Raw genomic sequence first — 72,089 nt, forward strand, 5'->3', positions numbered from 1 at the left:
AAGAAGAGTGTTTATTTCATAGTACTACAAGATTAAATTTACCTGTTTAAAGTAGTGTGGACAAACACCTCGTCTTGGCGTATATGCCTTGCGATCCCAAAAGAGGGTGGTTTGTTCCATGGTACTACAAGTTTAAACACTATAAAAGGGAGATGAAATGTGGCTACACATGACTCTAGATATGGTGTACACTAGACTAAGTGTAATATTAACCTCCCAAAGGAGCTATGTCATTATTACTTAGAGGCTAAAGGTAATACGGCATATTGTTAGTGTTTGATAAAAGTTATCATGATAGCACTAATAATGAGAATAGTTCTCAACCAATTAATGTGTTTATAATAAACTTGCTACCAAGGAATTATAGACATGGATTGGATTGTCGTGCATATATTATTTTATGGTTTTATTAAGGTTCCATATTATATGTTTATATGCTAAATTGATAATGTCCAGTTTACTTATTATATTCACGTTTATTATTTTTAGATTTAAATCATGGCATCATTTAGCCCACTTGTTGCTATTCTTAATCAAAACAAATTGACTGGATCCAACTATGTTGACTGGAAAAGAAATTTGGACATTGTTCTTACTGCTGAAGAGCACAAATATGTTCCTACTCAACCATGTCTTAGCTTTCCTTCATTAGATGTTCCTCTTGAGGAAAAACAGCGATATGATCGTTGGCAGAAATCTAATGAGATGGATAAGTGCTATATCCTAGCATCTATTTCAAATGTTCTACAGCATCAAATGCAGAATGTAGAACTTGCTTCGTATATAATGCATAGTCTGAAGAAGATGTTTGGTGAGTAAGGTCGTTCTACAAGGTAAGAAACTATGAGGCAAATTTATAATACCAAAATGGCTGAAGGAAGTTCAGTTAGGGAGCATTGTCTTAGGATGATTGCTAATCTAAACACATTGGAAGTTTTAGGTGCCAACATTGATGGGGAATCCCAAGTGGATATGATACTCCAGTCACTACCGGAATCATTCAAGGAATTCAGACTCAATTATAACATGAACAAAAATATTTATTCTTCGTCCGAATTAATGAATGAGTTAATGGCGGCGGAAGGCATCCTTAGTACTTCTAGTGTTGAAGCCAATATGGGTGAAGCTTCTACTTCTCAACCTAAGTTAAAAGGCAAGGGTAAGAAGAAGAAGAAGAAGAAGGACTTCACTAAGAAAGATGGTAAACAAATTGCCTTAGGGGTTGCCAACAAATAAAAGAAAACCAAAGGAAAGTGTTTCCATTGTGGTGAGAAAGGACATTGGAAGAGGAATTGTCCAACATTCAAGGTTGCCAAAAATAAGGGTATGAAAAGTTCATTTCTCCTTGAAATATGTTTGGAACAGAATCCAACAGATTCTTGGTGTGTGGATTCAGGTTGTACTAATCATATCTGCAATTCTTTGCAGGGGTTCCAGGAGACCAAAAAGTTGAATAAGTGAGAACTATTTCTTACTTTGGCTGATGGGAGCAAGATTCCGGTTGAAACTATTGGAGTGTTTAATTTATGTTTTAAGTCTAGAGTTTTAATATTGAAAGACTGTTTGTATGTACCTAATATTCGTAGGAATTTAATTTCTGCAACTTACTTAGGTAAACATGAATATTGTGTTATCCTGAAAAACAATGTTGTAATAAAGAAGGATAAAATGTTTATCTGTTCTGGCAATATTGTGGATGGTCTTTATATTTTAACTCTTGACAAGCATGAATTATACAATTCTGAATTAGATAGTAGCTCTTATGTAAAATCATTAAAGAGAAAGTTTCCTTCTACTAGTGAAGTATATCTATGGCACTTGCGTTTAGGTCATATTAATTCAAATAGGATTCAAAGACTAATCAAAGATGGACTTTTACAGCCCATGGACTTTGATGAACTTCTAGTTTGCGAATCTTGTTTGGAAGTTAAGATGACCAAACGACCTTTTAATGCAAAAAGTAGAAGAGCCCAAGAGTTGCTTGAATTAGTTCATACAGATATATGTGGTCCTATGTCAACCCAAGCAAAAAGAGGTTATGAGTATTTCATCACTTTTACGGATGATTACTCAAGATATGGTTATGTGTACCTAATGAGACGGAAGTCCAAAGCCTTTGAAAAGTTCAAAGAGTTTAGGGCTGAAGTTGAAAATCAATTGGGTAAACGCATAAAAGCCATTTGATCTGATCGAGGTGGCGAATACCTTCTTGGGGATTTCAAGGATTACCTAATTCAAAATGGGATTGTTTCCAAATTGACTGCACCTGGATCTCCCCAACAAAATGGTGTAGCGAAAAGAAGGAATAGGAATCTTTTGGAAATGGTTAAGTTCATGATGAGTTACTCAACTTTACCAGTTTCTTTTTAGGGATATGCACTAAAAACTACTATCTATATTTTGAATTTAGTTCCATCAAAATATGTTCCCAACACACCTAAGGAATTGTGGAGTGGGCATAAGCCTAGTATGAAATACCTCCACATTTGGGGATGTCCAACACATGTGTTGAAAGGAAAGTCTGATAAGTTGGAAGCTAAAATGGAAGTATGCATGTTTTTAGGGTATTCAAAAGAAACCAAAGGTTATTTATTCTATAATCATAAGGATAACAAAGTGTTTGTTAGCACCCATGCCAAATTCTTGGAGGATGATTATGTGAATAACTTTAATCTTAGGAGTAAAGTTGTTTTGGCTGAAATAGATGAACCTGTAGTTGAACAACCAATGAATGAAACTAAAGATGATGTGGTTGTATTGGATACACCACAAGATATTACTCATGAGATGTCTAGTACACAGATGCCTCGTCGTAGTGGGAGAATTGTTCGGCCTCCTATGAGATTTATAGGCTTGAGAGAAACTTATGAAGCTATTTTAGAAGAGGCTGAATCGGATCCCTACACTTATGAGAAGGCAATGAATGATACAGATGCACATCATTGGATTCAAGCTATGAAATCTGAATTGAATTCTATGTATTCCAATCATGTATGAGATCTTGTAAAGGCGCCTAATAGCATTAAACATGTTGGTTGCAAATAGGTTTACAAGAGGAAGAGAGGGATAGATGGAAAGGTTGAAACCTTTAAAGCAAGAGTAGTGGCGAAAGGTTATACACAAAAAGAAGTTATTGATTATGATGAAATTTTTTCGCCAGTAGCCATGCTTAAGTCTATCAGAATTCTCTTATCCATTGCTGCTCATTATGATTATGAGATTTGGTAAATGAATGTCAAGATTGCATTTCTTAATGGCAATCTTGAAGAAGAAATATACATGTTGCAACCGAAAATTTTCATAGTAAAAAACCAAGAGCATATGGTATGCAAGTTGAATATGTCCATTTATGGACTTAAGCAAGCATCTAGGTCATGGAACATCAGATTTGATCAAGCAATCAAGTCATTTTGTTTTGAACAAAATCTTGATGAACCATGTGTGTACAAAAGACATCGAGACAAAGTAGTAATGTTCCTAATGCTTTATGTTGATGATATTCTACTCATTGGAAATGATGTAGGGGTAATGTCATCGGTTAAAGTTTGGTTGTCAAGTCAATTTGATATGAAGGACTTGGGTGAGGCTAACTTTATTCTAGGGATCAAGCTTTGGCAAGATCGCAAGAATAAGATATTAGGCTTATCACAAATTGGATATATAGATAAGGTCCTAGAATGGTTAAGCATGCAAAACTCCAAGAAAGGCTTGCTTCCTTTTAGACATGGAGTTCCTCTGTCTGATAACCAAAGGCCGAAGACTCTTGAGGAAGAAAATACCATGAGACAAGTTCCTTATGCTTTTGCAGTGGGAAGTCTCATGTATGCCATGCTTTGTACTAGACCAGATATCTGTTATTCAGTTGGCATGGTCAGTCGATATCAATCAAATCCAGGACCAAAACATTGGCAAGCTATAAAGCATATTCTCAAGTATCTTAGGAGAACGAGAGATTATATGTTTGTTTACCATATTGAGGATTTGATTCCCATTGGCTATACAGATTCAGATTTTCAATCGGATTTAGATTTCAGAAAATCCATTTCAAGATGTGTTTTCACCTTGGGAGGTGGAGCCATAAGTTGGAGGAGTGTTAAGCAATCTTGTATTGCGGACTCCACCATGGAAGCTGAGTACGTTGCTACTTGCGAAGTAGCAAAAGAAGCTGTTTGGCTCAAGAAATTCCTTTTTGATCTTGGTGTTATGAGAATGGAGCAAATTCCCATCACATTGTTTTGCGACAATAGTAGACCGGTTGCACAATCCAAAGATCCAAGGAATCACAAGAAAGGAAAGCACATTGAGAGGAAGTACCACATCATTCGAGACATTATTGCTCGTGGAGATGTTGTGGTAGCAAAGATTAAAAGTGCAAATAATCTAGCAGATCCTTTTACCAAAGCCTTGCCTCAAAGGACTTTCAAGTCACATTTGGAGGCAATGAGAGTTAGAATAGTGCATAATAGTCTTTAGGGCAAGTGGGAGATTGTTAGGATTTGTGCCCTTAAATCCTATTGTATAATGCTATGTATGATATTATGTATAACATTGTGTATGACTTAATATTGTGATTAATAAAGTTATTTTATTATTATCTAAAATAATGGTATCATGAATATTTGGACATTATCATATAGTCCATGAGATACATAGTATGTGATTTATGTGATTTAGTCACAAAAGATATAAATCACAAGTTCTTTGTAAACTCAGAATTTATAGTTCGTAGTCTGTGATGAAATGGGGCATTTCATCTGCGAAGACTATAACGTATCAACTAAGATGATTTGTCTTGATTATGGAAGTGAAGACTTCTAGTTGATATGTTGATATGTTTTAAGAGTTAAGACATATTGAACTGGACCGCTGTGAGATTTATTATTCTCCTAACGACTGTCAAATGAATAATAAATCTCACGACTTCTATCTACATGAACTCTCAATCCTGAGAGGATAATGGACTTGATCATGAAGCGTAGGTTGCTTTGATATATCAGAAGTGAGATCTAAAGTAACAGTTAAAACCTTAGTATGTTGGGCAACCACATTTAGTGTTGATGGAACATATATTCTCAAGATGGAATTCATAGTCTCTTGATGGAGATATAAAATATTCCCTTGAGATAAGTTTAATGGGTTTGGTTATTTAGAGTGCTAGGCCTAACCACTTTGGTAAGAAATTACAAAAGTATATATTTATGAAATTGGATTTCATAAATATATAATGGATAACTTTAAAGGATTAAACCGGGTACTCAAGGTTAAGATGTAGTAATTTTCAAAGTGGCAGTCTATATTCATGACTTTGTATTACTACGAATATTTTATGAAAGGGTAGCGTGTATAATAAAGTCTTGGGATATAATTTATTAATAAGGCCTAGCGTGCAATTATATTTATATAGTGGTATTAAATATAATTAATGGTAACTTTAAACCTGTCAAGAGTTGACAGAAAAGCCCAAGGCCTATTGGAGCTAGTGTCTTATTGGTGTTTTTTGGTCTCACTCCAAGCCACACACTAAAACCCAATTGGAAAGGACCAATAGGCCAGCCCAATTAGATAATCAGTTAGTTATAAAGGGAGAAACATACATAATTTTTTTTTTGAAATAAGAAATGGTGTGTATGCAAAAGTGAGACACACTTTCATTCTCCCTTTAAAAACTGATTGAAAGACCACTTATCTTGGGCGTAAAGTTGAATTGAAGTGAAGATTAAAAGTATTCCCGAGTACTTCAATATTTGGTTTTGAATTTCACCACACCAAGGTACGCTATCTTGTTCTTAAATTCTCAAAAATTTACATAGAACATGTTATCAATCATGAATGAAATAGATCCTTGTTTGTTGCTTCCGCTATGTGTTTTGTATGAGATACAAAACTAGATTTAACTAACAGCTTATATTCATATAATATATTTGCGGAATATGAAATATAAGCAATACCCAAAATATCAAACTACTCTAAGCCATTTAATTAATCACAACCATAAAAAATTAGAAAGTTAAGAGTAAGAGAAAGAGAGATGCAAATACATGATAACACCGACACGTATTATCGAAAAGGAAATCGAAGAACTCGGCGAAAAACCTTTCTGCCGCCCTCCAAGCAGTAAATGATTCACTAGAAAATCAGTTGGGATACACGAATAGCAATAGACCCTCTAAGCCTAATCTACCCAATGCACCTGAGCCCTCCAAACTTCTTGCTCCTACAAGATTACGTCGAACCATGTCTTCTCTAGCTTTCTGGATCTCGTAATTAGCTTATTGCATCAACCAATATGAATTAGTTCTCTCTTGAACTACTTCCTAAACACCAAAAACCTTCTCACTATTCTGAGTTTAGTGAGGGAAGGATTTAGTTTATAATCCTCTCATGGGTATGGCAATGGAGAGGGTGAAAGTAGAGGAATTCGAAGAATCAAATATATAAGATTGTGGATGAATCAATCTTTTTTTTTCTCTAGGGTATTCTCTCAAAATTCTCTCTAGAAGCTCTCTACATTTCGTGAGTATAAGGATATTTATAGTAGAGTATGAGATGGAATGTGAAAAGTCACTTTTTAGCAAAACAAGGTGCACTAGTGAGTCACTCGCGACTGGGATAAGTCGCGAGTTCTAGTCGCCAGTTACCAGACTAGGTCAAACTGTACTTTTTGTCCTATAGTGATCCAACTGTCCTGACTCTTCAACTTCCTGCATGCTTCACACGTGTGCTTCATTTTGGTGAGTCACCACTCATGAGTCAGTCGAGAGTTCCAGTCACGAGTCACCTTTTTGTTGTACACTCTTGATCAAATCTTCAGACTCTCTTACACACAACCCTTACATTATTCCCACCTAAATACAGAGTTTATAAATGCTGAATTACAAGCAAATTTGGCACGGAATAAAGCCAACACATGGTTGAATAAATTCAACTTTACAATCTTCCCTTTTGGCTATTCCTTGACAAAATCCTAAAACAGACTCTAGACTTAAAAATGTGAGTTGAGAATAGTTGTCAAAACTCACTTACACCTAATTCTAGATCTATGAAGCTCTTGAACCATACGAACAAGTCCCCTGAAAACAATATCACAAAATGCACTCATTAAGTTCATTGTAAGTGGAAAACTTAGAATGCATATGGAGCAAGCACAATACGATCAAGCAAGTATGAATGTGATAATGAAGCATAACTTGATCATACAAGAACAATTATTATAAATAGTGACTATAATGAACATTCACATGGTGAATGAACATCCAGACATGCAAGCAAATAAGCTCAATGCAAAGTATCATTTGCATGTCCAACACTTAACCGATGCAAGAACACTAAAGTAAGAAGCATTAGGTTTAGAGATAGATTCAAGTTACATCTGGTGTAACTTCACAAGAGTTACACTTTTTGTGAACCATTGATTACTATTAGATCTAAGGGTTAAAAAACACTCATAGCAATGTCATTATTACTCCCTAAAAATTAGTGATTTAGGCATTAACTCTTCTTATTAAAGGAAAAAAAAAAGCCACATCATATATATATATATATATATATATATATATATATATATATATATGACTTGTTATCGTTTATACATACCATTATTTTTCCCTTAGCAATGTTCCAGAAAACTTTTGCCTTTCCGAGTTTGATTTAATGTAGGTTTTTATCACGACTTGGGAACGTACAAGTCATATCTAGGTTATATCCCAAAAGTACAAGGGACCTCTAACTGTGACATGAACTTTTGGGATATAATCTAGATATGACTTGTTATCGTTTATACATACCAAATCAACTTAATAGTTAATACAAGTATAAAACCCCTTAAACACCATCATAATCCAAATCCACACACAAATAAATACAATTCGGGATATCATAGCTTCATTGATACAGTAAAACTATTACTGTTTTAATATATAATAAGCAAAACTGTTGAAGTCTATTCATCGCATTCTAGATGTTTGGATGAAAAATTAAAAACAAGTGTAAAATAAAAAATCTTGGCTTATGCTCAACTAACAAAGGAACGTTAGTCTTTTCAAAATAAAAGTCAAAATTCAAACTTAGAAGATGATGATATGGAAGGGGAAAAAAAAAGAGAGTTAATATTGTGGTTTTTTTTTTTCATTAATAAAAAGAGTTAATACCTAAATCACTAATTTCTAGGGAGTAATAATGACACTACTATGAGTGTTTTTTTACTCTTAGATCTAATAGTAATCAATAGTTCACAAAAAGTGTAACTCTTGTAAAATTACACCATGTGTAACTTGAACCCATCTCTTAGGTTTAAATTGCATCAAGGATACAAGATCCAATAAGGGCACAAGAGTACTAAAGAAAATGCAAAATATTAACTAAAAGTACTAAGCTACATGAGTAAGGGTACATAAGAGTATCATAACATAGTCTAATTAACTAAAAAATCCAAGTATTTTAAAAACAAAATACTAAAACCATAGAGTACTGAAATAAAGTGCCATGAAAACCATAATAAAGCTATAAAAACCATAAACCATAGTCTAAAACCAATGTTATGTTCTCCCCATCAATATAAGCTCCCCCTCAAGAGCTACCATACTACTTCCCTTTTTTGACCGGAATGGCCAAAGGGCTAAGGCTAGTGAGTAAAGCTGTCAAACTTGACTGCCAACATGTTGATTTGGTCCTGGATAGCTACAAGGCTGTTGGAATGTTCATTTGCTACATCCCAAAGACCATCAATCCTTTTAAGTATGATCTAAAAAGCATCGGGAGGAACTGATGATGATGATGACGCTCCACTCCTACCTCGACCACCACCATGTCTTGGAAGAGGTTGTTGTCCTTCCACTTTTGCCTCTGCATCAATAGGAGGTGCTTCTTCAATCTCTTCAACTTGTTCATCTCCAGGAAGTCGAACCCTACTTCTTAGGATTATTTGAGAGTTGATGGAAGGAGATGCAGTCATTAGGCTTATGTGTTGTGGAGTCTCCACACCATTTTCATGAAGAATCCTCATTATAAGACTCGATACAACAAGCTTTGACCTTGAGGTTGTCTTTGTGGACTCTACAATGATGTTGTACAAGTGTGCACTAATGTCAATGGTAGGTGTTCTCACAAAGCTCCATGAGGAACATGGCTCTAGCATTGTTGATGGTTGACAACTTGACCAGATACAGGTTAAACATCATGATATATGCTAGGCATCTCAAATCCGGAGGAAAGGAGGTTGTGTTGAGACTTCTTCCTTCCCTATGGCCACCAATGCGATGTTGCACATATTCTAGAAAGACCATTCTATCCTTGAATGGAGTGAACTCTTCATGATCTTGTTGTTCAAGTCCAAGTATAGCATCAATGTCCTCAATGTCAAGAGTGAATGCACGACCTCAAACCCAGCACTCTATATGATCCTCTTTGAGTGATGCATTAGCGTAAAATTCTCTTATTAATGGTTCACAAATTCTGGGAATTCTCCAAGAAGTTTATCCCAGCCCCGTCCTTCAAAACACCTAGGAATGAAGGAATCCTTAAGATCAGCAAGATACACATGCCTCTCCTAAATGATTGGAGCTGTATCGAATTGAACGTCATATCTCTCAAAGTGTTGAGGGGAGCGAAACAAGCTATTATCATGGCGCTTTCTCTTGTCACCACGTTGAGCAATAGTTTTTCGTGAAGCTAGCTACAAAACATATAAGCAAATACCATAAAAATAGAGCACAATGAATGGTAACAAACTTGGTTAGACACAAGTTAGTACCAAAAACATAAACTACGAATTAAACCTCAAAAATTGAAATTTAAAGAGCAATTAAAAAAAAAATTGACATGTGAAGATGCTAAACATCAAAGCATGATATAATCATGGCATTAGTCACTCAACATGTCAAAGATTGTGTGTGTGTGTGTGTGTGTGTGTGTGTGTGTGTGTGTGTGTGTGTGCATCATATGAAAAGGTGTGCATATACGAGGCATGAAATCATGCAAAGTTCAAAGTGTGAAACACATAGCCATTAGTTGTTCCAAGCATGGAAACATGATTATCCCCAAATTTTGTACTCAACAGGGTCCAAAATTACACACAAAAACATCTAAATAGACATTTTATCAACAAAATGGTATGCACACCACAACACAAAACATTATACTATCATTATCAACAAAAACCATATATTAATTTCATCAAAAACTACAAAAACCCATGTTCATCAATCAAAATTTCAATATCTCAACAAAAACAACAAATCCACAAAATATAATGCTTTAAACTTGAAATAAAGTCTAAAGGAGTGAAAACCCATACCTTTTCTTGGATTTGGAGTGAAGATTGAAGAGAAAAATGGAGGTTTTTGGAGTGAAAATGGCGGTTTTGAGAGAGGGAGAGGCGGAGAAGACAAAGAGACAAGCACGTGATGCGAGGGAAATTGAAAAGTTTTGAAAAACTGTCTGATTTTTAACCCTAGTTTTGTCAAAACATGCGTACTTCGCGACTCAACTGACTCGCGAATGAGTCGTCAAAATCCCTTGTACCTAGATTTTGAAAATTTTCTCTAAATCTTTTTCGTGACTAAGACTTTCACTCGCTAGTGAGTTGCGAAAGCCTCTAGATGAACTCGCTACTCGCGAATGAATCGCCAGACTGAGTCGCCAAAAATCCTTAAACCTAGATTTTGGAAAACAAATTCTAAGTCTTTTACACGACTGGGACTTTCACTTGCCAATGAGTTGCGAAACCCTCGGGTTGAGCTCGCAACTTGAGCTTGAAACTCGTGACTCGCGAGTGAGTCACCAAAATGCAAAGTTGCAAATTTTTGGATTTTTGTGAAAATTTTCAAATCAAAATACTTTCCAAAAACAACTAAAATACTCAAAAATCTTTTTGGGTTTGATTAACAGATACTTGAGTATGTACACCACATTTAATCAAGTACAATTACGCAAATGTATAAGGCATTCATTGAACAAGGAAATGTGTGATGTGGGTGGATATCAAATATGAGATAGTCCTTAGTCTAATGTGAAACTTCAATGATCGATTCAACCAAGTCACATATAACTAGCACTAAGTAGAGTGACCTATCTTAATTGTAGAAATGAGCATATATGACCTCTCACATAAACTTGATTACATTGAGTTCAAAGTTTTTCATTTGGCTTCTTTTCTTTTGATCATTTTGATCTTTACATCTCTTTTTGAGATCGATGCCTGAAATTTTTTATATTTCAATTTGATGAGTGAGTCTGTGGCTTTTGGCACCATACATTTTAAATACATGTCACTTTCCATTTTTCCTAGTCAAATACTAGTTTGTGCGATTTTCAGCTCATTATCTCTTTTTAGGATTTGACATTGGTTGAGCTTTTAAGCAAAAAAAAAAAAAAAAAGAGTGGGAAGAGATATAGGGACAAGTCTGCGCATATCTCTAGATCAACAAAACTATTGACTAATCATTCATGACAAGTTTGAAGATCTATTTACAACAATCACATAGATGTCAAGATGTTTTCCACAAAGATACAAGTGCATAGAGAAGAAGCTAAACTCATTAATGCACAAAGCCATTAGTACGGAGGTACAAGGCTAAACATGCATGTGACAATGCACAACACCGCCGATCAAACTTTTTGGATTTTATACTTTTTATGTGTTTTTGGATTTTTGACACAAAGCAAAGTAAAGAATGATAAAAAAACAACAACCAACCAAAGCTTTTAAATAGCAATTTTTTTAAAAAAAACATGCTAGAATGTAAAATAAACAAGCAAACAGCATTGTCACATTATATAGAAAGAATTAATGCATGGACATGTTATAATGCTTATGCATGAGTACCCTTCTTCACCCACACGGCACGTGCGTTTGGGGTGATATCCTTTGAGAATTGGGTACTTGAGTCATGATTCTCAAACCTTAAGGTGAAGTTGGCCAAACATGAGGTGATGGTGTCAATCATCTTCATCACATCACTCATAATGGGTTCTTCTTCTTGCCCTTTTGGTTGCTTGGGTTTCCCATTTCCTTTTCCTTGTCTTCTTGACTTTTGAAGATCCACATTCTTCAAAGCTTGGAGCTTGTAGCAATTTGGTCTAGTATGCCCTCGGATTCCACAATGATGGCAATAGTATTGTGTTTGTGAACCTCTTTGTGTCTTAGGAAGAGACTTTCCTCCTACCTTGGGCTTAGCCACAATTGGATTTGGAGACTTTTTCAAAACCATTTAATTCACCACATTTGGCTTCTTTTCAGATTTTACATTATCAATAGGAGGAGTTGGTGCTTCTTCAACCTTGATAAACTTCATTTCCTTAGACACTTTAAAGCTTGAGCTACTTTCTCCGGTATACCCTAAGCCACTTCTATCCGAAGAGGGCTTTTGATAGGCAAGCACTTCATCAAGTTTCTTGGAAGCAATACGCTCCATTTTGGCATTTGCTTGAACAACTTCAAACTCAAGAAACTTTATCCTAGAATAGGCATTGTTTAGTTCTTCATTTAACGCTTCAACTTCACACTTGATCTCTTTGTACCGCACGAGGATGCTTTTATAATCCTCTTCGACTTTCTTCATCTTTCTAATGGCTGCCTTAGCCACTCTTGCATATTCTCCACTCTTTTCAAGAAGTGCATTGTAGGATTCTTGCAATCTATTTGTTCCTTCATAAACACTCTATTCTTCATCATCATCGGATTCATCCCCAACACCAATAGATTCCACTTCGGTATGCTCACCAAGCTCTTCCACTAGATTGTTTAAATCTTTCGAAGAATCTACGGGTGCAATGGCCATGAAAGAGGAGTAGTTTCCTTCCCCATCACAGCTTTCTTCAGAATCGGAGTTTGAACTATCCAAATCACTAAGGGTTGTAGCAAGAGCTCTGCCCTTTGCCTTTAAATAGGTGGGGCATTCTTTCTTCAAATGACCATGCCCTTTGCACTCATAACAAATGATTACTTGATAAGAAGAAGAGTCTTTGAAATCCTTCCTTTTGAAGTCCTTGTCTTTCTTGAAATTGGAGAATTTTCTTTTCTCAAAGGACTTCCCATCCTTTTTGAATTTCAAGAACTTGCAAAAGTTCTTTGCAAGGAATGCCACCTCTTTTTCAACTTAGTCCTTATCCAAGGAATCTTGAGATTCAATTCTCCCATTAATCGTCTTAAGAGCAAGGGATTTGCTCTTCCTTTGAGATGGTAGAGAAAGCTCATATGTTTGAAGAGAGCCGATAAGTTCTTGGACATTTATCTCATCAAGATCCTTGCTCTCCACAATGGCAGTCACCTTGACTCGGAAGCTCTTTGACAATGATCTAACGATTTTTCTAACTACTTTGGAATCTTCCATCTTCTCACCCAAGTTCAATTTCTTGATTACCACTTCATTTAACTTTCCATAGAATGAGTCGAATGATTCATCTTCACTCATCTTCAATTCTTCAAACCGAGTGGTAAGCATTTGAAGCTTGGTATCCTTCACCTTCTTGGTGCCTTCGTAGGTGGTCTTCAAAATTTGCCACGCCTCCTTGGCAATTGACACATGAGAGATCTCGTAGGCCAGACTGTACTTTTGTCTTGTAGTGATCCAGCTGTCCTAAGTCTTCAACTTCTTGCATGCTTCACACGTGTGCTTCATTTTGGTGAGTCACCACTTGCTAGTCAGTCATGAGTTCTAGTCGCGAGTCAACTTTGTATTGCACAGTCTTAATCAAATCTTCACACTATCTCACACACAACCCTTACACTATTCTCACCTAAATACAGGGTTTCTAAATGCTAAATTACAAACAAATTTGACACGGAATAAAATCAACACATAGTTGAATAAATTCAACTTTACATATGGTAAACCAGAAACATGACAAATCTGTGTTGTCACTTATTATACACCACATATATATTAAAACCTTTTTTTTTGTACCTTAATTAGTTTAAATGCAAACTTAATCTAGCAAGTTGCTTTAGCGACTAGTATTAATTCCATACAGATATACCAACAACTTAGTAATGAAAAACAGTGAGATTCCACCTTATTATTGCATTACCCTTGGGTACATCATAATAAACAATCTGTAGAATAGCATAACCATGAGCCAATCTAAATATTCAAGGGTTCTACCATTGTACTCCTTGTTGGTGTACACAAGTGACACCTGTACACCAACAGGTGCAAGTCAGTGCCGTCCAATGCCGAGTTCATGTAAATGCCTTGAAGCCTTCCAACTTGGGATGAGTTCCTTTCAATAGCCACTGTCACCTTGTCATCAATGACCATGATTGTACCAAACCTAGTGACTTGCCATGGCTTGTTAGGGATGCTAGCAATGGGGAACACTGTGGCATTGGGGCCTGTCTCCTAGTCTTGCATGTAGAACACCATGTTGGTTTCTTTGAGCTTTTGGAACTGGTACTTTGAGGCCTCTATGGACGTAGCTAGAGTTAGGGGTACTAACATTAAGGACAATGAGACAATTTTTGTTTCCATTGTGGATTTGAGCTAACTAAGCTGGCAATTAAGCAAGATCTTAGGAATGAATGAACTTGCTTGTGTTGAGGGTGCAAGGGGTTCGATCTATTTATAATGCTAGAGAGAGAGAGAGAGAGAGAGAGAGATGGAAAAATGCATGTACGCAGCAGAAAACAAACGGATCTACTTCATTCGTAATTGTTAACATGTACTATGTAAATTTCAGAATATAGAACAAGAGAGTGTACCTTAGAGCGATGAATTTCAAAACCGAAGATCAAAATCACTTGGGAACACTTTTAATCTTCACTCCAATTCCACTAACGCCCAAGATGTGTGGTCTCTCAATCAGTCCCAAAAAGAGAATGTCAAAGTGTCTAACACTTACTACACACCTTTTCACAATAGTGTTCTTACAATTCTTTACAGAAAATTCTGTATGTTTCTCCCTTTGTATCTAACTGATTATCTAATTGGGCTGGTCTTTTGGGCCTTTCTAATTGAGCTTAAGTGTGTGGCTTGAAGTGGGACCAAAAGGGACCAATAAGACACTAGCTTCAATGGATCTTGGACTTTTCTGTCAACTCTTAACAAGTCCAAAATTACCATTAACTATATTTAATACCACTATATAAATATAGTTGCACTTTAGATCTTATTTATAAATTATATCCCGAGACTTTATTGTACATGCAACCCCTTCATAAAATATTCGTAGTAACTCAAAGTCGTGAATGTAGACTGCCACTTTGTAAATTATTACATCTTATCCTTGAGTACCCGGTTTAATCCTTTAAGTTATTCATCATATATTTATGAAATCCAATTCCATAAACATATATTTTAGTAACTTCTTACTAAAGTGGTTAAACCTAACTCTCTGAATAACTGAATCCATTAAACTTATTTCAAGGGAATATTTTATATCTCCGTTAAGAGACTATGAATTCCATCTTGAGAATATATGTTTCATCAACACTAAATGTGGTTGCCCAACATACTGAGATTTTGACTGTTACTCTAGATCTTACTCTTGATATATCAAAGTAACCTACACCTCATGATCAAATCCATTATTCTCTTAGGATTAAGAGTTCATGCAAATGTAAGTCGTGAGTTTATTATTCATTTGATAGTCGTTAGAAGAATAATAAATCTCACAGCGGTCCAGTTCAATATGTTTTAACTCTTAAAACATATCAACATACCAACTAGAAATCTCCATTTCCATGATCAAGACAAATTATCTTAATCGATATGTTGTAGTCTTCGCAGATGAATGCCCAATTTTATTACCAATTACGAACTACATTTTGAGTTTACAAGGAACTTGTGATTTACATCTTCTGTGACTAAATCACATAAATCACATACAATGCATCTCATGGACTATATGATAATGTCCCAATATTCATGTTATCATTATTTTAAATAATAATAAAACAACTTTATTAAACACAACATTAAGTTATACATAATGTCATAAATAATAACATATATAACATTATACAATATGATTTAAAAGTACACATCCTAACAGATAGAATATCCACATGCATATATGCCAAACTGCCAAGTTGACTGGTTGACTGTCAATATTATCAGGGTTACTTACTTGGAAGTAACTAAATTGTATTAAATTTGGTATCTCAGAGCAAGTAAGCAATTAGCGTTAAACGTTAATTTTTTTTTTGGGTACATTGAAATGATTAATTTGGCATGTCAATCATTGATTGGCCAAATACCATTATTTTCAGTTTTAACTTGTCGCCTGGCTTGTCATATTAATTTGGTGCACTATGTAGTTTGGCAAAAAGTTTCTTGTTTTTTTATTTTTGCTGTCTCAACTTAATAAAAATAAATAAAAAAATAAAAAGCGCAAAACCAGTTTTTCTGAAGATATGTTAATATTGAGCTTTCTGTCACCCTTACGCATAAAATCTACCAAAAATTATATATTTTTGCTTTATGTTTAGCAAATAAACTATAAAAAATCTATAGTATTTTCGATGGTGGAAATTAATAACTTTACATGTCCATAGTCCATTAAACCAGGTATTATTTTCAGTTCTAACTTGTGTGTGTATATATATGTTGGTCTGACTGATCCGCACATTTTTTCCCGTAAACTTAAAGCCTTCATTAATTCTGCAAGTTCAACTCAATGTTACATGGTGTTAATCGTAGAAACGTGTGCCGTGCAATGCATCAACATCAAAACATGATAAGTACACCGATAGGATTGAAAAAATGAAAATGCTTTGGAAAGCGGGGGGGCACCATGGGACCACTAATTTCATTTCATCAACCTGTTAGATAATAATTTTGCATTACCGCGTAAGAAAAAAAAATGACTTGCTTTTCTTTATTTGATTGTAACTTTAAAATTTTTAAAAAAACATTAAATTTTATTTGACAAGAAAGAAAGAGACAATTCAGAATAATTCCAATATTTGCTTAAAATAGTAAACTATCCCTATAGAAACACAAAGAGTGGAAGATATACTGTCAGGTCGGGGTACCATGTTGCAAGGAAATTCTTGAGGACTGATGATGGGATAGGGAGCTCTGGAGGTGCGGGTAGTCAGCAGGTGTGGAAGAGAATTTGGCATCTGCATGTGCCAAATAAAATAAAAATATTTGGGTGGAGAGCATGTCAGGATATTTTACCGACCTGAGTGAACTTGGGCCGAAGGAAAATAATCACTGATAGGGGTTGTCAAGGCTGTACATGGGTACCAGAAACTGCAATATAATTCATGCAATTTGGGAGTGTGGCATTGCACAGGACGTGTGGGTTGGCTGTGCGATAAGTCTTCAGAAGTGTATCTTTGGTTTTCACGATGTTGTGGCATTATTTGAGTACTTAATGGACAGATTATCTACATCTGAGTTTGAGGTCTTCCTTGTTCATGCCTGGCTTCTTTGGAATCAAAGAAATGTGGTTGCTCATGGAGGCCAGATACGGGATCCAAAATTGTTGAACCAGAGGGCAGTGGAGTACTTAGTGATCAAAATCAACAAGTATTCAAGGATCCATTGCATATTCCAGTTGAGCCTATTACAAGAGCAAGATCCAAGAAGATCGAAGAAGCACTTAATGGGCTGATTCAAGAGATTTGGGCTAATTCTAGCACAGGACATTCCAAGTTGGGCTGATTCTAGCACAGGACATTCCAAGCTTGGGAGTGATTTATTGGGAGTGATCTAGCTTAATTGGGAGTGATTTATGGTTTGGATTAGTGGCTGATTGACTTTCTAGCTCTATATCAGTTAATGGAGATTTTTTTCTATTCTGGAGCTGTTATTTCATACCAAATCTACCTTAATTTAGAGCTTTTATTATTTAGAACGTTTTTTTAGGTATTTTCGTTATTTTTAGGTGCATTTAATGTTTTTTAGGTCAAATTTGATTCCTGATATGGTAAGGTATCAATTAGGAGTTATTTTAGAATATATTTTCTTGTCTGTCAAGTTTTATGGAACTCTTAAATAGGCCCTAAAGTTTGTAAACGTTTTTCATAATATTATTGAATAAAAATTAGAAAATGTGAGGCTTTGCCCTTCTTTGGTTCTTCAGGAACTGTGAACTTATCAAGGATTCTTCCTTGTGGCGTTCAAACTTTATACCTTCGGTTCGTGATTCTTTATAATCATTGGGTCAAGGTCAACTTATACATTTGGTTAGCGTTTCGATTATAAACGTTGGGTCAGGGTTTCTATCATAAATCTGAATTTTAGCTTTCCTAGGTAAATATTCCAATATTTTTGTTGGGTCTCAAAGCGTGTCGATTAAGGTTCGCATCACTTAGACGAGTACAGGAAAGTTCAAGACCAGACAGCTCTTCCAACCACCACGGCACAGTCCAGACAAAGCTAGCAGCCTCCTCCGTCGTCGATATATAAACTTAACTTTGATGCGGCTATATTTGATGGAATTCAGAGCTCAAGCTTTGGGGCAATAATCAGAAATTCACATGGTGAAGTAATGGCGGCAATGTTTGTTAAGGGGCCTTCAGTTAGTAGCAGTGAAGAGGCAGAGGCATTGGCATGTAGAAAGGCTCTTGATTTTGTTGTGGAAGCTGGTTTTTCTGAGTTGATAGTTGAAGGTGACAATAGTGCAGTCATGAAAGTAGTGGCAGGTTCATCGGGTGGCTACTCATTGCTGGGACATGTGTATGAAGACATCCATTGCAACCTCCGTGGGTTGCACTCTGTTTCTATTAGCTGTATTAGAAGAGAAGGAAATAGAGTAGCACATATTTTAGCACAATATGCTAGAAATGTTACTAATGAGTTGTATTGGATGGAGGAGGCTCCACCCGCTGTCCTAGAAGCCTTGTGTCATGACTGTTTTAATATAAATGAATGAATAGTTGCATCGTCTTCACAAAAAAAAAGTCCCTATAGAAACTCTCATATTTTTAGGTGAGTAAATCATAGAGAAAGACTCATCACAAAATCTTTAGCTCATATTAGTGCAATTTTAGTTTATTACGATACGCAACTCTAATTAAAGTTCATATTAGTGCAATTTTAGTTTATTACGAAACGCAAATCTAATCTAAAGCTCATATTAATCCAATCTAGGGAAAGTATATATGACATGCTTAGTGAGCAAAAATACAGAGATGCGAGCCTATAGAACAGAACTTGTTCAAGTAAGGTTGTGATAGGAAAAATATACTGACAAACCATGAAACCCAAATCATTTATGTGGCACCATCTTACTTTTCTTTTTCCTTTCTTTTTTTGAGTAAAATGGCAGTATCTTACTTTTTTTGAATAGGAAACTTTCATTCAATTATAATAATAAAGCATCATGAAACAAGGCTGCCAAGGCAGGTGGAGGAGAATCCTCAATCCAAAATAAATCCTCATCTAAAGTTCTAGCATATTGGGCAAGAAAATGTGCCCTTGTATTCCTTCCCCTCCTAATCTGATTAGTCCTAGCCCAATATAACCCATGCATCAAATGGCGAATATCATCTACCACACAGCCAAGAATGGAATGATTAGGCAGAGATGAAGAAATGGCTTGAATGACATTAGCATTATCACCCTCAATTATCAAACTTGAAAACCCAGCATCCACGTCAAACTCCAAGGATCTTCTACAGGCCATTAACTCGGCTTCTTCACTGTTTTTTGCACCTGGTCCGACAGTAGACATTGTAGCCATAACCTCCCCCTTATCATTTCAAATAATAGTCCCTATACCTATTCTGTTCAGCCTCGAAAACATAGCAGCATCAAAGTTTAGCTTGTATACATCTGGCGGTAGAGGTTGCCACTAGTCAGAATTAATATGCTTAGTTTGAACCACTATCAACTGCACCTGGGCTTGCTAAAATTCCAGAACAAAGTCCTCTGCTCACTTGTTCAGGCATTAAGGATCCTTTAATTGACCTCCATGCACAACACAGTTTCACTGGTTCCAAATAATCCACACCTGCACCCAGAATAGGTCTAACTCTTCAACCGTTAACTTGTCCACTAGAAACTCCATTAGTTGAAGTGTATCACAAAAAATAGAAGGCCCTTTTTGAAATTTTGAAATGCTACCAGCCCATACGTCTTGCCCCGCAGCACATTCCCACAATGCATGAACTGTTGTCTCCACCTCTCTGGTACACAGTTGACATTTATCTTCAGTTATGATCCTCCAGCGTGACAGATTGTAGGATGTTGGTAAAATATCATGGCAAACTCTCCATCCAAATATTTTGACATTATTTGGAATTTTAAGCTTCCACAATACCAGCCAAATTTTTTTCCCAGCACAGCCACTTGAAGTCTCGGTCCTATCTCCATGGAGTTGAATCTGTCTACCAAGCTTATACGCGGACTTAACAAAAAGTTTACTGCTCCTATTGTGCAGCCAAAGGATTGAATTTGGAAAAAAAATCTTCAACTGAGGGGGATTCAAAAAATAGCTTCAGCATCTTCTCTGTGAAACATTCCTATAATCATGTCTCTTCTCCATATATGTAACTCCAGATCAATCATATCTGATACTGCTAAATCTCCAACCAGCTCATGTCAGGGGTACAAAATTTTATTCGTGGGATGGTTAGGAAGCCACCTATCCCCTACAACACTTATGGAAGACCCATTACCAACCCTCCAACAAGAACCCAATCTAAGAATAGGCAAGGTAGCCAATATACTTCTCCAGACATAGGAACAACCAGGCGATTCTTTGGCCTCTAGAAAAGAAGACCAAGGGAAATATCTTGCTTTGAAGCACCAATATAGCAAAGAGTCATTCCCTTGGATTAATCTCCAACCTTGTTTAGCCAATATGGCTAAATTAAAATCTCTCAAATCCCGAAAACCCATACCACCCTCCTTCTTTGAAATTGACAGCTTATCCCACCTCTTCCAATGGATTTTCCTTTCATCACCTACTTGACCCCACCAGAATCTAGCACACATACTATTCAGTTCATCACATAGTTTCATAGGAAGCTGGAACACACTCATAGTGTAAGTGAGGATAGATTGGGCCACCGCCTTTATCAAAATTTCCTTTCTGGCTCTTGATAACAACATACCTTTCCAACCTTGCAGCTTCTTCCAGATTTGGTCTTTTAAATAAGAAAAAGTATGATACTTAGCTCTTCCAATCAATGTTGGTAGCCCTAGATAAGATTTAAATCTCTCCAACTCCTTCACCCCTAGAATTTGTAGAATCTGTTGCCTTTGACTACCTGTGGTATTACTGCTGAAATAAACTGAAGATTTCTCCAAATTCACACATTGCCCTGAAGCCTGTGCATATGTTTGAAGAATTTCCCTTACAGCTTGCCCTTCATTCTGTATAGCTTGACAAAACAACAGAGAATCATCAGCAAAGAGTAAGTTGGTAATTCTGGGTGCCCCTCTACATATGGAAACCCCTTTAATCCTCCCTTCAATTTCTATTTTTGCTAACAGAGCCGTAAAGCCTTCTGCACATAAGAGAAATAGATATGGTGATAATGGATCACATTGTCGTATTCCTCTTGATGGATGTATCATACCATAAGGTTTACCATTCACTAGAATAAAGAAAGTTGGAGTAGTGACACAACTCATCACCCTCTCTATCCACAATGCTAGGAAACCCATCTTTTCCCTAATCCCCCTAAGAAACTGCCACTCCACACAATCATAGGCTTTGCTAACATCCAATTTCAATGCCAAATACCTTTTCTTCTCCTTCTTCCTAGCATGCATTGTATGTAGTGTTTCATAGGTCACCAAGACATTATATGTAATCAATCTCCCCGGTACAAAGGCACTCTGGGTGGGCGAGACTATATATGGAAGCACCTGTTTCAATTTGTTTGCGAAAACTTTTGACATAATCTTATAAATCACATTACATAAACTTATAGATCTAAAATTAGACATTTTTTTTTTTCAGGATTTTTCACTTTCGGAATAAGAACTATGTTTGTGTGATTTATCTTAGGTAGCATGTGACCATTATTTAAAAAATCCAAAACAGCCATAACAACATCATCACCCACTATGTGCTAAGAATTTTTGAAAGAAAAGGGTTCATACCATCAGGTCCTAGAGCTTTTGTAGGACCCATCTGAAATAAGGTCACTTTCACTTCTTATGCAGTAAACTCCCCAGACAAAGCCTTTTGCATTTCTTCAGTCATCATCTGTGGAACAGCATCCAGGCACTCCTCCATCCGGTCACATGCTCTAGCCTGAAATAAGGTTTGAAAATAATCAGAGGCAACTGCCACCACCTCCTCTAATTCTTCCACCCATTGCCCTTGGCAATTTTTGATACCCCGAATATGATTCTTTCTCCTCCTTTGTGAAGCCTTGGAGTGAAAGAACTTAGTATTTTTATCACCATGTTGTAACCATGAAATTCTAGACCTTTGAGCCCAATAAGTTTCCTGTTTTTGGAGAAATTCACCCATCTTTTTGTTCAACTCTAGTGATAGGCCAAAAACGCATTGCCCACTTGTGATGGATTAATTAATTAATTAGCCAAGTTTAATTAATTGACCAATTTAACATGCAAACGCGTGGTAGCACAAACAAATCACCAATAAACTAAAGTGTAGCGGAAAATAAAATGACACGATGATTTGTTTAGGAATGAGGAAAACCTCCAAGGCAAAAACCCCATCAGGTGATTTTAAGTTCACCACTCCCGAGAATCTACTATTATCACAACAAGTGGTTACAAGTAAAGGAATCCCAGTACCTTATACCAACCTACAGTTAAACCCTTACCCCAATACTCAATTGGACTTGTTTTGTAGTGACAATCTTTTCTATTCAATGCACGGCTCTTAGTACGTGACTAACCAATTGCATGGATCCTAGTACGCGACTTCAATCACCAACTTGAGAAAGATGTTGGCTGCAAAGTTCTTCAATTCATCCTCACAATGAAGAACAAGAAGATACTTGGTTACAAAACTCTATGGTACAAAGACACAGCAGCTTCTTCACAAAGAGATGAACTAGGGCAAACTTTGTCTCCGGTCACAAATTACTTGAATAGACTTTGCTCAATGCTTGTGCAACTTGTGCTTACTTTGACGGCCCCTAAAATAATCCTTTTAAATGTCTAGGGTTATGAGAAAAGAAGATCCAAAGACATGTCCACGGATTAGAATCAAAACAGTATTGAAAAATTGTTTTTCTTAAATCTCGACAACTAGAGGTGTCGAGGTGCTGTCGAGAAGCTGTCGAGCCACGGGGTTGGAACAACTTCTTAAAGCTCAATAGATGCAGCTGTCGAGTTTTAATGAAGAGCACTTCTCAGCTTGTTTCTTGAACAGACTTGCATGGCTTTAACACTTAATCTTGAAACCTTATTTCTTGAAGCATTAAAAACATCCTAGATCTACCCAATTACAAGTAAAGTGCGTTTTGTCGAAGGATCAGCCAATTACATAAAAGAATGACATATGTTCTTATCAAGTGAACCACATATGTTTTAACATCTAGATATTCGACCTTGCTATCAGAAGTCATCTCCTCTTCATTTAATCGGTCCAGCCTCTTCTGAATCTGTTTGATTGCCTCTTCATTAGGAGTTGTTCTTGCCGAGCCCCACTTCATTAATTCTAAACCACAGACTTGTATCTTCTTCAAGGTTGAAGCCAAACCCTGCTCAACAACCAGCTCACTATCCCAAGCCTCCTTTACCGTAGCCTCACAGTCCTCCATGAGTATCCAAGACTCCTCAAATTTAAATCCTCTCTCCCTTCTTTGTGGAACAAAAGATTGAACCTGCAAAAGAATTGGTAAATGATCTGAAGCATGAGTTGAAAGGTGTAGAACTTTGCTCATTTGAAATTTCCCAATCCAGTCTTTATTGGCCACGGCTGTATCCAATCTGATTTTAGTATTTGCCTCACCCAGTCTCCTATTATTCCAAGTAAAAGGATATCCTTTATAACCCAGATCCTGAAGCTGACAAGACTCCAAAGCAGCCCTAAATGCATCAACCTGTGAATATTGTGGTGGTCTTTTACTTTTCTTCTCAGAGGCATGTAAAAAAGCGTTAAAATCCCCTACAACCAGCCAAGGTCCTTACACAAATGTCTTCAAATATTCCAACAATCTCCAAGACTTTTCCTTTTGTTGAGCCTCCGGCCATCCATTGAAACAAGTCAAAAACCATTTAAAGTCATCTTCCTCTATAACTACAGCCAAAACATGGTTCACAGTGTAGTTGATGACCTCTAATGTGATAGAATTTTTCCACAAAAGTGTTAACCCTCCACCCGAATCAGGATGCTTCACAATAACTTTATTCTGATACGGCAAATTACCATATAAACTTTCAAAACCATCTTTATCCAGTCTAATCTCCATCAGAAAACAGATTGTGGGAGCTTGTTCCCTCACAATCTTGCGAAGGCTACGACCTGTCCAAGGATTCCCAAGCCCTTGGTAGTTCCAGCTTAACAGCCTCATTGCTTCCGGCAAGGGTGGCTGTCCACCCCCGTCGATAAATCATCTGAAACTCCTTCCTTATTGACGACCTTCCCTCTCTTATGTTCATTCTCATCAACCTGCTCACCAGCATCATCTCTCATGTCTCTCTTCCTAGTTGGGAGTGTGATTGCACGGGCTAATCCACCAAGCCCAAACTCCATTCTATTAAACCGGGTCCATATAGATTTAGGCTTAAAATTAGACAGCCCAGCTTCATCCATAGATAGCTGATTGTTGTGTGGCACGTGCTCAAGAAACTCCTCTGACCTGGACGCTACTTGCACCTCATCCCTATTATTAGCACTATTAACTTCCTTCGCAGTCCACGTATTCAAATCAGGCATGCCATTTAATAATAGTTGAATATCCGGCTTTGAAATTACTGCCCCAGAATTATGCTCCTCCACGTCAGCTCGGTTTGCACCTAACACGCCATCAGCTTGCATGGAATCCGTAACTAGTCATCAACTTCATTAGTTACCCTAGGGTTTACGTTACCTGCTTTAGCCGCCGTCTGCATGGAAACAGCCACCGGAACTTGAACCTGACCACTACCTGCACCCTCCTCCGTAAAGGATTTAGGATTGGAATAATGGTGAACTGTGTCTCCGCCGTCTCCAGTGACTGCATCATGACTAACCTGGCCAAACTGTTCCTTTCACTGGTCAAACTCCACTCTGGCCTCTTCCCTTTCATACTTCCTGTGAGGAGGTGATCGAGTCCGACCCCCCGTGGCTTTAAGCCAGTCCCCATATTGACAAATAACCTGCCCGTCGTTCTTGGTTGCTGCAAAATAAGGAGCACAATGCTTTAAATCATGGCCGAGTAAACCACAAAATTGACAAAACAGGGGGAAGCGCTCATATTTGAACGTGACCCAGTGACTCTTGCCATCAGAACCAGCCAAGAAAGCCCCTCGCCGGATCGGCTTTACTATTGGAATAGCAACCTTGACTCTCATAAAGTAACTCTGTCCCTCAAACTTCTGTTTTTCTCAACCTCAACCACTGAACCTAATCTACTTCCCACTGTTTCTGCGATTTTAGGCGACACCAAGTCAAACGGGGTGCCCCAGATTTGCACCCAAAGGGCAACCGAATCAAAACTAACATTATCTGCTGTCATTCCAGCTTCCCAACGAGTCAACAGCAAAACCTGATTATCAAAGGACCACGGCCCTCCCTTAAGCACCCGATCCATCTCAAACTCAGTTTGAAACTTGAGTTGAAAAAGATTTGTTCCCACTTCTATCATCTGAACACCTTCCTCCAAACCCCATGCCCTTTTCAAAGTAGTTATGGCTGCCTTCCTATTGAACGGCCGACAAGTAAGAAACTTCCCAGTCAGACTAAGTGCACAACTCTCCATCCCTTCTTTGTGCCCTTCCTCCAGAATCTCGATGACCTCTTCCTCATCCGAAGTCAACTTCATCTTCTCCAGTATACTCGTAACATCATCTGCCATGGTAGCCGGATTAAGGTTGTGTTTGTTTTGGGTGTAAGTGATTTTCGGAAAATATTTTGCACCCGGGTCCATGTTTGGCACCACCTGAAAATAAAATCAAACTGAAAATAGAATTCAGTTTGACCGAAAAAATGCTTGCCAAGCCGTAAAATAATTTTCGTTCCTATTTTACCTTCAAATGCTTTCCAAAATTACTCACTCCTCACATACTCCTCTCACACATGCACCAACCTCACTTCCCACGCAGTCCGACGCCAAGCTCTGGCGGCTCCAGCCAAGCCAAGGTCAGCCCAGATCGTGCCGCCCCCACCTCCGCCCAGATCACGCTGCACCACCGAGATCGCATTCCAACACTGGCTCATTCGCACCGAGATCGCACCCCAGCAGTCCTCCGTTGAGCTCCAATCTTGACAACCAACCGCAGGCCGTGCTCCAATGTCACCGCCATCTAGATCGTCGCCGCCACAGAAGACCGATCTCTCTTTCCCTCAATCTCTCAATCTTTCTCTCTTTGATCTCTGATTTTTTTTTTTTTTTTTTTTTTGTTGTTGTTGTGATGGTGTGGGTGCTGGTGTGTGGGTGTTGTGGATTTTGATATAAAATTTTTTTGGAAGTTGAGAAAATGACTGAGAAAATGTGAGAAATTAGTAGAAAATTTGCATTTTCAAAATGTTACTAAATACTTGAAATTATTTTCTAATATAATTTTTAAAGTGCAACCAAACACTAGAAATTATTTTCCTTTTCGGAAAATATTTTCACCTGAAATTATTTTACACCCAAAAAATATTTTACACTGAACCAAACACAACCTAAGAAAATAGAAAGCAAACCCTTAAGAAACCCTAAGGGAGAAATATCTCGTAGTAACAAGAGAGAGAGAGAGCTCCTACTAACGAGGAGAGCAATTGTGATTAAAATGGCACTACCTTACTTGAAAGTTGTTTATACATGCTTAATTCAAGTTTCGTCCCATACCAAAAATAATAAATAAATAAATAAAATCTTACTCTAAAGGGCAAAAAATATCTAAGGACCTAGCATCTATTTTGCACGAAAAAAGCTATTTTTTCTATTTTAGACACTCATTTTTACAAAACACCCACATCAGTTTATCTATTTTACTCATTTATTAAATAAAATATTCATTCCTTTACATTTTTTTATTATTCTCTCCCTCACCACCTCTCTCTCTCACAGACCCAATCCACCTCTCTCACTTTCTCATCAACCAAACAATAATTAGAGAGTGAGCTTTTCTTAAATTTTGAACTGAGATACTGTTCTTGTGGTTAGTTTTATTCTGTTTTTGTAATGATTTTGTGGTTTTTTTGTTTTATATATAAAATTAAGGCAAAAACTGGCAATATGTACAAGAATGTTAAGAAGAAGATCGAAAGGGGTGTTGCGTTCCCAACTTTCATTTCTGTAAACAACACTGTGTGTCATTTCTCTTCGCTCGCAAGCGATGAGACCATGATGGAGACCCATTGAAGTTGTCGAGACACAAATTTTCTCAAGACCCATTGAAGTTGTCGCTTCAGGGCCATGGAGACGTGGGTTCGAACGAAGCCAGTGGCACCGATGACGAGGACGGTGAGGCCGGTGACAAGGACGGTGAGGGTTGGAGCTAGAGACAAGAGAAGGAAAAAAAAAAAAAAAAAAAAAAAAAAGGAGACCACCAGAGTCAAGAGAGAGAGAAAACTAATAAAATAATAAATGCAAATGCTACAGTAACCGTGCATATATGCAAGGTTACTGTAGCGATTGTGCATAAATGCACAATTTTACACCCACTGATGTGAATTTTTTTTGCTCAAATTGTGTAAAATGAGCAACTTTTTTTATTTTGCACAACTTTGCATCAACTGATGCAGTTGTTCTTAGACAAATTTACACATGGCCCAAAATGCACTAAACCCATGATTTTAAGTCACGATTTTAAATATAAAATTATGACTTAAAGTCACAAATTTAGTACATACTATAACTAAAAATCATGAGCTCAATACATTTTGAGCAGTCGTGTGAATCCACATGTGTATAACAGATTTTTCCGCATTTGCAAATTACATATAGGGAGCTAACGACTAGTGAAAGTTGTTGGCCGACACACTGATGAGTGATACCCTGCTACTTGAGTTTTCTTTTCCTTTATCTTTTTCTTTTTTCTTTATGAGAAGATGCTACTTGAGTGTTCTAATGTAACAATTGATTGCGTACTTTTTTTTTAAAAAAATAATGGTAAGATCACAAATTCACAATAAATTATACAAACTTTGCCACAACTTAATTATGTAGTAAGTTGTAAGTAGTGGAGAAAAATTGTGCATCCATGTGTATTCACAACTCCACTACTTATAACTCATCACGTATGCAAATTGTGACAAAAGTTACAAGACTTATTATCATATTAGCATTTTTCTTTTTCTCTTCTCTGTAAGTAGCACGTGCGTACATCGTATCACTTTTGTAAAAAAACGCTACAACAAAGCTATTGCAGCATTTTTACTTCAATAAACTGTTTCTTTTTTATGGATTTTGAAGCCGGTAGATCGCTACAACAAATTCTGCCAGTAAAAAATTTTATAAATAAAAATAAAAGGCACAAAAATTTCAAGCCCCCCTTTCCCATTTCCCTCCATTATTCATCTTTTCCCATTATTCCCTCTCCAAATTCTCACCATGTCTCTCAATTCCTTCTTTCTTTTTCAATTTTTATTTTCATCTTCCCTCATGTTACATAGATGATAGTTTTCATCGAAACAAAAATTATTTGAGCAGCCACTGTAGTTTTAGTTTCTTTTAACTTGTGAAAATCTTCCTCGCACAAATCGGTTCAAAGTTCATTGTTCTTTTATGATGCACAGAAATTGTCAATGAGCCGATGGTCCTCATACGTACCAATTGGATACTTGTAGAACAAGAGAACAAAGAACCAACAAAGAGCACCGGTGGAATGCCGGCCAAAAAACCCTCTGATAATTAAGTTAGTTGCTAAAGAATCTCCAAGAACTCAAGGATACCAAAGCTAGGCGAATTTTTTACGTACATGCAATAGGAGGAGGCGTGGTGCTTATATAGTGGTGTAAGGCTTACCGAGATCCCATGAGCATAGAGTTTTTCCTTGTATAGAGGATATGGAGTTAATGTTCCAAGATCTCAGGGCCTTACTTCCCATATTGGGAGGATACGAGCATGTGGAAGGATCTTTAGATGTAGTGTGCAAGTTATTTCCTTGTAGGGGTTGATGAGTGGTGTGTACGAAAAGTATTGTAGGACCTACAGCCTAACCGTCGGGTTTAGGAGCATTTGCCTGTCGAGCATCCTTTTCATCTGTCAGGTTCGTCTACCCTCACTATAGCTTGCACGAGTCACTCGTCAGGCTAACCCAAAGGGGTCCCCAACGGGTTTTCCAAAAAGCAGACAAGTCACTAAAGGATTTTATCTTGAAGAATCACGAGTGAAGTTCATTCATCCAGATGAATGAGGAAAGCTTCTCTAGACAAAAGTGCCCTTATCAACTTTCCCCTACTCCATTATTCGTTGGGATGGTCGACAGGTGATGGAGTTTATCGAGACATCATTTATTGCTTTCCCTTGGTGTTTGTGCAATTTGGAGGGGCAAAACTATCTTTTAATGATAGTTGATGACAAGTGGTGGCTTCTGAATGGTGGATAGGAAACGTCGTGTCACTTTTTTTCTTTTGTCCCTTCGTCCTATAAATAGCTCGATGCCCTTCCTATGCTTTTTGTTTGCTTGTTTTACCCTTTCTCACTCACCAAAGCTCATACTCGATCATTCGCAACTGGGATTCACCACTACACAGTGTCCTTTATTGATATAACTAGTGCACCGTTGGTTTTTGAGTAAGTTTCCTTCGAACTCCTATGCTTCCTATTTTCTCTGCTCTTCTTTTTTATACTCATCCGATCGTTGGTCTAGTATCTAGTTTTTGTGTGAGTAGATGCTTAGTTTCCATTTGTCGATTGTAGGTGAAAGAATGCTAGGTGATAAGGAAGCGACGAGTGATCGTTCATTGTCAATCCATCTGGATGCAGGCGACAATGAGGTTCGTCCATCAGGTTATGACCCTATGACGGAATACCCAACGTGCTCTCAAGAGAGGGAGCCATCGACCCATTTCACGGAGGAGGAGGAAAAGGAAGAAGAAGAAAAAAAAAAAAAGAGGAGGAAGAAGAAGAAGGAGAAGAAGAAAAGGAAAAAGAAGAAGGTGAAGAGGCAAGAAGAAGAGAGGAGGTTGAGGCCCCTAGTTCGTCTAGCGGTGGCTATAGGCCATTCATCCTTCCTAGTATTTGATCGATGAATGAATTCCTCTCTAAAATCACAAACAAAGTGTTTAGTAGGATACGTCCTCGTTTTCAGATTCCAGACGATATACCTTTGAGGATGGTAGGGAAGAGGGAAAAGTGTTATTTTGGATGAACTGTAAACGTCGGCTTTTATAAAGCCGTCTTCATTGCAGGGTTGAGGTTGCCCCTCACAGAGTTACACCATCAATTGGAGAACCACTTGGGTGTGTCCGTAAGCCAAATCTACCCTAATTCCTGGAGGATTTTTCTTGAGGCTGAGGTGTTGTGGGGGAAAATAAGTGGAGGTTGTCATTGCCTTACCCTCAACAAATTCTTCTTCTATTACAAACCTAAGCAAATTGTAGCCCCGAAGGATTTTTACAATTTCATGGTTCGTAAGCCATCACTAAAACTAGTGACCGGCTTTCCTGATTCCAATTATGATTTGAAGAGTAGGTATTTCTTTGTTCAAGGCTCAAATTGGGTGTGTAGGCCTGACAAGTGGGACAGCATAAGGGAAGAATATGACAATAAGTGGGGTATTTTAGATGAGTTTGGTATGTCATCAATCATAGCTTGATCTATCTGTACTCACTTCTTTATATTAACCCTTCATGTTTTCTTTTTCAGCCTAGGTGCACCTGATGATTAGCGAGAAGGAAGAGGATTTCTTACAAAGCATCCTTGCTATCCCACTTGGGAAGAGGAGTTGGAAGAAATTGGTCACGCTTGATAGCTTGCATGCATTTTGTGGTGGACCAACCCTGACAAACGAAGCAAAGAGGTTAGATGCCCAAGCCCACTTGCATAAGTTTTCTTTTTCCCGTCCCTTACCTATCTTGGTCCGTCCCTTACCTATTGATTCGTCGGTGTTGACCTGTTGGTTGGTTTTTCTATTTCAGAGATAGACCTAGGGAAGAAGAGGGCCTTGGAGGTAAAGAAGGCGGGGCCCTTTAGCTCAAGTCCAGTGGCCCATCTGCCCCCTCAGATGGTACCAATTGATGATGCACAAAAATCGTCAGTGAGCTGATGTCCTCACACGCACTGATTGGATACTTGCAAAACAAGAGAACAAAGAACCAATGGAGAGCACTGATGGAGTGCTGGCCAAAAATCCTCCGATAGTTAAATTAGTGGTTGAAGAATCTCCAAGAACTCAAGGATACCAGAGTGAGGAGAATGTTTTATGTACCTGTGGTAGGAGGAGGCTTAGTGCTTATATAGATGTGTAGGGCTGACTGAGATCCCACGAGCATAGGGTTTTTCCTTGTATGATCTCAGGGCCTTACTTCCCATATTGGGAGAATATGAGTGTGTGGAGGGATCTTTGGACGTGGTATGCAAATTATTTCCCTATAGGGGTTGATGAGTGGTGTGTACGAAAAGTATTGCGGGACCCACAACCCAACCGTCAGGTTCAGGAGCATCTGCATGTCAAGCTTTCTCTTCATCCATCTTGTTCGTCTACCCTCACTCCAGCTTGCGCGAGACACCCGTCGAGCTAACCCAAAGGGGTCCCTGGCGGGTCTTCCAAAAAGCAAACAGGTCACTAGAGGATTTTATCCTAAAGAATCGCAAGTGAAGTTCATTTGTCTAGACGAATGAGGAAAGCTTCTCTGGACAAAAATGCCCTTATCACTTTTAATGTATGCATTCATGACTCATTTGAAGATGACCAAGTGAATACTTTACTAAGGTCTAAGGTGAAAGTTAAAATTGATTTTGAATTGCTTTATTCACTTTATAAGGAGTTTAAACTTGTTGGCTATAGTGAATGTAGTTGAATTTGGATTTGAGATATGGATAGTGAAAAGAGTATTACTAGTTAGATTTGAATTCTATATGAGAGATCAACATTGTGCGCATTCACATGACTTCCAAGAGGCAACCAACCATGACAGTTGCCGCTTGTGAAGCTCAAAGCCACATACATGTTTGTAGACAACAAGCTAGTACTAGCTGTTGAAAAAATCCAATCTCTCACAACTGACGCTACCAAATAGATACAAGGTATCATTTTATCTAGAGTGCATCACCAAGAGAGAGGTTCAACTTGAGTTCATAAAATCTCATGATCAAGTGACAGATCTATTAAGTAAATCCCTCAAGGTATGAATCTTACTTGGAGTCACTAAGAAATTAAGTCTATAGGAGGTGTTGAGACTTGAGATTTAAACTTAATTTAGTTTATGAAACTCCATCTCATTTATGAATGACTTACTAAAAATACAAGTTGTTGCATGGTGTAGTAAAATTTTGAAGTTATGTAATTTAGGATTTGTTTGGGATCCGCTTATTTTGCTAAAACTGAAAATCTTTGCTGAAAGTACTGTAGATAAAGGTAAAAGTTAACTGAAATAGTATAGTAGACCCATTGTTATGGATTACGTTCCGTTCCGGCCAGAACGGCCGAAATATCTTATACCGGTGTGTAAACCGGAATGGTAATACCCTCCATTCCACCTCGGATTAAATTTCGCCCCATTTCGGCCCATTCCGGGCGTTCCGGTCAATTCCGGCCAATTTCGGCCGAAATTCATTTTCCGGTCGGTATGATTTTGGCTTTCTATTTTCCCTTCCTGAACTTGATCAGCGTCCTGTAGCTCCTAGTCTCTTTATAATCTCTCACTATCTGACCCCCTCAACTGTGACAGAGAAGTTGAAAATAAAATTGAAGAGCAAGATGAACTAATGAAGCAAAAATGGTGTGTGACTTGTGAAAAAGAAAGGAGATGAAGAAGATGAGAATGAGTGGGAAAAGAGCTTAGACATGAAATGATGAAGAGAGCTGAAAGACTACCCATCTGCATTAGTAGGTTATACTGTTATAGTGTACTAGTCACGTGGCTGGGTTGGGAAATGGGAAAAAGTAGATAGTAGGAAGCTTCTTGGAAGCTCATGTGTACCATCACTGAGTTTTATTTAAAAAAAAACCATAAAATAAATGTTTTTTTTAAATAATAATCCCACTTTATTTTAATAGAAAGATATTAAATTCATTATTTTACATAAGATCAATAATAATATATAAATATATATATTTTAGCAGTAATTCCGAAATGGTTTCCGAAATGGCACCCGAAATTGCCCAGTACCAAAATATTCCATTCCAATAAACAAACAGAAATGGGTTCCAAAACGGTATTCATAACATTGGTAAGACATATGAATAGTACCAAAAGGTGCAATGGAACCTATAAATAGTAGCAAAAATAAGCTGAATAGTAAAATAAGCTGGCAACTTTCATCAATGCCAAACTCACACTTAATATGATAGATGTTAAGGTTACACGGGGTACTACATATACCCATACTTTCTTCCATTTCAAACCATGTTTGAAGACGAGAAACAAGAATACAAGAGTTCACTTCTTTCTTCTCTCCGCAATTTTATCTTTCTTTGTGTACTTTGGTAGAGTGATTGATTATCTCTTATTGTTAGGGGTGTGTGCTGTTTGGGAGTGTAAGCGTGAGAAGGTCCGCCAACTTGCAACAATTTAACTTCGGGAAAAAGTTTCTCTTCAATCTAATTTTCAAACCCAATATCAATATATCAACCTGTTCAAGAAACCTGTGCCAAATAATTCATGAAACCTGTTACAACCTAGTCACACATAAAACAAAAGCAAAAACCTATGCCAATTGCCAAACCTGTGACAACCTAGTCACACAAAAGCATATTCCAAAACCTGTGCAAAAATTCTATTCACATAATGATCCAAATTTTTTCATTTCATTCACCATGCAAAAATATTTTGAAATTGCCTCAATAAGAGTTCAACTCCCAAAATACTATCATGTAGCATATAATATCATTTGTGTCACTGTGTGTGTTAGTGTCAATAACAATAAGCGTTAATGTTTCCACTTAATAACGTATTATAGAACCATTTGTCACTGTCCACAAATGCCAAAAAAAAGATATACAAATTAAATTAGCATTTAGGCAAAAGAATGCTAATTGCTTGTATCCCCAATAATAATCCCACCCATGAATACCCAAAAAACTACCATTAGTGAAAAATCCACTACCAATAACATGTACAGATATAATTAGCATATAGGCAAAAGAATGTTAATTCTTGTAAGTCCTTTGTCCAGTAAGTCTATGCACTACGCATCATTGATCATTCTAGAACTCCTACAAAATACTACACAAAACAAAATAAACACGTGTTAATAACAATAAAACGTTTATGAATAATATAATATTTATAATTAACACAAACGAATGATAATAGCAAGTATACTTACATAATACTAACTACTAACTAACTCCAAGCAAAGAGTAGCACACCACTCATCATCATCCAACACAACGGTGCTTGGATCCTCCTCCATAGGCATTGGGCAAACCGATGCAATTTCTACAATCCCATTCAAAATAAAATGATTCGTAAGCATTGAGCAAATAAATAAACAATTGATATATACAACAAACAAAATGAACATATATTTACCTGTGTCAATCTCAAAACCATCCATATCCTCCACATTATCCGTGCACTTCCGAAGCTTTATTGGTCTTTTTTTCTTTGCATCCTTCAACCAATTTTTAGTACAAATAAGGGCTTCAACTGTATTAGGAGATAGCGAACTACGGAACGAATCCAAAACACGCCCCCCTGTACTAAAAGCAGACCCGGATGCAACTGTAGAGACGGGAATAGCCAACACATCACAGGAAATTTGGGAAAGGACTCAATATCTAGAAGAATTCATTTTCCACCACATCAAAATGTCAAAATCTTCCACATCAGGGTCCTCAGAAGATTCCAACAAATACCTATCCAACTCAGATTTGCTTTCCACAGTGTCCTCATCCGTCAAGTGTTGCTTAAACCTATTATTATAACTTTTAATTTGATCAGACAATGAAGCATTGCAAACACTTAGCCTGGAGTCCCTAGACAATGAAGCACCATTACCACTAGAACTCGAAACTCCATTTTGACCCACTCTCTCCATATGCAACCTCTTCAATGCATCCCGAACCTTAGAGCTCATCTCATCCCCCTTGTCCTTTCCATACCACTCCCTAAACCAAAATTTTACATACTTCAATCTATACCTTGAGTCAAGAACAACAGCAACAAAAAACATCAAATTGATATTATCCATACTTCCCCAATACTTATCATATTTTTTTTCATCTCTACTGCCATACTCTTCAAAAGTGGATCCCCATCAACACTACCCAACTGTTGCAATTGATCTTCAATGCTAATTAGCTCATGGAAGTATGTATTAGAAGTGACAAACAAGGACCCCGAAAATCTAAGTGTCGCCTCATGAAATATGCCAAGAAATTTCACAAAGGTCTTAACATTTTCCCAATGAAGATAGTTAGGAGGACCAATGGGCTTTTTCCCATTCCCATCCGATTCACAAAAATAAAGTTTGTAATACCCATCCTCCTCTTCCAACCTATCAAATGCTCTCACAAATTTCAAAGCACAATCTAATATGAGATAAGTGGAATTCCACCTTTTTGGCACATCAAGGGACAACAAACATTTGGCTTTGATTTTCTCATTTTCAACACATTCTTCTCAAACCTTGCGGGAGAGGTTCTCATATATCGCACTGCATTCCTAACTTTAGCAATTGATTCATGAATGGACTTCAACCCACTTTGCACTATCAAATTCAAGATATGCGCACAACAACGCATATGCATGAACTCACCACCCAATATGCTACAATCTCTTTCTTTTGTTTTCTTCTTCACATAATCAATCGCCACATCATTAGAACTAGCATTGTCCGCGGTGATTGTAAACAACCGGTCTATACCCCACTTCAACAAACATGACTCAACCGCTCTACCTATGGTGTCCCCTTTGTGATTAGCTATAGGACAAAAGTTCAAGATTTTCTTTTGGTAAGTCCAATCCCCATCAATGAAGTGTGCGGTGACTACCATGTAGTTCAAGTTTTGTATGGATGTCCAAGTATCCATTGTCACACAAACTCGTTGCCCAACAAAAGCCCCTCTCAAAATATTCACCTCACTAGAATAAATCTTCATACAAGCCCTTGCAATGGTAGTGCGATGGGGAATAGGGAACCTAGGCTCAACTATTTCCGTAAATTCATGAAAGCCTTGACGCTCCATAAATTTAAAGGGCAATTCATCAATGATGATCATCCTTGCCAACGTCAACCTTATCATCTCTTCACGATAGTTTGCAACCACTAACACATTTGAACCACTTTCCCTTTCTCTCTTGGCTTGGAAAGATAAAGTTTTTTGCTTATCATCATGGGGAAAAGGCCACTTCTTACACGCCTTCATGTGTTGCAACATGCCCGAAGTACCATTTTTCTTACCATGACATTTATATTGATTTTTACAATACTTGCATTGAGACCTAGGATTTTTGGAATCAAAACCAACCAACTTAATGAAGTGTTGCTATACTATAGACGGGTCCTTACCACCTTGTTTAGGTGATAGTGGGGGAAGTGATGCACCAAGTCCAATTGGTGCTGCAGGTTCAGGTGGGTTAGGGTTAGCACTACCAGGACTAGGAGGAGGTGGGTTAGGGTCCCCAGGTGCACCAAATCCAGGTGGAGCATCGACATCCATCTAATAAAACAGTTTCCAACCAACAAATAAACAAAGTTTCTACAACAATATCAAATTATAATTTTTTTTTTTTAGCAAATACAGTATCAACAATAACAAACTAACAATCATTAATCATTACTCAACAATTCATGTCACTAATATTAATAACAATTCAGAACTAGAGAATTAGCTTTTATTTTATATTTATATTGAACAAATATAAAATAAATGCTAATTTTCTATATAATTATATATAAACTTAAAGCAGTTGTTACTAAGTACATCATAATGTTGAATATAGTGAGTGTTTAGTGATTACCTCTCAATGAAGGATTGAAAGCATGAACTCTCTCAATCTCGTCTTCCTCAAAAATTAAAATGTTGAAGAAAAAAAAATGTTAGTACTTACTACTTAGTAGACTGTGACAAGTAAGTGCTGAAAAGTTGATAAAATTAAAAACTAAACTAACAAGCATTAACTATGAGCAGCTAAAGCAAGAGAGTATTATAAAACTACACAGTATAAATTAACTAAACTGACTAAATAAATAAATTAACTAAAAACTAACTAAATAAATTAGGCGTAAATGCATTTTTGGTTCCTACATTTTGGGGTCATTTCTATTTTGGTCCCTACATTTTCATTTCACCACTTTTAGTCCCTAAATCAATTAACGAGTTCCGTTTTAATCCTTACCGTTACTCACTTAACAAAAATTGCTGATGTGGCAAACAGCGTCCACTGTTGGCATATTAAATGCTGATGTAGCCAATAAAATAATATTAAAAATGCCATGTCAGCTTATAAATTAAAAAAAATTATTTTAACTAAATAAAAAAAATTAAAAGCAGATTGTTTAAAAAAGAAATTAAATTAAAAAAAAATTACATGATGTTCTTCCCAGTCATCATGAGTTCTTCCTCAAAATCAAGAACATGCCAACATGAAACACCCAAAATCAAAAGGCACAGATCTACAAAATACAAAGACCTTCAAATATTCAAAACACAAGGAACACAAACCCAAACCCAACCCTCTAGAACATCACATGAAAAATCAAACCCTCCATACAAAATATAGACAAGTATGGACGAGTCCCCCCACAAAATAATAGGTCATGGGCTTCATTGAGTAAGGCATAATTGACACATGACACCTAAGAGTATTCTCATCAAGGATCTCAAAAAAATTAGCATTTAGCATCTCAGAAAGCCACTTAATTTATTTTAACACCTCATTTCATAATACACCAAACATCAAAGATTCTATATTTTTTACCTCTTTATTTAAATATTCTTTTTTATTTCTTTATTCTTCAATATATATTTCTTTCTCTCTTCCTCTCTATCACTCTCAACCAAGCAAACTCACACTCACCTTCTCCACCCAGCAAACCCATACCCACCCCATCCACCACCACCAGGAAAAAAACACTAGCTACCCATACCCACCTGTCTATCCAACAAACTCACACACTTCCATCTCAAACCAGCAAACACATATCCATCTCAGCCACCACCACTAGGAAGGGGAAAAAAAAACTAGCATAAGCAAAAAACCCAGAAAAACCCACAGAGACCCACAGAGATTCACCACAAAACCCTAAAAAAAAAACATCCACCACCGGAGAAGACAACACCACAAAACCCAAAATCAAACCAAATCTCAGTCATGATCTTAGCCACCACCGGAGATTCCAGAGAAGAAATTAGACCAAATCTCAGCCACAATCCACCAAATCAGACCAACAACATCCATCAAAAAGGAGCAAAACTCAGCCATGATCCACGATCCACCACTACCATGATCCATCAATGAGAAGAAAGAGAGAGAACCGGTGAGAGAGAGAGAGAAACGGCACTAGAACAGAGAAGAAAGGGAGAGAAAAAGAAATATGTTTTCTTTTAAGGAAATGAAGAGAAAAAGTAAATATAAATTAGTTTTTTTAAACACCTTACTACAGTGAGTTGCTAGAGATGGCAGCTCACTATAGTAAGGTGTCAAGCAGCTCACTGTAATAAAAGGTGTCAAAAATTATAGCATATAATATGTTTAATATAGTGTGTTTTTTGTGGGTTGGATATTATTAATAACATTTTTAACATTATAGCACCATTGATGAGAATGTCCTAAGAAGTTTTTTTTTTACAATGTATTTATTAGTGTGTGTATCATTTAATTAATTTCTTTCTTTATCGTGTTGCATACTCCCATACAACTGACACAAGCACGATTTTTATTTTTATTTTTGTGGCCGGAGACACAAGCACGATATGAGACCTAGTGGAATAGGAATTATGATAAATTGGCGATGTGCTGGCTGCCACCTAACAAGCTCATCAAAGAGCTTTGTCTCCATGTATGTACGTGTATGTGTTTGAGTAAAAACCAATTTTCAGGCTATTCAAAATGATTAATTACCGCTTGAGGATGAAGAATCTACTTCGTACAAAAAGGAATAAATTTGAAACTGCCTAACTTAATGGGATTGACAATTGACGAATGTACAAGTTAACAATAAAAATAAAGAAATTATAAGATACTTTATTGATAATAAGCATATAATATCTAAGGTTCGTTTCGTATGTGTGTTTAAATAATTGTTTTTAGTTTTTTTGGAAAGACGTATGAATAAAAAAGTATGTAAAAATACGTGTAATGTTGTTTAAAAACTAAAAACATGTATTTAAAATGATGTACCAAACGAGCCCTAAGTTACCCTGAGAAATTATAAAAAAGATTAAGAACATCCACGTAAGTTTGTGCAAAAAATTCTATTTATTTTAGCATAAGAACTCACTTTTTTTATTTATTTTTTATTTTACATACTCACTTTTCAAAACATCTCACATCAGATCATCTATCATCCACTCTCTTCCTTCATCCCCTAGATACATAAAGAAATAATAAAAAATTAAACACAAAGTAAATAATATTAATGTAAATTTGCTAAGTTACTGTAACAACTTTGTTTTAACTTAACTGACTAGAATGATTTTAGAATTTAAATGCCTAAAATTGATCTCTTTTTTTATTTTGCATTGTCTAATGCAAAAGGAGACAATGCAAAAGGCATGATTCTTTTGTATCTAAATGCCAATCGCTGATGTACTTGCAACTTGGCAGGTATGGATCCATACCCGTGTTCAATACTAAAATCCACTAGCTGGTGGGTGGCTAGCTAGTGGCTACAGAGTTGTGGTACTAACCAAACTATGCCTCCTGCCTCCCCAACTAGTCCAACAGTCGCAAGGTGTAACACAGTATTTCTCTCATCAATCAGCAATTCTTTAAGTTCCTTAAGTTTATGCTAATCATGCCTTTAAAAGCCTAAAATTGGTTATAGAAAATTTCTCCTCCAGTAGTCATGTCTTCTATTTACACTCTTAAAAAAGTTATATATAAAAAATAATAATAAAATTCCTTGATGACTTTCAGTCTTCACACTCCCAGTTATAGCAGCACAAAAAAGAAATTACAGATTTTAAAAAAAAAAATTTAAAATATAATTAAGCCAAGCTATTCCTTCCAGAGGGTCAGATTATATTCTCGGGAAAAAGAGGTTTATACGGAAAGAGCAAAAGCATTTAGAATTTGAGAGAGAGAGAGAGAGAGAGAGAGAGAGAGAGATTTTGTGGGATATGTGGTATTATTATTGCCCCTGAGGCTGTAGAATTTATCTCTACTACAGACCTATTGAGAAAGTAGGTAGCTCATTCCAAAACCAATAATGGATAGTATCAAAATTAGTTCCTTAAACATCATCGTACTCGTCAAAGCAAAATATTACAACTATTTTATAATATGGTTACAGGTAACCACAAACATGACAAATATATGTTGGCAAGTCTCACTTATTACACACAACATATTAAAAACCTTTTTTCGGTATCTTGGTTTAAATGCAAACTTAATCTAACCAGTTGTAATGACAACTAGAACAACTTAGTAGTGAAAAACAGTGACATTCCACCTGATGATTGCATTGGATTTGGGTATGTCTAGATAAACAGTCTCTAGAGTAGCAAATCCACGAGCCAACCTGAATATTCCAGTTCCTGAAACCACAGATACCTCCCTATACTTTTGGAAGAACCTGTCAGACCCTTGTATTTCAAGGGTGCTACCATTGTACCGCTTGTTGGTGAACACAAATGACATCAACAGGTGCAAGTCAGTGCCGTCCAATGCCGAGTTCACATAAATGCCATGAGCCCTCCCGAACTGGGAAGAGTTCCTTTCAATACACGCTGTCAACTTGTCATCAATGGCCATGACTGTACCGAAGCTAGTGATCTGCCACCGCTTGTTAGGGATGCCAGCAATTGGGAAGACTGTAGGGCTGGTGGCTGTCTCCCAGTCTTGCATGTACAACACCATGTTGGTTTCTTTGAGCCTTTGGAACTGGCACTTTGAGGCCTCTGTGGATGTGGCTAGAGCTACGAGGAACATTAAGGACAATTTGACAATTTTTGTTTCCATTGTTGAGCTAATTAATTAAAGCTCGCAAGCAAGCTTTTAGGAGTGAATGAACTTGCTTGTGCAATGTGCTGATTGATGGGTGCAAGGAGTGGGTTCTATTTATAACGAGAGAGAGAGAGAGAGAGAATCCACAACTGGTTGACTGTCGAGGGTAATTTGCAAGTCACTGAATTGTATTGAATTTGGTATCCCATACCATGTTAGCAATAAACATTGCTTTTTCTTTTTTTATGAACGTTAGCAATAATATTATTGCTAACAATATTAGCAATAAACATTGCTAGCAAAAAAATAGATAGCCTTATACATTATATTTTTAGTAGATTGAAATAAATTACTTTAAATGTCCATCGTCCATTGGTCAAATATCATTATTTTCACTTAGAATTTGTCATACATGTTGCGTGTCATATTAGGTCAGAGCAAGTTAGTTTTATATATATGAAAATGTTATAGATATGTGAAATTTACTAAAGCTTACAAACTGACAATATATGAGATTGGACTTCAATTACCAAATAAATGAATGTTTGAAATATATTTTGGTAATTGGTAACATATCAATTTGTTAGCTCAATGTAACAAAAGTCATAATATCCCTAGTATTAACATCAACTGCCTAATAAAGGAATGTTTGAAATGTATTTTGGTTATTCGCAACGTTTTAGTTTTAGTACCCCTCTATGAGAAGCCTAAATGAGAAGTTATTATTGATTCTCATTTAATCTCACAACTAATATCATTTTTTTACTTATCATTAACAACTTGTTACTTATATTTTATTATGAAAATATTGTGCCTGTAGCTTATATACACGTGTGTGCATGCACAAAAGCTTTGCGGTATTGATCAAATTAGGGCTATCTAGCCACCCACCGAACCCGGCCCACCTGCCTCCACCGACCAAACCTAACCTACTACCCATCAAACTGACTTCTCCCGCGATCGGAAATGGGTTTTTTCCACCAAAACCCGACTTTGACTGGTCGGACGTTAGTCTCCTTCTCCAAAATCCGAGAAACCCAAATCGACCGTCCCACAAATATTCCAGCGATATTTGGTAAATCTAGTGAGTTTTGGGATTTTTTGGCTAGATTTGGTGAGATTTCGCCAAATCTAGCCAACATCTTGTCGAAAATGGCCTGATCTCAAAGGATTTTGGCTGATTTTTCATCATTTTCTCGTCAAATTCTCTCTATTTTCCAAGTCTCGATCCTAACCAACTCACCTATTGCCCATTGAAGTTCCAACCCGTCCAAACCGATCATCCTCTCAATCTGCGGTGGGTTGAGAGTTCGTCCACCCAATTTGAGTCATAAAACAAAAACAAAAACCAAAAAAAAAAATGCTACACGTTAATTATTGTAGAACCATGTGTCATGCAATGAATCAAAGCTAAAGATATGATAAAGAACAAAGTTTATTAGAGAGAAACTCGTCAAACTTCTTATATACTTCTTTTTTAGGTGTGAACTTTGAAGATCTAACCGTTAATTTCTTTTGTTTCTTATGTTATTAGCATATATATCAAATATAATTCAAACCGGATGTTATTTACTATTCGGTCATTAAACTTATTTTTATACATAATTTTAAATCACAAAAACTTCAAATTTTGACATTTGTTTAACAACATAGCAATTAATTGTTGATTTTTTGAAATTTTGCAAGTATGAATGATATAATAAAAACATGTAATCTAACAGTTAAATTTTTAAAATCCACACTTAATATAAAAATATACAAGAAGTTTAAAAAATTTCTCTTTAAATTAGTTTAAAAATAAACTTTGTTGTATAATGTATATATATATATAGGATAAAATCAAGGAAAAAAAGTAGTGACAAATCAGAGAAGCCCGATTTGTTACGTGGCACGACCTTAGTTGAAGTTGTATATAACATGCCTAATCCAAAATTCATTCCAAACCAAAAATTTAAAAAAAAATTTTAAAAAAAAAAAAAAAAGGAAGAAAAAGAAAGACCTACTCCGAAGAATATCTAGATCCTATAATTAACCTGTTTTAATTCACAGGTCTAGGATTAAATTATTCACCCCAGCATTATTTGCAAATTACATGTGTATCATTATCACTATAGTTTTTTCTTTTCTTTATTTGATAGGGGTAATCAGTTGATTTAAGTGAGGTGTGAGAGTAACGGAGAAGAGTTGCCCAACAAGACACAGTACAGTACTGTCAATACTGATGGCTGCACTTGAGTTTTCTTGCATAAAACGCGTGTGCTTCATAATCACTTTTGTACCAATCCAAAGAAAGTAGTAGGCATGCCCACTTTCCACGAAACGATGGAACGAATCAACGAAATACCTCGAGTACCCAAAGCAGTTTTTATGATAAAGAAAATGGTAAGAGAGGACCGACGTTAAGGGTTAGTTTGAATACGGTTTATTTTGTTAAAATTAAAAATTTATTGTTAAAAATATTGTAAATAAAAGTAAAAGTTAATTGAAATAGTATCAAAAAATGTAGTGGGACTAATAAATAAAAGCAAAAATAAATTAAATTATAAAATAATTTTAATTTTTCATTGGTATCTAAACACACACTAACTATGACTTTTTATTTGCGGGACTATAATATCATTCTAACTGCACTTCGGTAAAGACCTCCTGCCACAAAATAGCATCAGCTTAAACTATCTATGAAATATGTTAGCTCAAGCCCTTGTCAAGTTGGTAGTAAATATCCAAAGATCCAGGGCGGCCCAACAAAATTTGGGGCTTAAGGCGGCAATTTTATATGAGGTCATTTTATATGTAAACATTAATTAAATAAATATATATATATAATACTAATTAAATTAAGACTAATTTGATGTAAATACACAGATTGATGAATAATAATAATTAAACTAAGGTTAATTTCATACAGAGGATTGAATATCATAGTTGAACCATAAATTTAAACAAAAAAAACTAGAAAAAAACTATTTTTATAAAAAAGAAACTTACTTTAACTTGGATATATAACTATGCATAGTTAAGTACAGTTGTAACCTTAATTTTAATTTATATATTCTTTTTAAGAGAAAAAGGTAGATAAATATTATTTGGTGCATGGCTTTGTAGGATATTAGTTTACAAAAATTAAGATCTCAAACTATTAGAGGAGATTAGTCATCATTTATGATCTATCACATTTGCAACATTTTTTTTGAAACATTTTAGGATTTCAATTGGTTTTAATTTCTATTGGTCTCCTATTTTGGAAGTCTTATTAGAAATGAAAAAGAAAAATACTAAAGATACTACAAAATGTTCACAATATAATGTGATAATGACTGTAATTGATGAAATTCAACAACTTAATTTATTTGTGTATGAATTAATTTTTTATGTGATTGGTGGCATGTTTTTTAAATTTAAACTTAAACCTATAGTAAAATTTGTGGTATCTTTAACATCACTTAAAAAAAAAGTACTTGTGGGGTCATGGATTTTGGGATTTGGCCGAGAGCATGTGATTTTGGCCGAGAAACATGAGTGGTCCGAGTCCGAGGAGTACTATCTCCTCAGATAAAGCCAAACGCAAATCTGGTATAGATCCTAATGATCAAGGATGACCTTTCAAGAAGTTCTAATGATAGCAACGAGCATCATGAACGTACAAGAGGGATAAAGACTCAAAAATATCTAAGGGAAAACTGCTACCACCACATTAATGAGGAAGTGACCTCTGAACAGTATTATGGCAGCCTTACAGCCACCTTAGAAGACTTTTAGAGGGGGCTGATGGGACAACCATCAACTATCCACATGTGGTCCACATTTAGGATAAGGATGAAGAGAGAGATGTAATATAAATAAGGGTAGAGATCCCAGAGAAGGGGGATGAAAAAAGGAGAAGAGAAAGCACTATAGCAATTTCAATAACTCCTGTAACCATTGTCATCCAATATATGCTAGAAAACAGAGCTCCTCGGACTATGCCGAGAACCAACTTTCTCGCACAAACTGGGTTCAATTCTTGTTGGCTCATCATCCAAAACCATATTAACTATTATCCAAGCACTAAAGCCTAGCTCTTTGACCCACTCTCTACAAATTTATTGTACTGGGATCACTGGGCCAAGATCCCTTACATTTTGGGCTTGGTCTGAAAATTGTGTCCCTACAATTGGCGTCGTCTGTGAGGAGAGCTTGTGTGATAGTGAGTGCAACAGTTAAATATGATACAATTACGCCCCCATCAGTAAGAGTCCCTGGGGAAAGCCATTATGGTGGCCAGTTTGCTATGTGAGCAAGTCACTACATGAGGCACACAGTTGTTGTCCTAACTTAGCTTCCGCTCAGGTCTATACTACAAAGTACGGATTATACGGGGAGGATTGCTGAATGGGGCACAGTTCTGGGAGCTTTTGACATTAAGTACATGCCTCGTACCTCTGTCAGCGGCCAGGTCCTCACGAATTTGGTAGCCGAGTTCGCTGAACCTCCATTAGAGGAAATGGCAGCAACATATGAGCAATTCAAAGGGGCTTGGCGGCGGGGCTAGTTCTTGAAAGTATATATTGATATCTTTTAATCTTTTGAAGTGGTGAAACAGAACCTTAGCTATGCCGGGTCCTCGGACCTCCTGGTTTGGGGAGATTAACACACACTGGCATCTATTGAAGTGGTTAAACAAAACCTCAGCTATGCCGAGTCCTCGGACCTCCTGCTTTGGGGAAATTAACACACACTAGCATCTATTGAAGTGGTTAAACAGAACCTTAGCTATGTCGGATCCTCGGACCTCCTGCTTTGGGAAAATTAACACACACTGAGATCTTTTGAAGTGGTTAAACAGAACCTTAGCTATGCCGGGTCCTCGGACCTCCTGCTTTGGGGAAATTAACACACACTGGCATCTTTTGAAGTAGTTAAACAGAACCTTAGCTATGCCGGGTCCTCGGACCTCCTGCTTTGGGAAAATTAACACACACTGGCATCTTTTGAAGTGGTTAAACAGAACCTTAGCTATGCCGGGTCCTCGGACCTCCTGCTTTGGGGAAATTAACACACACTGGCATATTTTGAAGTGGTTAAACAGAACCTTAGCTATGTCGGGTCCTCTAACCTCCTCCTTTGGGGAAATTAACACATAATGATATCTCTCTTCAAAGTGTTTAAACTATAACTCAATCATGCCTCGGTCCTCAGACCAGATGATGTGAGAAAGTTAACACTTCATGACATCTCTCTTCAAGGTATTTAAACTATAAACTTGATTATGCCTTGGTCCTCGGACCACATACTTTGGAGAATTATCATTCCACAACATCTATTTGTTTCTCACTAAGTGTCAAGACAGACCCAAGATTAAAACCAAATCCTCAGATTGGTAGCTCTGAAAGGAGCAATTCACAGTATAAATATGGGGCGCTTGAAACGACACTCCCACAAGTGTAAATCAAAGGATCAAAGCAGAATCAACTCTTAAGAATTCAAAACCCCACTTTTCTCCTCGGATGCGAGGAGAAAACCGAAGTTTTGAGGGGCTATTGTGGGGTCATGAATTTTGGGATTTGGCCGAGAGTATGTGGTTTTGGCCGAGAAGCATGGGTGGTCCGAGTCCGAGGAGTACTATCTCCTCGGATAAAGCCAAACGCAAATCTGATATAGATCCTAATGATCAAGGATGACCTTCCAGGAAGTTCTAATGATAGCAACAAGCATCATGAACGTACAAGAGGGATAAGGACTCAAAAATATCTAAGGGAAAACTGCTACAACCGCAATAATGAGGAAGTAACCTCTGAACAGTATTATGGCAGCCTTACAGCCACCTTAGAAGACTTTTAGAGGGGGCTGATGGGACAACCATCAACTGTCCACATGTGGTCCACGTGTAGGGTAAGGATGAAGAGAGAAATGTAATATAAATAAGGGTAGAGATTCTAGAGAAGGGGGATGAAAAAAGGAGAAGAGAAAGTACTATAGCAATCTCAACAACTCCTATAACCATTGTCATCCAATATATGCTAGAACAGAGCTCCTCGGACTGTGCCGAGAACCAACTTTCTCGCACAAACCGAGTTCAATCCTTGTTAGCTCATCATCCAAAACCATATTAACTGTTATCCAAGCACTAAAACCTAGCTCTTTGACTCACTCTCTACAAATTTATTGTACTGGGTTCACTGGGCCAAGATTCCTTACATTTTGGGCTTGGTCCGAAAATTGTGTCCCTACAGTACTAATTATTTAAAAAATGTAATATTTTTATAAAATTTTGGGCCTTTACAAATGGAAATGTGACGTTTTTTTAGTAGGGAATTTTTTTTTGGTTGTGGGGCCTTAGGCCTAGGCCTAAGTTGCCTAGGCCTTGAGCCGGCACTGCAAAGATCCTTATGTCATCTTCTTAAGATTCTAAGTAGCTATAAAAGCAGGTTTATTTGAAAATAGTTTATTTAGTTAAAATTAAAAATATTTGTAGTTCAAAGTATAAAAAAAAAAAAAAAATTTTAAAAAAGTTAACTGAATAGTATGGTAGACCTATAAATAGTACCAAAAAAAATATAATGAGACTTATGAATAACATGAAAAAATATTTTTTATAAAATATGAAAAAATAACTACAAAATCAAATAAACTGAGTTTTTATAGCATCTCAAACGGACTCAGAAGAGTGGCAAGTCACGCAACTCCCATCCACACCAAACAGAACAAACAAAAAAGCCAGACCAAAATAGCTAAGGTGAAAAAAAAAAAAAAAAAAAAAAAAAAGGCATGGTACAACAATAATGGCAAACCAGGCCATAAGAAACAAACAAAAGAAAAAGGTGCAAGCAGCAACAACCAAGTCAGAAACAAAGACTCCACTACAGACAGAATATACAGAGTACAAACACACCACCAGCCTGCTAGCAACAAGAGAACTAAATTAATGATGTCTGTTTCCCAAACAAGTCCTGGTCTTAAAGACACCATCTGAAATTCCCAATATTAACTTTGCTTTTGGTCTAGGATATGGTCCTTTGCAATCAATCCTTTGCACTATTAACTTTGCTTTGGTGACCAAAACAATAAGGACAACAGCAATGACAAAGTCTCCAATGATACATTGATACTTTCACTTCATGATCAATTTTGAGGATAAATTATGTTTCAGATGGGTAGGTTTGATTATATTCAGTCAAATCACAGCTTGTAGATTTGCTCAGTGTGAATTTGTGTCTGATTGTACTATTAAGTCAATGGGTATTTATAATTAGAATTTACTAACGTGTGAGTAGCTAACAACTTTTAACAGTTTTTTCAATTTTTCATAAATTTTTTTCTAAAATAGATGGTTAATGTGCGCCCTAATTTGACTATGATGATTTGGGTCTTTTTTCTTCAGATTTGATTGATTGTTATTGCTTAGTTCATGTCATTTTTCCCATTCTGGTTTATTCATATGTGATAGAGTATTCCTATAAGGTATGTCAAGTGCTATATAATTGGCACTTGGCACACCAAACACTAAAAATCCATTCATATTAGGTGTTTTAAAAGCCAAAATATTTGACACAGATGAACAGTGCAATCTCAAATTTGGAAGTGTATTGTTCACGAATTGCAAAACTTTTATTTTTTTTTTATTCGCCAGTGGGCCTAGACAGATGTGGGAATTTTTTTTTTCCTTTTTTTAATCAACTCTTCCCTCTCTCCTCTCACACCTCTGAAGCTCTCTCTCCTATCTACCTTCATCTCTCCCTCTTCGCTCTCATTCTCTTCCTCTCTCATCCTCAATTTACTTCGCCAACCTCCAGCCATTGTGATGCCGCCTATCTTGCCTGAAGCTGCCTCACCTAGAGCTGCCAATCTCGCCTAGAGCCGCCAAGCCCTCCTCTCTCCACCTCGCTCTCTCTCTCTCTCTCTCTCTCTCTCTCTCTCTCTCTCTCTCTCTCTTTGTGCTTGTGGCAATGTTTTGTAATAGTGGTTGGTTGATTTTGGTTGTTGTTGGTTGGTGGTGATGGGTTTGTAACAATGGTTGGTTGTAGTGGCGTTGGCTGTGGTGATGGAGGTAGTGAGCTGGGTGGGAGTGGCGGTGAGCTGTTGAAATGAGTTTTTTATTTTGTATTTCTTTATATTTAAATTGTTGGTTTTTTTTTAATGTTATTTTAATATTTGTATATATTATTTTAATGTATAGAATTAAAGAATAGAAAATGTGATGTACGGTAACTTGTAAAATGATGTATTAAAATAATAAAGTAGCATTTTTGATGTGTTAAAATGTCATTATTTTACAACGCCTGATGGGAATGCTCACAAGTTTAGAATCAAGTGTGCACAAAGACTAAATGCTAAAAATTGTTTAAGAGCTATAGAATCAAGTTTGGGAGCATAAGTATTCGGGATGCTAAAGTTCTAATATGCTAAAATTTAGCATCAAAATCTATAAATCTTGCATTGCCTACACTTTCAATTCTAAAAAATTTTACTATTGAGCTATAGTACCATCCTACTTTTATGACAGTATTGTAGCAAGATGGTATTTTTTAAAATAATATTTCATTAAGTTTTGGGTTTTTACATGGGTATTGGGTTTTTTTTTTTTTTTTGTGTGTAGTTGTATTATTTTAATGTGTTGTATGGTAAAATAAAAATTGGGATGTTGGGTATATTATAAAATGGTATGGTGTAATAGATAAAGTAGTTTTTGAGATAGTAAAATGAAATATTTTTTAGATACTAGATACTAATGATCTAAATGCTAAATTTTTATTATTTAGCAAAGCAAACACTGAAAAATCACATACATGATATGTGTCAAATGCCCAAAAAATTTAACACATTCTACATTACAATTCTAAGGGAAATGGCATACATATTTGTTATTTTCTTTATTCAAATCTTATCTCTTTTCATGATTGTTAGAATTAAATAATAATATTTAAACTTTCTCTCTCTTAATCTCTTCAATGGTGCCGTTGGGAACAACAAAAAGAAATAATAAAAAAAGAATAAAGAAAGAATGTTTAATTAAATGATAAAAAAATAGAATATATGATATAAAGTGTATTCTAAAATGGTGTGTTAAAATAGATAAAATAACTTTTTAATATATCAAAATAACATTTTTTTAGAACGCCTAATACTAAGGCTCTAAGTCCCCACATCTTCGTAGTTGTTGAATTATCATTCCACTAAGATCCAACCATAATAATTTCCTTCATCATATTCATAGCCAATGCATCTGCTGCTAAGCGGCGGTTTGGCAAGGTGAATAGAGGAGAATTGCTTTGTCGAAGGACATTAGGGCGTAGGAGAGAGAGTGGAAAAAAAAAAAAAGGAGAACATAGGAAAGATAAAAAATTAAAAAATAAACAATAAAAATAAATTATAAATAAACCAAACTATTTATGAATAACTCGAACTTGTCTTAAGAAAATGTCTTTTTAGCAAATAAGTCAAGCTCAAGCTCAAGCTGAAGTTCAAGTTCAGCTACTAAACAAATCAAATTCAAACATAATAATATATTTGTGAAAACTCATGTATATAAGTCTCGATTTAAATATATACAATATTCTATTTTTATATGTATACTTATCTAAAAATATACTTACGTAAACTTGAGATTAAATTTTATAAATTTCTAAATAAGTTCATATATATGATATCAAATTATTATGGTAATTTATTGATAATATGAAATATATAAACAGCAAATTTAATTGTAATTTGGTTAAATTATTTATTTGTAAAAAAAATTGTGATTTCAACAGCACCTAGTTCAATTGAACTTATTTTACTGAAAACATCTATTGAGAATTATGAAAATCAATTTTTCAGATCTAATTTCACTCAAATCCGTGTGTACATGTTTAGACTTTCTTTTCTCACAACCCTAAACATATATAAGGATTATTTTAAAGGTTGTCAAAGGTTGCGCAAGTGTGAAGCAAAGTTTTGTTCATGCAAATTGTGACCAAAAACAAAATTTGCCCTAGTTCATCTTTCTCTTAAAGAAGCTGCTGCGTTTGTACGCCGTTGGATTTTGTGACCAAAGAGTTTTGTGATCTTCATCGTGTTGATGAATTGAAGAACTTTACAGCCAACATTTTTCTCAAGTTGGTAATTAAGTCACGTACTAGGATCCGTGCATCGATTGGTTAGTCATGTACTAAGAGTCATGCATTGAAAATGAGAGATTGTCACTACAGAAAAAGTCCAATTGTGTATTGGGGTAAGGGTTCAACTATAGGTTGGTATAAGGTATTGGGATTCTTTTACTTGTAACCGCTTGTTGTGATAATAGTGAATTCTCGGGACTAATGACCTTAAAATCACATAGTAGGGTTTTTGCCTCAGAGGTTTTCCCCATTTGTAAACAAATCACCGTGTCGACTATATTTTCTGCTACATATTAACTTAGTTGGTGATTTGTTTGTGCTACCATGTGTTTTGCATGTTAATTGGATTAATTAATTAATTTGGCTAATTAATCAATTAATTTATCACAATGGGTCAATACATTCTTGGCCTATCAAAATAGATACCAAAACCTAAAGTATTTTTTTATGAACTGAAAAATTTTATTCCAACAGCAGCAAAAAAAAAAAAAAAAAAAAACTACAACAAGCTAGCCTCTTCCCTGATAACATTAACAAAACAAGGAGGGCAATTATAGAGATCAAAATAGCCAGTAACTTTAGATCTTAAACACCGTTTTGCTAAAGAGTGAGTTGCCCTATTTGCATCTCTAGGGGACCAACAAAAGGATGAATATGGGAGAGATTCAGCCAATTTAATGACCTCCTCCAATACATTTTTGACCTTTCAATGAATGTTCTATTGGAAATATTTTAGTGAATAAACAAGTTTTGATACAAAACTAATATCCGAAATAATTAGCAATAACGAAAACTTAAAAGGAGTTTAGAACGATCTCACAATGCTATGGAATCATATTGTGAAAGCGTTGGTACTCTTTTAAAGGTTGATTCTTGCTATTCGGAGTACAACTCGGTGCGACTGGTTCTCTTGGCCTAACAACCCTCTAGGATTAGACTATAGTGTCAACCTTCGTGATGGATGCACTTCCATTCACGAAGATTCACGAACAACCCTCTTGCATTTCCTTAGAACAAACATAAATTGTAGAATCTAGACAAATATGTGGGAGAGACATATAATAGGATTGTGTATATCTAAATATAGAGTAATAAACTATGACTTATGAGAAAGGGTGTGATGATGGGTATTATATAGACTATTCATGACAATAATAACATATAGTTATTGGTAACTAATATCCATAAAAGCCCAACTGCTATATTATCCATTATTCCCCAACAGCAATTTTTCTCATAATTCCCAATGCTATTTTACTCATAAATTCCCAGCGGCTAAAAAATAAATAATAATAAAAATGTTTGGAACACACACCCATACCAACAATCCCCCACATGTTACCAACACAAAATAGGAAAGACAAGCAACTAAAGAAAGCATGCATCAATATGGTACCAAAAGGTTTTAACATACTTAGGATAAATAAGTAGGAATTAAAAGACAATGGTAGAGTTAAAACTCTTTTAACCAAGCTATTAGTAATCCAAACTTACTTTGCCAAGGTTGTTCTTAAGGGTTGACCCCTTATCTAGGCCATTAGGAGTGTGTGTAGGACACCCCATCTCAACAAGTAAGGAGTATGGATCCATTAAGAGCTTAAAGCTCAACCTCTAATAATCTGCAACTTAGTCGGTGGCCTCCATTAGGAGGGCGTGTAGATACACCCTATCCCAATAGGTAGGGATATGGATCCATTAAGAGCATAAAGCTTAACCTCCAACAATTTACAACTTAGTCAGTGACATCCATCAAGAGTGCATGTAGATACACCCCATCCCAACAGGTAGGAATATGGATTCATTAAGAGCATAAAGCTCAACCTCTAACAATCTGCAACTTAGTCGGTGGCATTCATCAGAAGTGTGTGCAAATACACCCCATCTCAACAAGTAGGGATATGGATCCATTAAGAGCCTAGAGCTCAACCTCCAACAATCTACAATGTAGCACTGTCTCATGCCGTAGGGATGGACTCATACCTAATGTCCTTACCGCCGGAAAACACATAACAAATGACAGTGCCCACATAAATCAGTAATGACCTCTACCCATTTAGCCTCTTGCATGGAATCACCCATCATAGAGGTTGAGCATTAGCCATAGTGTCACAACTTGTGTATTAGTCCAATCCCTCTAGATATCTTACTCACCAGCCTTTTTGCTAGTGGTTTGGTCAAAGGATTGGCCAAGTTCCTTTCAGACCTTACAAAATCCAATGACATAACATCATTATCAATAAGCTGCCTCAACTTCAATTGGATATGTCGACTTTTCTCATTATAAACTTTGCTATTAACACGTATTATGGCATCCTGGAAATCATAAGGAAAGCAAACAGAGACAACAGAAGTAGTAAATGGAGGCATATCAATTAATAAACTCCTAAGCCACACAGTTTTGGATCCAGCCTTTTCTAAGGCTACTAACTTTGTTTTCATGTTAGATCTCACTATGCAAGTCTTCTTGGATGACTTCCAAGAGACAGCCCTCCAGCTAGTGTAAACACATATCCACTGGTGGGCTTCACATAATTTGTATTAGAGATGAAGTCCCCTTTAAATATATCAATAATATAGATATTGTATCTCAATGCTCAACACTAGGACTATGAGTGTATCTACTCAATCTACCAACATCATATACAAAATCAGGGCGACTACAGTTTGTCAAAAATATTAAAAAACCAATAATTTCTGCTTATTTATCTTGTGAAACATTATCACCACAATTTTTGACCAAGTGCACTTTTAAGTCATACATAATAGACATAGGTCACATATTAAAGTGTTCATTGTTTTTCTCTACATAATGAGATTATGATAGTACAATGCAATTATTATCCCTACGGATCTTGATGCCTAAAATAACATTTGTCTCAACCAAAATTCTGGTATCAAATTTAGAGGCAAGAAAATATTAAGTATCATGCACAGCATTATGGCTAGTTCCAAATATAAGTAAGTTGTCAACATATAAACAAATAATGACACCTTCATTATTATTTACCTTATTATATATGCCTTTATCCTCATGATCATAACTCACAAATCCATGTGTAGGCATCGTATATCAAAATTTTCATGTCATTGTATAAGTGCTTGTTTTAACCTATATAAGGATTTAACCAATTTACAAACTTTATGTTATTGTCCAAGGACAACACACACCTCGGGTTGCTCCATATAATTTTTTTTTTCTAATTCACCTATTAGAAAAACAATTTTAACATCCATATGATGTATAATAGGTTTGTAAATAGATACAATGAAAAACAACATTCTTATAGATGCAATTCTAATAAACAAAGAATAAGTATCAATTTTTTTTTAACACCCACTTACAACTAATAGGCTTAACCTTAGGTGGAAGCTCAACCCATTCCAAATGTGATTAGACATAATCTAATAATTTGTTAAAAGCTTCCAACCATAATGGTGCATCAACAAATTTAATTGTATCATAATAACTTATATGTTCATCTTCAATAATATAGGTAAGAAAATTGTAACCATAACTCTTTTTACCCTAGTTCGCTTACTTCTCAATTCTTGCAAATCACAACAAGATCATTAGAAGTATCAATAAGTTCATGAAACATATTTTCCTTATTTTTCAAAGGAAACTCATACTTAAAGAAAGTATTTTTAAGATTCATCAATAGATTAAATTCTAAATACATCACTATTGATGAAGATAATTCTATATCATGAACTATAGTAAACATAATCAATAAACACACAATCACATAGTTAGGCAAGTACCCCCACACTTTGAGGTATTCTCCTTTAGATTTGGGTAACATCTTAGCCAACCACCCCATAGTTAGAGGTATACCAAATTAGGCTTATGCCATTCTCAACTTCATTTTATATTTTATCCTATAAAAAATCAAACATTTAAGTTTTTGTAGGATCGGTAGGATCTCATATGATCCTACGATCTTACTATTTTTTTTATCCTAGTGCGATCCTAAACGTTTTGGTGAGGTGAGATCGTAAAATCGTGCGATTCTATGATCCAGATCGCGATTTTGACAACCATATATGACAGTAGGCAATAGACCTAGCAAATTTAGATCCAGTCTAATAATTCGACTTAAACTTAAAGAAAAATATCCGACCTAGGACCTAGAGTATAAACGGGTATATTTACCTAACCCAATTAACTTCCATGTCGGGTTAACTCATAGCCAACTCAAATTGACTTGTTTTTTAAAAGTGAATAATATATATATATATATATATATATATATATATATATATATATATATAAATTCAAATGAGATATATAGTCTAATATTCATTCTTCATTGATTCACTCGTACATTTAATATTTATGATTATGATATAGTATATCTAAAAAAAAAAAAATTATGGTCCGGGACATTTAGTTTTTTTTTTTTTTTCTTATATGGCGAAGATATCATTAGTGAAATATAAATTGGGTCAACTTAAGAATTTTAGGAATTATTTAATATATATTTTTTAATATTTTGTTATTTTTTCTGTTTTTAATTTGTACTTGAAGAAAAGAAATATAATATGATTGTATTATTATTGTTTATTTTGTCAACGTGTGGAAAAATATGGATCAACCTATAACTTGCTTAAACCAACCAATAACCCAATCATCCTGAATCTCTTGCAACCTATTAAAACCCATTAAAATGACTATTTTCAATTTGAATAAGATCTAACTCATAACCCGACACACCCTGCTTTTCATGTCTAATTCGCCATCACGTTATTTTGTCAGTTAATTACTGTGTTTTAGATTAGAAGGCACCTTTCATACTAACGTAGTCAAGATCTTTATCAAAATTAATTAAGTAAATTCGATATGAGTTGTGGCTTTTGGTTGGGTGTGTGTCTGTGGTGGGGAAAAGGGGGTTGGTCAATTGCAGGCGGAGTTTTGCCTTTGGCTGCATGGTTCACAAATCTAGTTATTTAGTTGTTCCTCTGACGGTTTGAACCAATAATTTTGACAACTTTTGGAGTAAATTAAGGAAAATGTTTAGGTTACATATATTTTTTAATTTACAAATTACTAATCTGGTGAGTGGTTAATTATTATTAAGTAAAAAAATAATGTAAATGATAGATCTAGATAAGAACCAGAAAGAATTTGCCACCTTAACCGTTTATAAAAATATTGTAAAAACTTTGGGGCTATAGTTAATTATTGTGGGCTTTTGAGATATTTATTGGTTTAAAAATAGTGAAATTATGACCATTTTTTGGTGGGGGGGGGGGGGGAATTACAATATTTTTTCACTATTGAAGATATAATTTGTACATAATAAATGTGGTGACATGTGAAAAACTAGAGGAAAAAAAACTGTCTTTGGACATTATTGGCCTGTGGAAATATGAGGCCTATTTTTTTTTTTATTGGGGTATTAATTTTCTTAAACTTTACCAAAATTTTATTTTTCATATCTAAACTTTTAAATTTTTTTATCCTTAAACTTTGTAAATAGTATTTTAATATTTTAGAGACAAAAATAGGGATAAAAAATAAAGATTTTAAAATAGTTTAGAGAAGAAAAATAACATTTTAGTTAAGTTTAAGGACATAAAGTAAAACATTTTTAATAGTTTAAAAACAAATAATGAATTTTTTTAATATTTTAATGACGAAAAATGGTTTTTTTTTAATTTTAAATTTAAAGATAAAAAATAAACTTTTAATAAAGTTTAGGACTAAAATAATATTTTATTTTATTTTATTTTAAGAAGCAAATATAAGGCATACTTGTACATTCCTAGCTAATCTCACCTTACTTGGGCCCCAGTGCTAGGGTCCAAAATAAAAACATAGTGGGCTGTTGTGCATGAGTGTGTTTTTTTTTTTTTTTCTTTTGTAGAGCTAATGGGCCCAATAGAGGTATTAATCCCATTTATTCTACCATGATTTTTATGAGATAAAATTGTTAATTACGTAAGGTGTACTTTATCTTCAAGCACAACAAGCCATTCGTTCTAGGCTATAGTATTTCCTGGAAAGTGTACTTTATTTTGGACTGTTAGGCTAGTACGTACGTCACCATATGCCTATGTGGTAGGTAGCTGCCTACAATTGACGGTCAAAACATTTGCCAAGTCTCTCTCTCTCTCTCGTCTCGTGTTATAAATTCAACACTTTGCATCCTCACTAAGTCATCAATATTCACCACATCTTTCACTCCTAAGAGCTTGCTTCTTGTTATCTTAGTTATTATCCCAATCCAAAATGGCTACCAAAATTGTCATATTGTCCTTAATGTTCCTCCTAGCTCTAGCCACATCCACTGAAGCCTCAAAGTACCAGTTCCAAAACCTCAAAGAAACCAACATGATGTTCTACATGCAAGACTGGGAGACTGGCGCCAATGCCACCGCCACCCCAGTCGCTGGCATCCCTCACAAGCGGTGGTGGATCCTTGGGTTTGGAACAATCTTTGCCACCGACGACAAGTTGACAGTGGCTATTGAAAGGAACTCATCTGAGGTCGGGAGGGCTCATGGCATTTATGTGAACTCGGCATTGGACGGCTCTGATTTGCACCTATTGATGTCCCTTGTGTTCACCAACAAGGAGTACAATGGTAGCACTCTTGAAATACAAGGGGCAGACAGGTTTTACCAAAAGTATAGAGAGGTATCTGTGGTTTCAGGAACTGGAATATTCAGGTTGGCTCGTGGTTTTGTTACTCTAGAGACTGTTTACTTAGACATACCCAATTCTAATGCAATCATCAGGTGGAATGTTACAGTTTTCCACTATTAAGTTGTTGGAAACTTAGTATGTAATAGGCGTAAAAAAAGAAAACAGTCAATTAGATTTTCTTTCCATTTAAACAAAGGTATAGAAAAAAATAAAAAATAAAAAAAGGTTTCTGATATGTGGTGGTATAATAGTGAACACCCATAGTTGTCCTTTTCTTGTTTACCACATAATAAAATGAGTGCAATATTTTGTTTTAACGAGTGTCTTGATGTTTAAGGAATAAATTTTGATTATTGTTAATTAATTGTAATACAATTGTTGGTTTGGAATGAGCTTTGTACTTTCTCAATGGCAATGTAATGTTTTTTTTGCAGTAAGAGTCAACGTTTTCTAGAATAGTAATGATCCAATTTTTTCATCGTTCACATGCTTCCTAATTCAATCCATACCAAGAAAAGAAGCCCCTCGCTGAAAGACTTAGAAGTTTATATTATACTGGGACAATGCCCTATACGGCTATCCACTATAGGAACCCTAGCTGAGCGATAGGGTTCAGAGAGACCACTCATCTAGGACCTTTCAAATATAGAATTGTAAGGCTCTATTTCAAATTTTTAGACGTTAATAATGTTGCATTTTGTATAATATTGCACCATATAGCAAAAGGAAATAATAAAGTGAAGTTTAGTATAGCTTATTTTATGTGGTTTACTAATTTAATTTTTAAAAGGGTGAATAATGTAAATGCATATTTGTAACTTGAAAAAAAAAAAAGTTTTAGAAAATTATACATGGTTAAACAAAAATCAAACAAGCCCAATTCTTTCTGCAAATGATCAAATATTATATTTAGAAATGAACTTCTAGACCTCATTGAAGAGGGTAGGAAATTTTATAAAATTCATGTGTTTTTGTTTCATATTCTTTAAGCCAAGCCAAAAATATATGACAGATTCTCATTATTAGTCAACACTGTAACTTTTAGTTACTGTGTTTTTGATATATTATGGGCCGCTTGGTAATGTTGTTCCAGTAACAATATTTGTATTTTCTTGAAATACGTGTGGGTGAAAAAGTAAGTGAAAATACGTATAATATTGTTTAAACATTGAAAACGGTTGTTTAAACAATGGTAACAAACGGGCCTTAGTAGCCAACTTTGACAATGATTTCAACATCTTTCGAATAATAATAATAATTTAGAAAAAATATGTTGCATACATACATACATACATACATACATACATACATACATACATACATACATACATACATACATACATACATACATACATACATACATACATATATATATATATATATATATATATATATATATAAATATCCATGGCTCAAAACAACTGAAAAAATACTTAAATTTAAAATCGCAATTTAAAGTCATGTTTTCTTGGCCATTGTGTGTTTGTGTAGAATGTATAATGAACATGGCCATAATAATAATAATAATATGAACTGTGGCTTTTGTTTGTTTGTGTGGTGGGGTAAGGGGGTTGTTAGGATTGCAATCTATTGTTGTTGTATAGCTGGATTCGAGGTTAGCTATGGCCTCCAATAATTGGGGAAAGAAAATAGTGAGAGAAAAAGAAAGAGAGGAAAGGAAAAGATTATATTAGATTAACACTTTTCTTGGTTCTCATTGTACAATTCCTTGGTCTCTTAAACCACCTCATAGCTGTCACCAACCCAGTAGCCTCTAACTAACCCTTAACTGCCCCTGCACAGTTACTAACCAACCCAACCAACCCGTGTACCCTACAACACTGATATGCAAGCCTCAAGCCTCATATGTACACCTGTTAACTCATACTACTAACACACTACATTATCCAGTCACTACCATACAACCATCATACAACCCATTATACAAACAAGTACACCTACATACAAACTGATACACCTACAAAACTATGCTTAACGGGGGTTGTTTAAATGCAGTCAAATTATTGGTTCAAGCCATCAAAGGCTGCAGTTTTGTCATTTTGGTCCCTTTGACTGTTTGAGCCAATACTTGGACTGCATTTAGAGTTAATTAATGTGGGCTTTTAAGATATATTTATTGGTTTAAAAACCAATAAATTTCGGGTCACAGATATTTTCATAAATTTTTGTGATTGATTGAAAATACTCAAACTGGTGTTTAATTATACGAAGAGTCGTGAGTTCCAGTTAGCTCAACTAGTAAAGTTTTTGATAGTTGAATAAGAGATCTAGGGTAAAGTCTAATAATGATCCAATTTTTTCATCGTTCACAAGCTTCCCAATTCAATCCATACCAGGAAAAGAAGCCCCTCACTGAAAGACTTAGAAGTTTATATTATACTAGGACAATGCCCTATACAGCTATACCACTATAGGAACCCTAGCTGAGCGATAGGGTTCAGAGAGACCACTCATCTAGGACCTTTCAAATATAGAATTGTAAGGTTCTATTTCAAATTTTTAGACATCAATAATGTTGCACTTTGTATAATATTGCACCATACAGCAAAAGGAAATAATAAAGTGAAGTTTAGTATAGCTTATTTTACATGGTTTACTAATTTATTTTTTTTTAAAGGTGAATAATGTAAATGCATATTTGTAACTTGAAAAAAAAATAATAAGACTTTAAAAAATTATACTTGGTTAAACAAAAATCAAACAAGCCCAATTCTTTCTGCAAATGATTAAATATTATATTTAGAAATGAACTTCTAGACCTCATTGAAGAGGGTAGGAAATTTTTATAAAATTCATGTGTTTTTGTTTCATTTTCTTAATGCCAAGCCAAAAATATATGATAGATTCTCATTATTAGTCAACACTGTAACTTTCAGTTACTGTGTTTTGGATATATTATGGGCCGCTTGGTAATATTGTTCCGGTAACGTTATTTGTATTTTTTTGAAATACATATTGGTGAAAAAGTGTGTGAAAATACGTATAATATTGTTTAAATATTGAAAACAGTTATTTAAACAATAGTAACAAATGGGCCTTAGTAGCCAACTTTGACAATAATTTCAACATCTTTCGAATAATAATAATAATGAAAATATGTTGCATACAATATATATATATTGCTCAAAACAACTGAAAAAATACTTAAATTTAAAATCGCAATTCAAAGTCATGTTTTCTTGGCCATTGCGTGTTTGCGTAGGATGTATGATATACACGGCCATAATAATAATAATAATAATAATAATAATAATGAAAAAATATGCTGCATACAATATATATATATATATATATATATATATATATATATATATATATATATATATATATATCTATTGCTCAAAACAACTAAAAAAATACTTAAATTTAAAATTGCAATTTAAAGTCATGTTTTCTTGGCCATTGTGTGTTTGCGTAGAATGTATGATAAACACGGCCATAATAATAATAATAATAATAATAATAAATGAACTGTGGCTTTTGTTTGTTTGTGTGGTGGGGTAAGGGGGTTGTTCAAATGTAGTCAAATTATTGGTTCAAACTGTCAAAGGTTGCAATTTTGTCATTTCGGTCGCTTTGACTGTTTGAGCCAATACTTGGACTGCATTTGGAATTGATTAATGTGGGTTTTTGAGATATATTTGTTGGTTTAAAAACCAATAAATTTAGGGTCACAGATATTTTCATAATTTTTTGTGATTGATTGAAAATACTCAAAGTGGAGTTTAATTATACGAAGATTCGTGGGTTCTAATTAGCTCAACTAATAAAGCCTCTGATAGTTGAATAAGAGATCTTGAGTAAAGTCTATTAATGATCTAATTTTTTTATCGTTCACATGCTTCCCAATTCAATCCATACCAAGAAAAAAAACCACTCACTGAAAGACTTAGAATTTTATATTATACTGGGACAATGCCTTATACGGTTATACCACTATAGGAACCCTAGTTGAGTGATGGGGTTCAGAGAGACGACTCATCTAGGACCTTTCAAATATAGAATTGGAAGGTTCTATTTCAAATTTTTAGACATCAATAATGTTGCATTTTGTATAATATTGCACCATATAGCAAAAGGAAATAATAAAGTGAAGTTTAGTATAGCTTATTTTCTATGGTTTACTAATTTATTTATTTTTAAAGGTGAATATTGTAAATGCATATTTGTAACTTGAAAAAAATAAGACTTCAAAAAATTATACATGGTTAAACAAAAATCAAATAAGCCCAATTCTTTCTGCAAATGATCAAATTTTATATTTAGAAATGAACTTCTAGACCTCATTGAAGAGGGTAGGAAATTTTATAAAATTCATGTGTTTTTGTTTCATTTTCTTAAAGCCAAGCCAAAAATATGACTGATTTTTGTTATTAGTCAACACTGTAACTTTCAGTTACTGTGTTTTGGATATGTTATGGGCTACTTGGTAATGTTGTTCCAGTAACTTTATTTGTATTTTTTAAAAATATGTGCGGGTGAAAAAGTGTATGAAAATACGTGTAAAATTGTTTAAACATTGAAAACTGTTGTTTAAACAATGGTAACAAAAGGCCCTTAGTAGCCAACTTTGATAATAATTTCAACATCTTTCGAATAATAATAATAATAATAATAAAGAAAAAATATGTTGCACATAATATATGTAAGTGCACAGTTTGTACTCGGTCCAATCACTAGATGGACTCAAGCCCAAAGAGCCTTATACAATAAAATTTGAAGAGCGTGGGCTTGAAACCTAGGTTTTAGGGATATTGAAAACAGATAAGCGGGCTAGATTGTCACTATCTACACCATCAATAGATAAGAATAACAGATATTCTCCTCAGACATAAGCTGATGATAGCTTGTATTGCCTTTCTTTCTTTTTACAATAATTTACAATTGAAGAAGCTCCTCTCTTTTTCCTTCTCTTTTTCCTTTTATACCATTCTTTCTCTTCCCTTCACCTTCCATGTGTAACACAAATCAATGATCAAGATCTTTTGCTTTCTCCACCGCCCTTTGGAAGCCCTCAAATAACAGCTAGAAGGCTAAATATTACTGTTCAAAGGTCATTTTCCCATAAATGTGGCCAGAGAGGTAAGTGCAAGGTCTTTAATGCGGTGGTAGCAACATTTTCCCTTGATATTTCTCATACGCTCTTCCTCTCCACAATTATGTGGAACACATCGTTACTCATCAGGCCTTCCAGAATTCTCTCCCGAAACATCACGACATGTCATATGATCTTCACTTGTTTTATCCGAGGAGACGCCTCTCCTCGGACAATCCCACCAATCTTTCTAGCAAGAGTTAGCTGGTGGGTCTCACAGGCTCTGCTCGGACAGGCTCACACCACTAAATTAGGCCCAAATGCATGTTTTGACCATTTTTACTCACACAATATACATATAAACATCTATTGCTCAAAACAACTGAAAAAATACTTTAATTTAAAATCGCAATTAAAGTCATGTTTTCTTGGCCATTGTGTGTTTGCGTAGAATGTATAATAAACACGGTCAAAATAATAATAATAATAACTAGTCACTAACCCGTGCAATGTACGGGATAGTTAAATAAAAATTCAAAGTACCTATTTTGCTTAAAGGTTTATGATTTAGCTTAAAAAAAACGTATAACTTGAAAATAAATGAAAATAAGTAATTTTTTGTTCAATATAATAGTTTAGAAAAATTCTTTTTCTTTTATATCATTGGTTCCATATAACACATTCCGGCGTGGACTATTTTATGTTGATGACTACTCATAATACTCAACTGCAATTAAATCTACTATCCACTGCCAATCTAATTTATATTATCTTGATAGTAGATCTACAAATTGTATTCTCATATTCTTATATAAACTGAAAATTTTGACTTTTTTAGATATTTACGTAAGAATTAGGATTAAAAAAATAAATATAATTTTTTTTAATTAGGCCTCACGTTAGAATACTTTTTTTTTTAAATGACTCACTTCAGGTTTAAAAAAAATGATAATATGAAAAATTGTGAGAGATTCAGAGGTTTCGGTTTTATATAATAATATTATTATTACTATTATTAATAATATTAATAATAATGTATGAACGGTGGTTTTTGTTTGTTTGTGTGGTAGGGTAAGGGGGTTGTTCAAATGCAGTCAAATTATTGGTTCAAACTGTCAAAGGGCTACAGTTTTGTCATTTTGGTCCCTTTGACTGATTGAGCCAATACTTTTTTTTTAGGGTCGTTTGAGCCAATACTTGGACTATATTTGGAGTTGATTAATGTGGGCTTTCGAGATATATTTATTGGTTTAAAAACCAATAAATTTAGGGTCACATATATTTTTATAATTTTTTGTGATTGATTGAAAATACTCAAAATGTTGTTTAATTATATGAAGAGTCTAGTAATTTAACTATATCTTTTAATATTTCTAATAAGGCATTCATAATTTAAATATTCTCTTACTTATTGCAATAATTAAATTAAAAAAATAGTATTTATGGTAAATTTATGTAAAAATGAAACTAAAATCAAAACTTGTTATCTTACCACTATAAAGTTGTGAAAAAGCGGGGGAAAAAATCGTTTCCTTAGACATTACATTTTTTTTTAGAGAAATTTCTTTAGACATTACTCATTTAAATATAACGGATAATTATCCATTCCCATCTAATCTCAGCCTGACTTTATTAGCGAGGCATCCCATAAAAAAATCGAGGTAGATTAACACCTACCCACCATCTTTCTATGATCTGCAGCCCTTACCTTAAGAATCATTTATAAGATGACAAGAAGAAACACAGAAAAAAACCACCATTATTGACGACCATGGGCCCTAGTGCTTGAAAATATACCCAGCTAGGCGATTTTTTTGACTCGAAACTCGAAAGTGTACTGCCTGGTGACTGTCGTTAATAGCGATTACTAGTTAGTAGTTACTGATAATAGGCATCATATTTTCTTATGAGATTAATCCTTCTTTTATTTTATTTTTTCTTACAAATGAAATTATTCAGACTTTTTCGAATACTTGGCTATTTTCTTTAAGTATATATAATTCTTTGTTCCATTCAATCCTAAAGTGAAAATAGCAACATTAAGGTTGTTTATTAGGACCGTAATCGATTGAATCTCTTTATGAAAAGTTCGTGTGCATTTCACCCCAAAAAAAAAACTTTCTTTTAGATTTTAACTGTTACACAGATCATGCATAGACATAATAATGTTTTATTAATAAACTCATTAGCTCAAACATTTTTTCATAAGTAAGTTGACAATAAAATGAATTAACTTTGAAAATTTTATCTTATTTTAAAGTAAATTCAAACTTGACTTAAGTGCAAAATAATATCAAATTTCTTCTCAAAAAACAAATATTAAATTACCCATCAAGTTATTCATAAATATGTGAACTCTGCATTAGATGGCTCTGACTTGCACCTATTGATGTCACTTGTGTTCACCAATAAGGAGTACAATGGTAGCACCCTTAAAATTCAAGGGGCAGACAGGTGCTACCAAAAATATATGGAAGTATCAGTGGTTTCAGGAACTGGAATTTTCAGGTTGGCTCATGGTTATGCTACTTTGGAGACTGTTTATTTGGACATACCCAATTCTAATGCAATCATTAGGTGGAATGTCACAGTTTTTCATTATTGACTTATTTGAATAAGAGTATGGAATAAGCTAGCGTTAAAAAAAAAAAAAGGTTCAACTATGTTAGCATTTATTTATTATTATTATTTTTTTGAGGATGTGAGAATTCGATTATTAAAGAGTCACAATTTGTTTGGGGAAAAAATGATGCGGTGTATAATGAATGACATAGCATATTTATCATGCGTTTTCGTTTACCATATAATAAAATCATTTTAATATATTGTTTTGACTGATGCCTTTTATTAGTGGGACCCTTGAAATTCTAAATTAATAACCCTAATACATACATATACATAGTGTGTTTGCATAAAATATTGTAGAGCTATAAGTAACCATCACAACATATTTATATACATAAAAAGCCCCAAATTCGCAAATTTAAGCTATCAAAATTTATAAACATTAAAAAAATTAAAATTGAAAGCAAAAATGATCAGATGATTTGGGATTTTTTTTTTCAATTTTTTATTTATTTTAGTAGTAATTATATAATGGGTTATACAAACAGTAAACACAAAATATGTACAATCATAATTAGAACTTTCAAATGGTTCAAAAATCTACTCAATCAGTAGAAAATTGTATTTATCTTAATGAAAATTCAATGTAATACGGGAATCAATAAATAACTCACTTAAGCAACGAAGATCTAACCCTATAGTGCTAAAAGTATGCTATAGTATATTTGTACTTTAAAAAAGTGAGAAAAAAAACTTTTAAAAAGTTATACATCGAACCAAACACTACCTTAGTCATTTTAACTTTATGTTACTTTCTTCATTGTGTCCTCCAGTTCACTTATGCCTTTTTGGTGTGATGTTTCCAAATTCTATTTACATTTTATATTAGTTACATTAATTGGGTCAAAGTATACATTTAGTCAAATTGATTAGGGTGATGTGGACATGTTTTTTTGGAATGCGGGTATAGGCAGGGGCGTAGCTAGGATTTTTTGTTTAAGGGGCCAACTTTTGGTATGAATATATTAGTCTCAAGTCAAGATAAATCATCACATATGCGTAACTACACATACACAAATATAAAGTATTATAGTAAGTCATAATTTATAAATATATTATATATAAAATTAACAACTTTCACATATATATATTTGCAAGATAATTTTTTAGGAGAACTTATCATCTTTTAAACTCTAATGAGTATACAAAAACTGTCTATTTTGATATTAAACATGTACAAAAAATGAATTAGAGAAAACAAAAACTACATTGTCTCTATAACTGCTAGACCAATTGACAAATTCTATTAGTTTTTAAAAGCATCATTGGACTAACTCAAACATTTGGGAGGGCCAACTTTTATTTTTGTAGCTAAATATTTAAAGTTTTAAATACTTATACATAATATAAAATAATTTTTTAATATTTTAGGGGGGCCATGGCCCCCCAAGCCTTGCTACAGCTCTGCCCCTGGGTATGGGTTAATCAGTTAATCCCAAAACAAAACATTAATACTAACTGGCACCAAAAAAAGGTCACTAGCTTGCCATTTACTACTTTGTTAAAAAGGTCAAGAGGCATTAGGTAGGAATGCGACAATTAACATGGGAAGACACAGGCCCCAATTCATGAAAGTTTTCGCAAACTTCATCTTTCCTTTTTGTTAGGACATATGTGTTTCACTTGTTTAGAACATATATCATTCTTTTATGTAATTGGCTAATCCTTTGACAAAACGCACTTTACTTGTAATTGAGTAAATTTAGGATGAGTTTTATGATTCAAGAAACTGTGTTCAAGATCAAGTATTGAAGTCATCAAGTCTGTCCAAGAAACAAGTTGAAAAATGCAAGTTCATTAAAGCTCGATAGCTAGCATGTGTCGAGATTTAAAGAGCTGTTCCAGCCCCGTGGCTCGACAGCTGCTCGACAGCATCTCGACACCTCTATCTGTCGAGGTTTAAGAAAAACAGATTCTGAGTTCTGTTTTGATTCCAATCCGTGGATGTGTCTTTGGGATTTCTTTTCTTCTAACCCTAGACATATAAAAAGATTATTTTAAGGGCCGTCAAAGAATACACAAGTTACACAAGTATTAAGAAATCCTTGTTCAAGCAAATTGTGACCTAAGAAAAAGTTATTGCCCTAGTTCATCTCTCTTGTGAAGAAGTTGCTGTGTAATGTGCACCGTAGGGTTTTGTAACCAAGTATCTTCTTGATCATCATCGTGTGGATGAATTGAAGAAATTTGCAGCCAACAATCTTCTCTAGTTGGTGATTGAAGTCACGTACTGGGAGTCGCACAAATTGGTTAGTCACGTACTTAGGAGCAGTGCATTGAAAGAAGAAATTGTCACTACAGAACAAGCCCAATTGGGTATTGGGGTAAGGGTTCAACTGTAAGTTGGTAAGATACTTGGGATTCCTTTACTTGTAACCGCTTGTTGTGATAATAGTGAAATTTCAGGAGTGGTGACCTTAAAATCACCCGGTGGGGTTTTTGCCGTGTAGATTTTCCCCATTCATAAACAAATCACCGTGTCATTTATTTTCCGCTGCATACTTTAGTTTATTGGTGATTTGTTTGTGCTACCACGCTTTACATGTTAATTTGATTAATTAATAATTTGGCTAATTAATCAACTTAATTCATCACAAGGGGTCAATACGTTATTTTTGGCCTATCACTTTTTGTTGCAATGGATTTAAATGAAGTGAGATGAATGCTAACTCAACGTGATAAAGCAAAGAGAAAATTCTAGTTCCATTTGAAATACAACCTAACTCAACTCACGCACTCATTCTTAAAAAAACAATATGTGGTATTTTGTATAACAGTTATATAAAACACCCCTAACATAGGGATGGATTCACACCCATGTGAGTCCGATCTACAATCATGTGAGAGAATTATATGCAATTGTTACACAAAATAATAAATCTAAGAAAAGTTATAGCTCATGTCTTATCAGATATTTTATTTTATTGAAAAATTTCACTTTTCTCAACATAAGGCGATTGCAAAGTCTCTCATTTTTTATTTTTTAGAAACAAACATACATACACAAGAAAGAGATAATGAGATCCTAACACAAAAGTAGAAGATAAACTCTACTTAAAAGTCATGATAACTCTTAAAAGTGTGTCCAAACACACACTAAATTGACATTAATACCTTCGTCACTTTATTATTGTGGAGATATTGTAACAATGGCAAATTACAATCCATTATTTTGTTACTTTATTATTATTAAACATTATTTTCTTAGTAAGTAAGAATTAAAAATTTTACATGCCCATCAATTCATTGGACAAATATGAAGTCGTTGTAAAATAAGAGTTTATATATATATATATATATATATATATATAAATAAATAAAGTGTTATAATCGTTAAAAAAAAACAATTAAAAACAATTTTCCAATGTTCACAAACATCTATATATCAAGTGGTACAATTTTTGGCTTTAAAAACTGCAAAAACCATTATTCTGCATAATTTTGCTTGACATTTTGCTGACAAATTAAGTGTCTAGCGAAATTTGTAATACGTCCAAACTTTCGGCCGACACTTTGCAAATTTTGTTTGACTGAATTTCGCAGAAATTTTTTTTTTTTTTTTTTTTTCACTTTTTGTCTATTGTTTCTTTCATTGTATCTCACCTAAAACAGTAGTAATGCTTTTCACATAAAAATTGGAATTAAACATTACTTTTCTATTATCAAAATAAAATCAAACTTGTACAACAGCCTACTTGGATATACGAAAAATATCTAACAACATGCTAATTTCAAAATCCATCCCAAAACAAAAATGAAATTCAAAAATATAAAACTTTCTTCTAAAGGCTATCTAAGCACCCAGCATCCTATCACTTATAAGAATTCTAGGGACATAATTTCATATCAAATCTCACAATTTGTTATATTGGTTGACTGTAAATTGTAGACAAAATAATTACTTTTACATAGACTTACTATTTTTTTTCCATTACTCATAATCAACCATTTTAACAAGTTGTAACGTTAAGGAGTATAATAGCTACGTTTAACAGTTACATAAAATAAAAATTCGTGAAATTAGGTGTGAAATTCAGCGTTATGAGCCACCAAAATTTTGAATTTTTATAATAGAATGTGTATATTTAAAACTATTTAAGGTTTTGGGCAAATTAATGTGAACTTCCCCCTCCCTCCAGATGAAAAAAAAAAAACTTATTTAGCTTAGGTAGCCCCTCAACAATTTTTTTTTTTTTTTAAACAAAAACAGTGTCACTTTATATCAAATGTTTCATCTGTCAACTTTTATATATTCATTAGAGTTTAGAAAAATAATGTTCATTAAAAAAAAAATATATGAAGATGATAAGTTGTTATTAATTTTATATATATACACACACACTAGTCTCATCAAATGCATGTGCAATGAGGATATTTATTTTTTGGGTTTACATGTTTTACTCATGGCAGTTTTATTTTATTTTTTATTTTAAGAATAAGTTGTATTAATACTTGACTACTAATGTAAGAGAGAAATGTGAAGATAGGAAAAAACAGTTTAATGATTAAGAAAATGGTACATTTGTGGGGAAAAAGAGAGCAGTCTTATTTTTTTACTTTTTTCCAAAAAGAATAAGTTATATTAGAACTTTACAACTAACATGAGAGAGTAATATGGAGTAGGAGAAAAGAATTTTTTTTAAAAATTTAACTAAAAATTAGGAGTTTTTAAATTATTAATTTTACATGTCTAATCCTATAATTTAAGTTTTAGAAACTAATGAATTTAAAGTCCAAACCAATGAGAAAAAGACAGATTGTTAAAAATTGATGACATCATATTACTTGCCACGTCACCCACCATGTTTGGCTTAATCTAACATCCCCTTAATTCTGTCAGTTCTGTGAGCGTTAGAAGGTGAAAGTAAAATGAAACAAATCGGGGCAAAGAAGGTTTGGTTTGACCATTAAAGCATCAGTACTTAGAAACAGGTGAAAGACTATTTAAAAATATAAAACCTAGTCCCTAAAATTCCTGGTGATGGAGGCCGAGATGAAGAGGTAGCTCGAGAGGCTGCTGTAGTAGGAAAAGAGGGATAAGGCGATTTGCGGCTGAACATTTTGGGCGAGGATGAACGGAAGCTCATCAGGAAATATATTTGCCAATTGCCATATTCAAAGGTAAAACTGAAAAAAAAAAAAAAAAAAAAAAAAAAAAAAAAAAAAAAGTAGTGGAGTTTTTGGGCCCGTTTGGTACATGTGTTTAAAAATTGAAAATTGTTATTTGAAAATATTTGTAAAAATACATATAGATGAAAAAATGTGTAAAAATACGTGTATTGTTATTTACAAACTGAAAATTGTTGTTTGAAAATACAAACCAAACACCATTTTTATATTCCCAAAAATTGTAAAGACCCCGCTTACTCAATTCAAATCTAAAATTTTAAAAAACAAAAATTGAATTGGCTTTAACGGGTTAACGGATGTTAGAAGAGTTAGATTTATTAGGTTGACATGGCAGGTAAGATGATGTAATGATTTTTTTTAATGAAGTGTCTTTTTTTAATTGGTGGGACCTTGTAGTCCCGGAATAAACAATAATATTCTATTTTAAACATTTAAATTGAAAATTTGAAAGAGAAAAAGCTCTTAATAGTAGTAGAAATATATAAAACTGATTTACAAATACTACCGCCTATCACTTAAGTGATCAATTATTGAACTATATTAGATAAGTGTGCGTGAGATTAAAAAAAAAAAAAAAAAAAAAGTGTGTGTGAAGAGAGAGAGGGTGAGAGATAAGTTCATCTAGCGGGAAAGTTATTGGGTGACACTGATTTCTGCCACTCGAGTTTTCTGGTGATAAGAGCATTCTTATCAAACCTTTTAAATGCTAAAAAATAAAATTTTTAGCATTTAAAAGGTTTGATAAGAATGCTCTTATCACCAGAAAACTCGAGTGGCAGAAATCAGTGTGTCACCCAATAACTTTCCCGCTAGATGAACTTATTTAAAAATTTATATTACTTTTTTATTCCGTGGAACCCACTTTTATATTACTTTTAGAAAGAGGAAAAATAAAAAATTAGTAAAAAACAATATTTAAATAAAATTGTAAAAAAATTAGAAGTTTTGATATAGATTGTATTATAAAGTGGTGTGTTATATATTATAAATATAGATTTTGAGAAGATAAATACTAAATTTTTTAGAATGTTTGATAAGAATACTCTAACCTGCATACTTCATATCACTCTTTGCGTGAATCCAAAGTTACATTCATACACGTACCCGCTTTCCAGGAAATGTTGGAACGAAGTACTTATATCATCTTTTGTATTAACTTCTTCTTCTTCTTTTTTAATAAGAAATTCCAATATTAACTTTGCTTTGGCGACCACAATAGCTTTAATAACATCTTCAACATTAACACTTTCACTTCTTTTATACCTTTTGTCCATAATTTTCATTTTAATACCTCAAATTTTAAAATTTTGGGATT

General features: G+C 34.8%; 3 protein-coding genes and 1 pseudogene across 3 annotated transcripts; 2 read left to right on the plus strand and 2 right to left on the minus strand.

The window, feature by feature from the left end:
• Window positions 1–13,981: 13,981 nt before the first annotated feature.
• Window positions 13,982–14,465, minus strand: LOC142638936 (pterocarpan synthase 1-like; annotated as a pseudogene).
• Window positions 14,466–17,178: 2,713 nt separating this feature from the next.
• On the plus strand, window positions 17,179–18,819 carry LOC142639797 (uncharacterized). The gene is made up of 2 exons (XM_075813935.1): window positions 17,179–17,471; window positions 18,417–18,819. Exons 1-2 carry the CDS (start codon window positions 17,179–17,181, stop codon window positions 18,817–18,819), a joined length of 696 nt encoding a protein of 231 aa, XP_075670050.1.
• A 21,687-nt stretch (window positions 18,820–40,506) lies between these two features.
• LOC142639303 (dirigent protein 22-like) lies at window positions 40,507–41,314 on the minus strand. Its single transcript, XM_075813508.1, has one exon. It carries the CDS (start codon window positions 41,248–41,250, stop codon window positions 40,714–40,716), a length of 537 nt encoding a protein of 178 aa, XP_075669623.1. The 5' UTR covers window positions 41,251–41,314; the 3' UTR covers window positions 40,507–40,713.
• Window positions 41,315–57,459: 16,145 nt separating this feature from the next.
• On the plus strand, window positions 57,460–58,280 carry LOC142641707 (dirigent protein 22-like). The gene has a single exon (XM_075816184.1). The coding sequence runs from the start codon at window positions 57,547–57,549 to the stop codon at window positions 58,081–58,083; it is 537 nt and encodes a 178-aa protein (XP_075672299.1). The 5' UTR covers window positions 57,460–57,546; the 3' UTR covers window positions 58,084–58,280.
• Window positions 58,281–72,089: the final 13,809 nt, after the last annotated feature.

This window comes from Castanea sativa, chromosome 6 (genome assembly GCF_040712315.1).
Source record: "Castanea sativa cultivar Marrone di Chiusa Pesio chromosome 6, ASM4071231v1".
NCBI lineage: Eukaryota > Viridiplantae > Streptophyta > Magnoliopsida > Fagales > Fagaceae > Castanea > Castanea sativa.

Coding starts and splice junctions, on each gene's coding strand:
- LOC142641707 (XM_075816184.1), top strand. CDS start 57,547: ATGGCTACCAAAATTGTCATATTGTCCTTAATGTTCCTCCTAGCTCTA.
- LOC142639303 (XM_075813508.1), bottom strand. CDS start 41,250: ATGGAAACAAAAATTGTCAAATTGTCCTTAATGTTCCTCGTAGCTCTA.
- LOC142639797 (XM_075813935.1), top strand. CDS start 17,179: ATGGGTACCAGAAACTGCAATATAATTCATGCAATTTGGGAGTGTGGC. Junction 17,472..18,416: donor TTAGTGATCAAAATCAACAA/GTATTCAAGGAT, acceptor GGCAATAATCAG/AAATTCACATGGTGAAGTAA.